Source organism: Parasteatoda tepidariorum, chromosome 10, assembly GCF_982258835.1.
Source record: "Parasteatoda tepidariorum strain Cologne lab strain chromosome 10, Ptep-v5.0, whole genome shotgun sequence".
Classification (NCBI taxonomy): Eukaryota; Metazoa; Arthropoda; class Arachnida; order Araneae; family Theridiidae; genus Parasteatoda; species Parasteatoda tepidariorum.
This window is the reverse complement of record NC_141764.1, coordinates 74,161,782-74,233,870: the sequence shown is the minus strand read 5'-3', so window position 1 is coordinate 74,233,870 and position 72,089 is coordinate 74,161,782. Positions and strand designations below refer to the sequence as shown.

The window sequence follows — 72,089 nt, the reverse complement described above, 5'->3', positions numbered from 1 at the left end:
AATGAGACATTTTGTTGTTCTATTCTGACAATTTCTTTGTATCAGCTGGTGTTGTATATATTATAATCACTCGCTTCTTCAAGTGAAAGCATAGTATAAATCAACAATTAAACTAAAATTAACTATTGCAGACCATTATATGAACATTCAGGTAAGTTTATGACAATAAATTTTTTTTTACTCAATTAAAAATTCTTTATTTTTCAAATTAGCTTTAAGAAGGATGATGGGGGCATTTGTGAACAAAATATCTGGGGCAGATGTGAACAGTTCACATGCGCCCCTACATAGTATTAAGGTTATTATCCTCATGATATTTTAAGTTTAAAAAATATGTATGCATTTAAAATTATTATTATTTAATTTTCCATAATTAATTTATTAATTTCTTAAATTTTTATTTTTATTTTTATTAAATGGTTGAACGCGCATCGCACATTCTAACTGATGCACTTGAGAAAGATAGAATTGCTAAAGCTACAAACGAAAAGATAAAGAAAATGAAAAAAAAAACATGAAAGAGTATTAGAGAAGAAAGAAAAAGGCCCATTACAACTCCTGAGGAACATGAAGTTGCGAAAAACCCAACAGCGGAAAAATTATTGTACAGCTGAAACATTATTTTCTTATTGACAGTACTGTTGTACAATTTAAATTCACATAGTAAGCTACAACCCCTTCAGTATAATGCGTATCTATATATGTTATATTGAAGATTTTTTTCTTTGAAATATGAAGATTGCTTTGTGTTTTTAATCTTGTTCATATGTGCCCCAGGCATGTTCACATGTGAACAATTGAAGTCATTTTTCTAAAATATCATAAAGTAAAGAAATATTTTATTGAAAAATCTCAAAAAATTCCATAAGACAAAGAAAAGACTATTTAAGCATATGGACTTCTTTACTGTGAGAAATGGATGATATTTCTTGAAAAATGAAGAAATAAAAACATTTGTTCACATGTGCCCCCCTCTCCCCTACGTATTTTTCTATTGGCTATTTTTTGCAGAGTTAAGAGTTAATAATTAGTGCTGTCAACAGCCAGTTATGATTTTCTACTTTTGTGCAATTTTTTATAGTAAAAAATTCATTCGCTTTTTTATTAGTGGTACTCAGCGTCATGAAAAATTTAGAAAGGGTACGCAAAAGTCATTAGATTGGGAAACACTGGAGTACATTCTACCAAAACGCGCTCTTCAGAAACCTCCGAAAGAAGACTGGTTACCGATCGAATGCATTCTACCGAAACCCTTTCTTCAGAAACATCCGAGCAACGAGAAAGAAAACTGGTAACCGATCGAGTACATAGTACATCCTGCCGAAACCCGTTCTTCAGAAAAATCCGATCAACGAGAAAGAAGACTGGTAACCGATCGAGTACATTCTGCGAAACCCATTCTTCAGAAACATCCGAGCAACGAGAAAGAAGACTGGCAACCGATTGAGTACATACTGCTCAAGCCCGTTCTTCTGAAACATCCGAGCAGTAATAAGCGAATAGTAATAACCGATAAGTAATAACCGATAGAGAATACAATCTCGACTGGAGGTGTTGCTACGCACACAGCTAGTTTTAAATAAATTACTTTTAACTGAAATTGCATTTAAAATGAGTAATAAAATTTATTTTAAGTAATAATTTTAATACTTTTCTATAATTTTGAAGGAAAAAAAAAAGAAATTATTAAAGTAAGAGTCAGATTCAAAGTTGAACATTTTAACAACTGACGCCATATCAATGTTTGAATGTATGCGAAATCATCTAAGCATCTAAATTACATTGAATTTAAAAAAAAGAAGAAAAAAAACCTTATTGATATTTTAAAATGATAGAAAAAGAAAGCTAAAACGATAGCGAGCTATAGAATAATAGATAGAGATCAAAAACTGATAATCATTATTTACTGTTTCTAAAATGATATATTTCTTGCGCCTTACGTTGAAATCTTCTATAGAGGAATAGCACGATTTTCCTCAAAATTGCTTCACGATGTGAAATCTAGAAGGAAGTTGATATTAAACAAAGTGAAATAGGAAGTTAAAAAATTTCCGATACCACAATATTTCGATAGGCATCGTGATTTTTCAGAACGCAGCTGTTTCAAACTATTAATCTTAATGTAAAACAATGAAAATTTTCTTATGTTACATAACACTAAAAACAATGAATTGTAATTATATAAAATGAAGACTTGGATATTAGAAGTTATAAATATTTGTTTGATTGGTGTTTAGTAATTTTATTTTATGACGTCACAAATACCTGTCACATCACAACAAAATTCTTAGGAGTACTATAAAAAATTAATAACCGTCATTCGAGATTAATTACAATATTTTAAATTCGAAACATCAGCCAATTAAAGAGCACTTACTTTTGAAATTAAATAGTTGTAGTAAAACTTGAGTTCATAGTTACACTTTGTTTACTTGCATATAATCTTACTAAACATGTTTATAAAAGACAAATAAATAAGTAAAGCATGGAGATCTAAGTGACCTCATAATATAGGGTAACTTAGATCAGAAATAAGAATTCAAAAAATAGTTTATGCAAGTTGTAGATGCGGCAATAAAAAGGGCAAAATAAATCTAATTTTGTTCAAAACTTCCATGGAAAAAGGAATTTTTATACCCTAACACATTTACAGGTATTTTGCTGCTATAAAATATCAATATTTTCGTATTGCAAAACTCGAATGTTATTGGGAATTATAATAAATGTTGTTGTAGAAGGCCATTAAGGCAAGGAGTGCTATTGTTCTTGTTTTCCAGTAGCGCCATCTATAGCCAAGGATTCGACTTCTGCCACACCCATACGTTACACCCCTTTATAGGGCGTACCCATTAGTACACCCATTCAGTCATCTAAAGCTCGTAATTTTGACCTGAACGAGACACCGAGCAATCTCCAATTCAGCACTCCCTGCTATATAATTTGCTATTGGAACATGGAGGACTTTGTGACCAGGTAGATTTAGCATGCATCAGTAATGAACGAGAGTTCCTGTCCCGGTCATAATGATTGAAATTGCAATAAATAAATAAATAAAATAAAATTTTCAATCATTTTAAAGATGTGTTTTAAACTCGTATCACCCCTGTTTTTGTCAGAATAAACATTTTAGTTAAGTTTTTTTTAATTATTAGTTTTTAAGTTTTATTAAATTGCATTTGAATCGTTTCAAAACGATGTAAACTGTGTATTTATAACTAACTCTATATATATTTAAATAAAACTTAACTATATATGTTTAACTTAACTTAACCATACAAACTTAAACTATATATATTTCAAAAAAATATTTCATATGACCATGGAATATTTTTTTTATGGGATAAATCTATCTTCACCGATTCTGCCTCATTACATATTGTGCAATTTTAAAATTTAGGTCAAGGCAATTTACAACGTAATATTGGTTGGTTAGTACTTAATATATCAATCAAAAATCACTGATTAAATCCTTGAGTTTGGTCTGATAAATATTTTCTCAGAGTGTCTTACGAAGTATAAGAATTTTCTCATCAATACAACTTTCGAATTATATAATTAGCATGATAAAAGATATTTCAGGGGGACAAAATAATCTAATCTACCTTTAAACTATCCTCTTGAAATCGTTGCAACAATATTGAAGTGGGAAACGGATAGGCACAGTAACAGGTCTTAATGAGTGGTGAGCAAAGTGGTGCTTTGGATGCTTGGGGCTCTAATTTACGAATCAGAAACCCTTACGACTCGGTCCTTTTTTTGGAAATTTTTCTCTTATCTGTTGTATGTCATAATTATAATGCAAAATTTTATTTCTTTTAAAATGTACCACCTGAACTAAAAAAAGTCACGAATAATTTTTTTAATTTTTATTTAAGGCAAAAATGCCGAACAGGAGAATAGGTCGTTAAAGGCTGCTGGATTGGAAAATCGCGCCCAGGGACAAATTTTTCGATTTTATGCACCTGTGAAAAAAGAGTAATCACTAAAAGGGGAAAAATTACCTAAACTAAAAAGACATTTTTGCTAATGTATTCATTTAAGTATGCTTATAAGGGATCATAAATTAGAATTTAAATAAAAAATGAAACAGAAACGCTTTCCAAATATGTCGAATCCTGAAAAGTATCAAAACTAACTCTGTTTTTTTCTATAATCAAACCTGTTTTGATATTACATTTTCAATCCTGAAGTTCCATAATAATGATTCGTAAGATTGCATTACGGCTTGTGAATTTTTTGTTTTGTTTAAATATTAATTACCGATACGTTATGTGCAAATTTTTCATTACACTTCTGACAAGGATTTTAAAAATATCTACTGATGACGGTCATTTAACTCTGAATATGAATGAATATCTGAATTCATATTTTAAAATCATTTAAGTAAATATAAGAGGAGATTGTTCGATTGTTAAAAATTCATTATTCCTAGCAAAATATTTCTTCATTTACTCTTAAGTGTAAAAAATAAATAAATAAATAAATAAATAAAAAATATTCAAATTAATCTGAATTAAAATTTCAGTTCAAAATTCTTCCAAATTTTTTTATTTATTTTTCACATAAAAAGTTTCTTTGTACACGGCGTAAAAAAAAAGGACCACCCTGAATTACTTATGATTTAATAGTTGGATATTCAGGTTTTAGGACTCAATCTTATTGGCCCAAAGGGGTGACTTCAAATATGCTAATTAATAAGTGCAGAGCCGATTGGCCTGTGTAGGGGGCAGGGAACTGTCCTTGCATCAGAAGGGTTCTGGGTTCGAATCCCGGGCAAGGCATGGATGTTTCTTTCTCGCTGTGTGTCCTTTCTCCTTTGTGTGTGTGAATGTGACCCGCCCTATAAACGGGTTGTGGTTGTGTGAATGGTGTGGCAGAAGTTGAATTCTTGGCCATAGATGGAGCCACTGAGAAACAAGAACACCCCCTCTGCCTAAATAGGCATATGACAAAAAAGAAAAAAAAAAGTGCAGACGATATCTTAACTTACGAAATCAAACACAAAAACGTACTTTCTCTGAATAAACATACCCTTTTTCCGACGTATTCGGATTTTTGACTCCCAAAATAAAGGAGGTAGCCGCAAACTGGGAAACGTGGTCCCAATAGATTGGTAAGAGAGCGGTCCAAAGTTTGGATCCCTTAGTGTTAATTTTAATTTTTGCGTATTTCGCTGTATCTCAAAAACTTTTTAAATGAATTGAAAATTTTTTCACACAATTATAAAATTCGCTTATTCCATGCAAAAAAATTATTTATGGTAAATATTTATTATTTTTTATTGATTCCAGTTTAAAGTTTAGCCTATCTAAAGCCATCGCTGTCTACGCTTGATTTTAAAACGGCGCAAAACGTCAATATATGGAGAAAAGCCACAGTTTTGTGAAAATCGGTCTAATTTTTTAATATTTGTAAACTTACTCTAATGCTGCATTACTTGGGTTTATTATAATTTGCAAAAACTGAGGACGGTGATTTTGATCATTTTCATTTAAGTGGAAAATCATCGCCAAATTAGCGATTTTTGAAAAAAAATTATTAACTTTTAAGATATTTAAGTTGACTGTCCTAAGGCCCAGATAATTCTTCACAGTGAGATTATATACATATAATAGTTTAAAATCATCGCTTTGCTTCTAGTGTAAATGCTATGACTATGCTTTTTCTTTTTTTAAATTAAATTATGGCTTTTTTATTTTCCTTGGCGACAAAGCTTCGAAAAGCAGCATTAAGCGGATCAAACAAATGGTATCCGTAGGAGCAAAGTTCAGGCTATATGGAGGATGTACAACTGTTTCCTCGTGCAATGCATGTAACTTGTGCTGTGCCATTGCGGCTTTATGAGTTGTCGCATTGTCCTTGGGCAAAAGTATTTCGCTGATGACCATGCCCGGTCTTTTGTGTAATTGAGAATTTCGTTTGTTCGGTTACAGACAAAGGTTTTCCAACGATTTGGATCACCTTGTATCCAATTTAAGGCAACTGTTGAGTCAGTCCAAAGTGTCGCTGCGTTCCTATCCAGTTTAGTTTCTGTACAAAAATAATGGAGTAATCGAGCACTCAATAATGCGGCTAACAGCTCTAAGCGGGTAAGTGTTATTCTTTTCAGAGGAGAAAGCCTATTACGACTGCAAAGCATTCGAACATGAAATTTAGTATCTTCTGTGAATCGTACATATAACACTGTTCCGTAAGCTCGTTCCGAAGCATCGCAGAATACGTGAATGGTAACATCAGCAGAAGATATTCCAATCCATCTGGGGATTCGAATGTTGTTTAAATGTGGTAAGTCTATAATCCATTTTGACCACCTTGATGCGATAGATGGGGGTAAAAGTTCGTCCCATTGAATACCGCATAGCCATGTATCTTGAAAGAGAATTTTTCCTATTACAGTAGATGGTAAGAAAATTCCCAAGGGATCAAAAATCTTTGAGATTGTTTTCAGAAGTAAGCGTTTAGTGACCGGTTCCTTAAATAAATCGCGGTCATGCTCCTTAATATTTTGATGAAACGAATCTTCTTCTGTATCCCAATGAACACCTAAGACTTGAGTCTTACTTTTAAACTTTATTTTTTCTTTCTTCCATTCGTTTTTCAAAACTTGTGAGTTGGTACTCCATTTCGCTAAGGGAAGGCTTATAAGACTCGTGAGTTCTTGCATTTCGTGAAATAGGGTCTTCACTTCGATTTCTGAATCAACTCCCGCAACGAAATCATCCATGAAAATATTGCCTTTTAGATGTTTAGCTGCTGTGGGATAAATGTTGGAGTACATGCAGCATAATTCGTCAAGTGTAGCTGAAAGAAGGAATGGGCTGCTGGTTAATCCAAAGGGCAAATGTGTAAATTGATAGACCACAATTTCATTCTCTAGCTGCAAATGTTCATCATCATTTTTCCTAGTTTTGAACCACAAGAACTTAGTAGCACATCTGTCTTTTTCCCACAAGGTTAATTGTAAAAAAGCCTGACTTCCATCACTAATAATTGCTTGTTTGTGAAGACGAAATCGTAATAAAGTGGCTAAAATTTCTGGAAGTAAGTTGGGACCTTGTTCTAGAACATCGTTTAATGATGGATGGCCTGGTGTGTGAGAAGAGGCGTCGAACACTATTCGTCCCTTAATTTCTGCGTTCTTCTCTTTAATGACTACATGATGGGGTATGTAATAGCTTTTTTCTTCTTTATCATGATTTTCCGGTGCTATTTCAACTTGCCTTTTGTCTATGTAATCTTCAATGAGTGTAATATACATTTCCTTTAAGCTAGGATCTGTTTGGAGCTTCTTGCACAATGTATTGAAGCGTTTTGATGCTACGTGATAGTTATTTGAAGAAAGAGTAACGTCTTTCTTCCAAGGTAATCTAACAACACGACGATTTTCTAGGACTTCATAAGAACTGCGAAAGTCTTCCAATATTTCAGAATTGCGAATGGACATTTCTCTGTCTTGCATGGCTTTAATACCTAAAGTATCTAAGTCCCAGAATTTCCTAACTTGATCATCCAAAATATATGGTGATATGATGCTGATATTATGAACTGGCGATAAAGAAGCGACAGATGTATGAGATCTGGATCCAGACAAAATCCAGCCAAAGATTGATGGAATGAGCACAATTTCCGAAAGTCTGAAAGGAAGCTCAGAATTCACCACCGTCCAGTAAAAATCTGCGCCAATCAAAACTTCAATAGGCATGTCTTGCAGAGTGTCATTCGGATCAGCAAGTTTAAATTTTTTCTTGTAAGCCATAGAAGCAATCTCTAATGGAACTGATGGATGAACTGCATATCTATTAGGACTTTCAAATGCATGTAGATAAATTTCTGACTGATTCCAAATACTTGATAGTTTAAATCTTACTTTTCGTCTCGATTGAGCCTGATTTGATGATGATTCGAATGCATGAATTTCAAGTGAATCAGAGCTAATAACATCTAATTTTAGGTAGTCTACAAGATGTGAATGAATGAAACTGGTTTGACTTCCACAATCTAAAATGCATCTTGTAAGCTTAGTAATGCCAGTTGGGCCAGTTATATATACTCGAGCAGTCTGTAAGTGAGTAAAATTAGTTGTACGAGTATCTATGTTATTTGTAGAAATAGATTGGCTAGGTTGATTTGAACTGTTGTTTCTACAAATTGAGACATGGTGCTTCTTTTTGCATCTTATGCAGAACGCTTTAGCTCTGCGAAGGCAATTTTTTATACTATGGCCACGATTAGTACACAGGAAGCCCCGAGTTTTTACCGAGGTTTTTAATTTTTGGATTTGAGTATCAATATCAGTTATATTCGTACAATCTTGCGGCCAGTGACCGTTAATTTCACAGAAGGGGCAAAATGGAGATGGTTTTTTAGTCTGGTTAATCTTTTTAGAATTCACATGCAAGGCTGCTGTAGATGTTTTAAATGTGTAATCAAAGTTTTGCTCACCTCGAATTTTTAGTGTTGTGAGAGCACCTTCTACTTCTTCAGATAAATATTGCACTAGTTTATTCATATCACCTTCAGATATTTTCCCTCTTTTTGCGTAAATAATCCATCGGCGACAAATATCATCCGGAAAGGCACGTAAAATTTTTGGAGCCAAAACTCGCCCGTAAGCGTTGATATCCTCTCCTAAAGCCGTTAAAGCGTTTAGTCTTCTGTTGCATTCTATAAATACTTAATTCAATGCAATAAGAGTGGGATTACGTATTGGCGAAATATTTTCCAAAAAGTCTAAATGGGCTTGAATTATTCTGTTTTTGTCGCCATATCGGTTTTGAAGAAGAGCTTTTGTAGTTTCATATGTGCTGGCACTAACACTGATTCCGTCGACTAAACGTCTAGGTTCATCTTCTAAATATCCTCGCAAAAACACATGTTTATCAATTAATGATAGACTATTGTTATCGTCAATAGAAGATTTAAATTGTTCCCAGAAACACTGCCATTGTTCAATATCACCTCGAAAAGTATCCAGTTTAATAGTAGGGAGTTTCACAGTGTGAGAGTGAGAAACGGGTAATTGCATAACGGGTACTTGTGTAACAGGTATTTGAGAAACGGTTACTTCTGGCGATTGGAACGTATTAAATTCAAAATTATTTCTACTACCAAATTTTTTTGCTTTAAAGATAGCGAGTTCGGCATTATCCACGTATTCTTCACATTGAATGATATCATTGTCATAATCACCATCTGTTAATAAACTATGAATGTCATTATCCAATTTCTTCATTTCTAACAAGCAATCGGAAAGCCGATGACTAATATATTCGACATTTTCATTTAAAGTGTCAGAGGTTGCAGAAAGATCGGAATTTAATTGAGTAATAAATCGAGTAACATTACCTCGCACTGTTCTTCTTTTTCTTTTCAAAAGTGCCAGACTATTGCCAAGTTCTTTATCGTTTTGTTTCTCCATCATTGAGTAGTACTGATGTTTGAAGTTTCGCTAGTTTTTAAAAGAGTGACTGCGTAAATTATTCATCTGATTCGTATTTAATTTTAAACCGAGTTGTTTCGGCACCAAAATGTGTTGGTTGTAAACGTAAATGTTTCTAATTACAATCAACACTAAAACAAGTATCTCATAGAATCTTTGAATCACAGAATCTCTTTTACTATCACAAAAGTACACAAAGAATATATACATGTTGCCAACAAAAGAATAATGTAAGAAATAATATAATAAATAATCACCGCCTCTGCGTTCACGCAGTTGCGTCTGGAACAGACATGGAACACAGAGAGAGAAAGCCCTGAGCAGGATTCGAACCCGCAGCCAATGACTCCGCAGTCAGACACGCTAACCACTCTGCCACCTGGTCGGCGTCTCTTTTATTCTTCTGATCTAAAAAAATAACCACTTTTATCTAATATAAGTCGGAGACGAGTCAGCTGCAACTCCTTCAAAATTTTCTTCGACTCCGAGTTCACAGCCCTGTTCTTAACGAAACAGGAGTTTTTCTTTCTTAACATTATGAACAGTTCACATTTCATGAATTTATCAGTTTTCAACCAGTTCGTGTACTTTTATAACTGATCGTGTTTCTTATACTGCAACCTGTTTGAACAAAATTTAAAACATACATTCAGCAATTATTTGTTGTAAACACAAAGTCACTCTCTAAATTTCGAACGACTGCATATATTGTTACAAAAGTGATGTCTAGGTGCAATAAAGTGACCATAAGCAGCTGAAACGAGATCCTTTCAGCGACACCTATTAGAGAATTGCGAAATAATCGTTACTATCTCGAAAACTGTATGAGTCATGTGCAAATGGTACATTGCATTGTTATAAATGCAGGAGTGATTTAATACGAAATAGACACCTAGTAAGTATTTATATAAAGAAGAAAAAACTTAAAACTCGAATTTACTGGTTCTGAATTTCCTATATTATCATCTGACAAAATTATCTAAGGGAAAAAAAAACTTCTATAGCTATCATGTGATACCCATTAACAAAGCTTGAGAAAAGTTTGAAAATTTAAAAGAAAAAATAATGCAACCGACTAGATCGTATAGATTAATACACCCACTAAATGGCTCAACGTTGAAACAATTTTTAAGGGAATTTAAAGTGTATGTGTTATTCCTAAAGTGCAGAAATCAGTTATTCTTCAGATTAATTAGTGTGATATGTGGAATAGTAACCCCAAACCCCTAACGTGGTTACTTCAAATGTGGAGTAGTGGTTAGTAACCCCGAACACCGTATATTTTATTATAAACCACGTAAGAAAGTGCGAATACGACATGCATTACCGAGAAAACATTGACAAATTAAGTAGATAATTGGAAAGAAAAATAATAATAAGCCTTTAGGCAATAACCAAACATTTTTCAAATACTCTGTGTACATTTTTACAAAAGGAAACACTTAAAAATAAAAATAGACACATTTTTTTCTTTTATTGTTTCGTTGAAAAGAAATAGAAATGGAGAAGATAACGATGATTGAAAAATAGAGTTTATGTGATAAAATTTTTATTCGATTGCTGAAGGTTTTTATTTTTTTATTTTCTTAAACATTACAATTTAACTGCAGTGATTAGTTTCCATTAAAGAATTTGTCATTTCTTTTTCAATGGAAGTTAGCAAACATGTTCAATGAATGACATGAACAAGCATAGCTATGGTTTGCTTTAAAAAGTGACCTCGCAAATTTTTTTATTAAACAATTTTAAATGTTGAATTTTACACAAAACTACAATGTTCCCAACATTAAATGTGCGCATTATTTAATAAACATTAAAATTAAGATCTATATTTTGCTATCTGTTTGCAGTTATATGTATGCAAAAATATATTTTATACTAAAGAAGGTTTTTTATAACTTTTTTTATTCATTTTAATTAATATTCAGTAAAAATAAGCGTTAATATTACATAAATTTAGCTGTTTTTAACTTTCTGAGTATTTTAGGTCAAATTTTAATAAAATTTGTATTTTTTCATGATTTATTTGTATATGTTTTTATTAGAATTAACTGACAAGTGCTGCATGCATTATAATATCTTTGTTTGCAAAATTTAAAGATACTTAAAAATCCATTCACAAATGAGGATGAAAAAATCGTTTTTAAGATAGGCTATCTTATTAATACGAAAATATTTTAATATCTACTCGTCTAATTTATTACCCCTATCCCTCTCAGAAATATTGTGCATTAAAAATTGGGCTTTTGAACAATATTTTGTTTATTATCACGGAACGGTTAAAAGAAGTTTGATTGCTTTAAATAAAAGCATTCTAGAACAAAAGGTTAACATAAGCACTGCACATCTGCTTGCTGATAAATATATATTGATTTCTTCAGATTAGAAGCCCAACTATTATAACAAGAACGATATTAATATCTAAAAACTGGAACACCTCTTAATTAAAACTTGAAACAGTAAATTTATTTCAAAAATCAGTAATAAAAGTGTATTTTAATTTTTTTTAACCACTCGTATAGAATTATTATGTGAATACTTAAATTATTTTCGTACAAAAAGATCATGAATTGAAGGTAAGAATCCGTAAATAAATCATCAATCTTTCAAGAATCGTTAGGTAAATATTTTCTGTTTTTTATATCGTACAATGTTGTCAAAACATCTCGTACTCTTAAGAAATATGACCGTAAAATATATAGCCGTGAAAGATATGTATTGTTTGCAGGGATTTGTGTTGGCGACCGTTTTTCCTAGTCGTCGCGAACTAGAACGTTGATCCCTAAAATCGATTAATACGAATTTTAATACCGTTAGTATTGAGAAATAAAATCGATATTTAAGAATATATCTCGATACTTTTTCAATTTAACTCATTTACGTTATCTTTACTTTAGTAAATAATTGTGTTATTTAATTAAAATCTAGCGGTACTTTTTTTATTTTACCCACGATAAAGTCGCCAATAAGAAAAATTATTTCAAATGCTTCATATTTTATTTATTTTTATTTTTCTTACTTTCCGGAAAGCCGAGCGCAAGTGAAGCATACCTTCACAATTTTTTTTTCTTCATATTTTTATTTTATTAATTTTTTTAAACACATAAAAATTCAATAAATAAAGTAAATAGAATTAAGAAAAATATTAGAATTTTCTCTTTCCCGGCTAACTGAAAAGTACCTTATATTTTTATTTAAATAAATTAAATACAAAATTAAAAAATAAATAAATAAAATAGCTGAATTTACTTGCACCTGTGAAACACCGGCTCTTACAATAATAGCGAAATCAGTAGCTTTCGTTGTGCATATTCGAGATATTTTTTTGTTGTTGACATTTTTGATCTCTGCTTTATCGTATTCGATAATTACAATAATTAATAATGTTTGCGACATTATCATATTCGATATTTGTTTTAACCGTTAATCATATTTGATCATACATGATCATATTTGATACATTCGGTAACCGGGAATTTGTTTAAATCAGAATCTGGTATTGTTCCAACGCGTTGGAGTACTTGGCTTTCTGGTTTAAATATCTTGTTATAATCTTCGTGTAAATATCTGGTTTAAATATCCGATAAATATCTTGATTACGTTACCTAGATTAATACGTAGAATAAGATCGTTTGTGGTAGGCGATAAATTATTACTGACAAACTTTTAAAAATTAAATTTCTTCATTATTAGTGTATCATTAAAAATTCCTAATTTTATTTTTATGAAAATACTGAAGGTTGTTACGCATTATAACTTTTTAATCTTATTAATGCTTTTTAATTGCTATGTATGGATTTTCTTTCCTTACCCATGTAATATCCATGTTCGATGGGTGCTTCACATAAGGTAGGTTTGTCCAACACCTCCTAGAATAAGGAAGACCTCAGCACGGATCAAATTAGTAGTCCGATGTGACGAAGTTAACTGCGCAGTTGATGAAAAATAAGAAAGATGTCATTACGTTCGGGGTACTAAGCTGCGCAGTGGTTGAAAATACGAAATATGTCATTACGTTTGAACTACTAAAGGACATTTATGGTAATCCGTGCAGAGGCCTACTCTTTTCTAGGAGGGGTTGGTTTGTCCCGCTATATACAAGGTCTCTCTTGTCTTTTAAGTTTTCTTTAAAATTACAACAAATTTCAGGGGATTTAAAATTACAATGAAAGGAGGAAATATATTCATTGTAGGTAATAAAAAAATGGAATAAATTTTGTTTTTTAAGGCAATTTCTGTTTCACAACGAGAAGCAAAGAGTAATTATAGGGGTTCATGAACGGACTTAGCAGTGGGTGGAGTCTCCAAGTAAAATACAAAAACTAAGTGGAAAAAACAAATGTTTCAAAGTAGGCAGGTCATTTATGTACGTCCCATTAAAGCAGCACAATGGGCTATTAGCGACGGTCTTTGAAACCAGCCTAAGAATGATCCGAAGACACACCATCATAATTTTGATCCTCTGCAGAGGGACCACTTTCTGAATTTAGACATAGATCTGAACGGGAAGAAAATTTTCCCCAAATCCCTCTGCCCATGGTATTGCTAAGTGACCAATCACAGGACTTTCTATTCCAAAGATTTTACGGGAGCGTATATCGCATGTTCTTTGTGGATCTTAGTAGAATCGATCATCGAACCCTGTCGCCCCCTGACCGGAGTTCGATTCAGTAACCACTGAGTTCCCCCCCCCCCCCCCCCCAATTTTTTTTTCATACATGTGGGCAAAATTAAACACGTTTCAGTTTAAAAATGCTTCGAAGATGGTCTTTAAGGAGCATTTTAAATAAAGAAAAATAAAAAAAATCTTCCATGGATTTTTAGAAAATCTATTCTTTTCTTTACTTATCGAATTCCAACCAAACCTCTAACTCAGTTTTTAAATCATAGTGCTCTTTTCTTAATAATTTCTACTACAAATTTAACAATTTATAACTTTTGGACTAAGAGGGAGTTTTCCAAATATTCATTTCATTATATTTCTGTACTGTCTTTTGCACACTTGCCAATGAGCACAGTTAAACGAAAATTTTTACGCATTATTAAATGTAACTGTGGTAAATTATTCTGTTAATCTGAATTCTAGATGAAAAAAATTTTAAAGCTTGGTGTCAGCTCAAGCCATTTTGTTAAAATATTTTCTTCATTAATTTAAATTTATTTATTTTTCTTCTTTCAGATCCCCTCATGCTTCGCTAATGTGAAGAAAAACACCCAAATGTTTGATTGAAACTAATATATTTGTAGGGGAAAATTAAATAAAAAGAATTATAAAATCATGAATTAGATCACACCTTTCTGAATATTTCCAGCGTTAATAAATAAAATAAATTCAGTATCCAATGCTTCAAGTTCGTTTTTGACATTCTTCTGAGGTGCTGAAAATGCACTTGAGTAATCTTGTTTGCTAGCTGAACTTTGAAAAAGATTGAGTTTTGTCTTAACTAACTTTTAACTGATTTTTAATTGAAATATTTTAGTAAAAATGATTTTATCAGTTCCAGTATCTACACCAAAATCTAAAGACAGACATTCGAATCACGTGTGCTTTCACGTTTTTCTGGTGCTTGCTGATAGCCAATGCGGTATTTGCCGAGTGACATCATAGAAAACGAAAAATATATTCAGCCGCTGGCAACAACTTAGCTAAGAAGTATTCTCCATCCGCACAGGTCGAAACTTGTGAAGATTTCAGTCTGCATTTTCGTTCAGTGAAACCGGTCGAATATTTTTAATAATAAATTTTAGAATTTTCTGTAAATAGTGCGAAGAATATAAAACAGAATTTAATAGAAGTTTGGCTGCCAGCTAAAAATGGATGTAAAGGCTAATTATTGTGACTTTTTTGAAGGAACTGAAAAATTACTCGAGATATGGTTTGGGAGAAGAGACGATTCCTCCTCAGCAAATTGTGATTTGCGGCTTATCCCTCGGTAAGAGATAAGTTTATTTTTAATCCTTTCACTTATTCAGCCTTTAATTTTAGCTAGCCTTGTACCTTGAGTGATCATGACTTTGCTTAAACTAAATTTCAGGTGGTTGTTTTTTCATCTAAAGTAAATAAACTGTAGGAGTAAAGAAACGTCTTATGCTCATTTTCATATTATTATTTGTCTGTTCTGTAATTAGAAAGATACCCAGGATCATATATTATCATTAGGATTTCTCTTAGATTCTACCAATCGATGCACATTTTAAATATAGTAGCATAATTAATTACTCCTCAATATTATTGATTTTTAAAAAAAAAAATAAATGACTTAAATCTTATAATTACACATTTGAGAATTTGGGCACATACCGAATCAAATAATATATATAATATATATTTATATGCAAAAAAAAAAAGAAACAGTTATGCTATTGAAATGACTAAAGAAAAAAAATTATCTGAATAATTGAAAATATTTAAATTATGCATGAAAAACTAATTACTCTCATAAATAAACCAAAAAAAAAAAAATTATTAATATTTAGGAACATGTAATATATAACATGGGCAATCTTATTTATTTTCATATATTGTAAATTATGCTTTAACTTGAAATATTAACCTTTATATAAGGCCAACTTTACACTGATGATCATAACTTCAGTTAAACTAAATTTCAACTGGTTGTATTATCATTTATATAAGTAAATTGTTGAAGTAAAAAACCAATTGTTTTTTTTCATATTTTTTTTTAACTTGCATAAAAATATCAAAAATAAATTAAAGATTCTATTAATTGAAATTCATTTGCAAATGCCGGTTGCATATATATTGCCTTATAGAAAATAATAATCTATGAAGTTTTAGAGGCCGCTAATTATTTTGGGAAAAAATAAATTTTCTGAAATAATTTTAGGAATAAATATTTAGTTGTTTATTCTCATAAGTAATACAATCTCAAAACTTATCGTATAAGTCCTATAAATCAATAGGGTATGTATTTTCCTAATTGAAAGTATGATTGATGAAGCTAAACTATTACAGTGTGTAGTGTAGGTAATTTGAAAGACTTTTTTAGTCTGCTGCATGCAAAATCTAGTTAATGTAAAATTTTTTAAAGTTTTGTAGTAATATGCATGTTTTAAGTCTTCTGTATATTTTTAAAGTTATGTACCTAAACAGGGTGTGAAAAAAATCTAAACTGTCAAATATCTCAGGACATATATAGAAGGATTAAAAAAGAAAGTAGATGGTAAAATTTCTGTAACGTGATCTGAAAAAATTAATTGCCAGGCCGTTGCAACTTGTGTGCAATGGCTGCGAGAAACTAAAAGGAAAAAAAAATCACATTTTCAAAATATAAATGCTTAAAGTTTAAAAGTTGGTTGATATCTACTAGAATTTTTTTTATAAATTAATGAAATATTTGTATTATTAAATTGATGAAGTGAATTAATAATTGAAAATATGCTTATTCATGCATTTTCGAATTGATTAATTAGAATCTTTTCAAAACCTTATTATATTACATATAATTTTATACATTAATTTCCTAAAATTATTATTTATATTCATTGTTTCTAAGTGTTCTTGAATTTAAAGATTTGTAGCTCTATCCTAATGAAGTCCCATTTCTAAAATTTTTTTAGTAAAAGAGTAAAATTTACTACAGTTTTAATGAAGAATAATAAATTTTATAAAGTATTGGTGCACAATCTCTCCTATGATCCTTGAATATGTGGTCCTTCTCTTTGTAGCTAAGAATTAATTAAAAAAATAGCTTACATAACAAACATAAATAATTATATAACTATTTTTCCAATGAATTTTTGTAGCTTTGCAAAACATTGAAATGATCTCTTATTTAAAAATGCTAAAATGTCAATGCACTATTTCAGTGTGTCAAAAGATTTAAAATTTTCACAAATCAATTTTTAAAAAAAAAAAATTATTTTAAAATATTAGCAAAAAATAAAGTTTAAATAAGATTTCTATAAACCTACTATAGTTTTTATTTTCCAAAAGAAGAAAGTATGTAAATTTTTAAATAATTTTTTTTTTAAGAAACCATATAATTTGTTATTTTTGTTAATAATGCAAATTCGTATTGTTCTCATTGCATGAAGTAATCATAAATTTTATCATTTAAGTTTTTAAAATTAAATTCATTGCTGATCTTAATTTTTTATAGCCTTTTTTTTTTTAAAAAAAAAAGTTTTTTAAAGACAGTAAAATATTTTTCTGTATTTTGTTTTAGCTATTAGAAATTTTGGAATTTTTTTAAAATGCGATTTACTTGCAGTATAGTTTTATATAAAATAGTTTTCTTAAGTAAAAATTTGTTTGAGAAGATCTTTAGGGATGCACAACTTTTTTTTATAGTGGAGTGCACAATTTAAAAAAAAAAAAAAAAACACATTGGCAGCCAACATGAGTAAAGTAAAACTGTAATTTAAAGTAACTAGGTACACAGTAACTTAAATAAAATTTGTAAGAAATTACATTTTCCTATCAGTACTCATACCCATTGGAGTCCTAGATTTAGAACCATGAGTGAAACTTTAAAAATAAAATGGTTAAAATACATGCTTATGTAAAAACAAAATATAGTTATCTAATATAGCTATATTTTTTTCCCTTATGGCAGAAATTTTTCCCCCTCAACTTTTATATTTTTTTCATTAGTTTTTCTTTTATATATTTTTCTATGATACTTAAAATTGTCCAGGGGCCAATTTTGGTCGGCAAGACATAGTTTGTGGATCTTTGAACTAAATGAAGTAATTTTTAATCATAGTGTAATAATTATTTAAATTTTATGATTGAGTATTAAAATAGGAGCAAATTTTTCTTTATTAATTGGTAGGTGTTACAGTATTAAATATTATATAATAATATTTTATCAGTCACATCTTGTGCTCGTGGTGTGGTTGTGGTTTGATTTATTTTTGTGATATAACAGATCAAGGTTCATTTTATATCCTAAGAAAGTTAAGGCAAACAAAATTTTGTTTGAAGCCACTGTAATTATCACTTTCTCTCAAAGGTCTATTTTTATCTGCTATAATTTTTAAGTCATTGTTCGCTCTCTAGTTTTTTCAGGACATTTTTTATGTTTTGTTCTTATTAATAATTTTGCTTTTTCAGTTTATTCCATTACATAAGTAAAGATTAATTGACAAAAAATATTGATTTTTTATTGTAGAAACAAAAATTTTAATTTTTCAGATCAATTTCTTAAAAATTATTTATTTTAGCTTTATATTTTAGTTAATGCAGACTTTTAAAATCTGTATATCATGTTATTAGAAGAGTTGGTTTCAATATTCATACTTACTAGTATTCAATTACAAAAATAAGTATGCTATCTGTAATTGTAATTTCAATATAGGTCAATATAGGCTACAATTTGTAGTTGTGTATATGTTTAGTATGTGACTCATTAAATTAATATTAATAAAATATAGAAGTAGATTTTTCTTTATTAATTGGTAGGTGATACAATATAAATTCTTATGTAATAATATTTTATCAGTCACATCATCTGCTCATGGTATGGTTGTGATTTGACTTATTTTTGTGATATAGCAGATCAAGGTTCAATTTTATATCATAAGAGAAAATTAAGGCCAGCAAACGTTTGTTTGAAACTAGAGGAATTATCACTGGAATTATTCTATAATTGTGGAATTATTACAAGGTCTATTTCTGCTGTAATTTTTAAGTCATTGTAGTTTTGCTAGTTTTTTTCAGGACATTTTTTTAAAAAATGTTTTGATCAAATTAATAATTTTGCTTTTTCAGTTATTCAATAACATAATTTAAGATTATAACTTTAACATAATTGAAGATTAATAGGCCATAAATGTTGATTTTTCTTTTCATTATTTTTATTAAACATGTTTTTAGGAAAGCAATGGCTAAGAAAGATATTTTATTTAACTGTTATTTTTTTTTTTTTTTTTTTTTTGTACAGTAGAGTTTTGAAGTATATAAAATGATACTTGTAACTTGTAATAAGGATACAGTATGGAACATAATATGGAAACGTTTCAGATTGACAGATTTAGCCATCAAAATTAGTTGTAAAAACTTTGCAACAATTCCAAATATTTTTCTCTATAGTCTTTTCTCTATATTACTATAAGTTTTTTTTTTTTTTTTTTGAATGAGGGATGAATCTTTTTAGTTTTTAGACTTCACTAAATAATGAAGCTGAAGCATTTCAGATAACCAATATTACGAGGCATTTTTTAAGGATAAAAAAAAAAAAGACACTAGAAAAACGTGGAAGTAACTAAAAAAATGGAAGATACTAAAAATGACCACTATATTATTTATCAAAAAGTATTATAAGAATCAACTTTAATTTATGTAAATTTATTGTGGAAACTAAATTTTAGTTTTTGAGGTCAAATTTTTTTAAAAAATTTATTTTAGTTTCATATATTTTAGTTAATTTTACAGAATTTTAAAATCTGTATCATGTTATGGGAAAGTTGGTTTAAATATTCAAATAGCATTAGATAACGAGAATTAGTATGCTATAGTTGTAAATGTGCAATTGTATATATATGCAATTTTAGTTGTGTATATGTTTAGTATGTGACTCATTAATTCTATAATATAATAAAATTTGATGTTATTTTAATAGTTCTTTTCATATTTATAAAATAAAATTTTACTATATTGATTTATCCTAGTAAAATTAAATACTGTTTTGTTACAATTTATACATTACAGTTACCGCTACAGTTACAATTTAATTTAAGAAATTAAATTTATTTTACTTTCGAATTATAGTTTTTTAGTTTTCACTTATTTGAAAATGTTATATTAACTAGCTTAGAATTCAATAATATTACTTAAAGTTGTAATAAAAAAATTTAAAAATTTTTTTAATTGATATTTTTAAAATTTTTTTGACATTTGAAAAGATTTTTTTCTTCTTCCGCTTGCCAAAATAAACCTATTTTTTCGAAGGCAGTTTGTTTTATTGTAATTTTTTCCTGTGTTGAAACTTGCCATCCCTGAAATAATTTGATAAAAATAATTATGCATAATTATATAAATGTTAAATGGAACCCATAATAACCAGGGATCTGTTTAGAAGAAATTTTGGTCCGTTAACGGACTCTTCACAAAATATCTTTTCATTAAAACGGACCCTTTACAAAATATTTTGACTTAAAAACGGACCCTTCGCAAAATGATTTTTCTTTTGATCGGACCCTTCACAAATTTTTTTATCTTCATTATTGTTTTGTTAATTGAATAAACCCTTCCCAGGGCAGAAAACAAGAAAGATGGATGTAAACGAATTAAGTTTTGTCTTCGGCAGACGATTCTTCCATTATTCGTCCGAAATGAATATTCTGCGTTCAGCAGTATAGGCTAAATACCAAATATTTGTATGATGCATCTCTAATTTAGAAGCAGCTATTTGCTGTTTATTTTTGAAAATTTAATTTTTTTTACTATAATTTTAGAGTGCTGAGTATCTATTTACAATTCTTGTATCTATTTACAATTTAAAGACTCCTTGAAAAAGTTTTTTCAGTAACCGGATCCTATTTGCACAAGTTCATAAAAGCAGGACCGTGGTTGAAAGAATATGAGTAATTTTTTTACAACTTCACAAAAATCGGACCTTTCACAAAATGTCTGGACAGACCCCTGATAACAATGGCAGTTAGAGTCTCTTCAAACGTTGATGTCTGCAATAATTATAGTGAAATAATCATAAATTTTTTGATTTTCACTTTTGAACCAAATTAATTCGTTTAAATATTTTTGATATAATAAGTCTTTTTTTTTTTAAAATAAAATTTTAAGTATTTATTTACATCAATTTTAAACTATAAAGTTCATTTTTAATAGGTAACATGTGAATCATAAATTAATATGAAATACAATTTATTTCTTGTATAAGTTTTTTTGAAGAGACTATGAATTATGGTTTAAAACTATTTCTTTTTAAAATAAATTCTATGACCTTATCGAAAGTTTAAAAGTGTATGCATCTGACTACCTGATTCTGTTTTTATTATGGCTAAATTTTTATTTTTGCTTTTCAGATCTACATGGGAGAAGCTGTTAAAAATTGTGAAATGTGAGATAATTAGTTATAAGAAGAATGATCATTTGGACTCTTATGTATTAAGGTATGTTGTTAAGATTACTTTTAACTATTAATTTTTATTATTAATGCATTGTTGGAATTAAATTATTTATATTTAATGTTTTAATTTGCTGTTTAATTATTTTTATTTAATGATTATAGAGAGAAAATATATAATTTTATATAGGTGTTTTTTTATTGTTGCCAAAATAATTTTTTTTTTTTAGTATTTGTTAAACTTCAATTTTACTTCAATCTGCAACAAAGGAAGAAAATTCGAGAATTACATTTTAATTTAAAATAATTTTAATTTTTAAAAAATCATTCTTTTCAAATTAAGTTATAACAACAAATGTTGCACATGATTTAAAACTTGGGGGTTATTGGAATCAGGACTAATTTTTGTTTTTTAATGGTAGAAATGTTTGTTTAAAGTTATCTGGGATTTAAAATTTCAAAGGATAATTTAAAATTTACAAAATATCTCACAGTAAGACCTTTTTTTTTATTTTCTCATTGAATTGAGGTTATATTCTGTTCTCTTATCTGCAGCTTGCTTATGGTGTCGTCCATTGATGACTTGGCAGTAAAGCTACTTACCTTCTTACAAGACCTTCTATACTGAGTATTACGTGGTAATTTCAAAATTCATTCTGAATCATTGAACAACAATAAGGGGGCTTAAGCATTTTGATTGTTTTGTTTTATATATATTATATATTTTTTTAAATAAAAAATGTAAAAACAATTGTTTTGTTCTATGAATGAAATAAAATTGTTTCCACTGTGATAATTTTATTAAAATTTGTTAAGTTTGTTTGAAGAGTTAACTTATTCAGTATTATTATAGATTAATTTGCCATTGATTAGCTTTATAATCATTCTGAAGTCATTCAAACAAAGATCGCAAATTGGGATATTGCTTTGTTGGATATGTTAAGAAATTTACTAAAATAATAAGCATGGATTGAATTAAAAGTGCATTTAATTTCATTTCATATTTGAGAAGAATGATAAAACAGTGCAAACTGTATAATATATATGAGTATCGTTTTTACTGAAGCTATTTGGAGACTTTGTTCGCGTACATTTAAATAGACTTTGATTTTTAATTTAATTGTATTGATTCACTATTTTTATTTGCCAAATAATGTTAAAGTATCTTTTGTTATTTCATGATTTGTCTTATTTATCCACGCATACAACATGCATAACATACATTTAACAATACGATTAAAATTTTGAATTGGAATCTTTTTGTAACTGTAATGCTTATTGTGACATGTGCTGATGAATTCATTAATTTAAAAAATGAAATTCGAAAATATAATATACAAAACATAAAATTTTTTTATTTTCAAGTCCATTTGATATCAATCATAAATAGAAGGTATTGCAGTCAATTTAAATATATAATCTCTAGTGCAATCTAGTATTTGTAATTTATTGACTGTAAAATTTGCTGAATTAGTTTTTTAGATATTGTATATTGTAAAAAACATGGACTATTGCATGAGATCTACTGGATTTTGATTTTCTTTGATGTTAGTAGCTATTTGGTCTGGTTAAATATGCGTTAAATAAGAATTTGAACATACCGTGCTATTGCACCAAGGTACTTAAATATTAAGGACACTATATTGAATTCCAATTACTTGAAAGAGCTTTGAAGCCTCCAAATTTTTATATTTTAGAATAATTAAAAGAATAGAAAATTTCAGTACTATGATTCTACGATCATATGTCCCGATATATAAGCAGACTCTTTTTTCGTTTTTGAGATGATTACTCGATAGCAAATTACTGATATGTCTCTTGTATAAGATGACTGCTAAAAAACCATGTGTTACTAAACTTGTAAAAATTTTGTAGAAATTTTTTTTTTTTTAAGTTAAAAATATTTTATTGGTTTGTTGGGAAATTCTCGCTGCACCAATAGATGCCATGTGTCAAATGTGTTATTTGTCAAATTAAATGTTAAACTTAAATGTTAGACATAAGGTTGGCAATAGAATAATTAATAAGCACAAAAAAAGTGTGAAAGATTTTTTAGATTCAGATTTCGATCAATTAAGAAAAAGTTTTTTTTTTTTAAATGTAGTTTTAAAATTTTTTAATTGTAATTTAGTTTAGTAAAAAAATTAAAGAAAATATTTTAATTTTTAGTGAAAGCAGCTTATTTGTCTCGAAGAATCGTGTTATTTTAAAGACCTGTGGCTCTACAACTTTGCTTCGAGCTGTCAAAGCATTGATTTATGTTGTCAGGGATATGACTGATTTTGATATTGTTTTGGTAAGTTTATTGATTTAGATATATGTATATATATAAATATATAAACAATTTAATATTTTTTTTCTTAGGTTTGATGTTTTTCTATGATGTTAATTTGGATAAAAATTGAGAATTGTTACATTTTTAATTAATTTTTTTTTCATTTCAAATCTAATTATTCCTTGACTACTATTTAATCTACTTAAGTAATTATATATTTTTGTTTTTGAAATTAATGATTTTTAATGAGAAACTTGTTTCAATTCACTAGTTCTACAATTAAGAGTTTATAATCCAACTTGCAGCTACATTTTAACACATTTCGTAATTACTTTATTTTATTACCATTTTTACTGAAGCGTGAAAATGTTGTCTTAACTCTTAGAAGAACTGAGTTTTTGTCTTCTGGTTTAAATTGTTTAATAATAAAGCATAGACGAAGTCTGTTTTACACGAAATACACTTTTTTTAAAAATTAAGGTATAAAAATTAATTTTTTAAATATTATTTTAGGATCTTTTTTACTCAAGGAAGAATTTTATTCGCCCTGAGCTTCAAGACAAACCACACACCAGTTTTGAAGATGAGGTAAATATTTTTGTAATTTTCTAATTTTTTTATTAGCGTGTTACATTTGACTTGTGATACCTATTTATGCTATGTTTTATTTTGACAATCATCAGATTTCAGAACTGCTTTATTTTATGATAAATACTTTTGTTGCTTTACTATTCATAGTTCGCTACTCTAGTATTTCATAAAATAAATCTTGTGTTCTTCATTAATAATAAAATTATGGCCACAAGCAAAAAAAGCAATTTCATCAATCTGAAAAAAAAAAAAAAAAAAAATGGAAGAATTTTATTCAAATACTCAATAATCAGGGAAACAGGCTTAATATGATTTTAAGCTCCTTAAAATCATATATTTGAAGAAAAAAAATTGCTAACTTTGAAAGAAATTTTCTAATGTTTGATTTTATCTCAATTTGTGTACATAGATATAAGCATCCCTAAGCAAAAAGTTTATGATTTATTCGAAATAATTGTATTGAGATCATATCACTGTTACATAGGCATATTTTTGGCAATTTCAGATTTTTTCTCCCCTTGTCAGAAAAATTAGCAAAACATAAACCTCTCCCATGCTTACATTAGACAGGGTTCCCACGGGTCATGGAAAAGAGGGAGAACCTGGAATTGTCAGAGAATTTTATCTTAACTCTAAAAAGCAGAGAATAGTTAGGGAAGTTGAAAATTTTTTTACAAAAAACCTGGAAAATTCCTTTATTATACCTGGAAAATAACCAGTCTTAAAATTGTCAGTAACAGTTATCAAGATTGGAGTTGAATAATTCTGACATGTATTGCAATTATTTTATAAAACTTTACTTTTTAGTGAAACTTTTCCTTGTTTCCATTCTGATTCAATTATGTTTTTGTTATGTGTTATGTTTCATGTAATATTTGACATTACAAATAATAATAATAATAATTAAAAAAAAGTGTTCTGATGAAAAATTGTATGGTATAGCTAAAATATGGTTTGGATTTTAATTCAATTTACCTGATATATCTGGAAAAGTCAGGGAATTTTTTTTCTGAAATTGAGTGGAAACCATTATTAGATTACACCATCCTCTTGGTTTGTGCTTAAACTTTGATCTTCATCATAGTAATCTAATTTTAGAATATAATTCAAATAAAAGTTATAACTTACAAAAATTAACATGTTACAGTTTATAACTTGAAACAAGAATTGACGAACTTGAAACAAAAATTAACATTTTACAGTTTGTAAAATTTTGAGTAGAATATTCTCTAGGATTTTTTTTTGTATTCAAAACTCTAGACATTTAAAACTCTTTTTTGAAGTTTTTTTACAAATATTTGTTTCCTCGAATTCAACTTTTATTCCAAATTTGAAAGTTTTCCACATGCAACATTTTTGGTACATTTTTTATTTTGCTTTTTTGGGAAATTTTTAAAGTGATAGTTTTTTAAAGTTATATAAAAGCGTTGCTCATATCCTCTTCTCCCTTTGTCAGCAAAAATATGCAAATCACAAACTCCATCCTCCCGTTACTTTGAACCAGTGTTTTCATCTCAGAAAAAAATGAGCGAGAATTTCTCACCCTTTCTCAAAAACAGGGTGAGATTTCAAAAATTAAAAAAAAACAAAAAAAAAAACAAAGAGACTTGAAAAAAATTTTTTCTTTAATTATAATGCATTTTTAACATCGTCCAATTTTTAAAGCATTGAATATTTTTGGTGCATCATCATATGGAAAATGTTCTACATCTACTTTTTCATCAGCTGTTCTCATTAGGTTGTTCAAATGCGTATTTGTTTCGTTTTGATCGTTTCTACCCACATTTGTTTCATTTGTCTGTTTCGGAGTAGAAGATATTGGCTTTACAAGGTATTTGTCCATCTTACATTAACGAGCAAAAAATTTGAAAGTCTTACTTGAAGAACATTAGAGAAATGCGTTCCGAAGCAGCAGAGAAATGCGTTCCGAAAGAGGTTCCGTGGTTCCGAGGATGGTGTTCTGTTGTTCTTAAAGGTTCTGAACAATGCTGGTAAATAGGGAAGCTAGATAATGGGGCAGATGTTGAAAATAATAAAAGATCCAGGAAGAAAAGTGAAACGGATTTTATTCTAAATGGCACAAATGATAAATTTGTTTCAAAATGCGAGAAATTCGCGAATTTTGAAATTGGTTTATAGAATGCACGAATTTCTCGCGGTAATAATTTTTTAATGCGAGAATATAAAAAAATATGCGAGATTCTCGCGTTCTCGTGCTGTAGTGAAAACACTGCTTTGAACGGCCCCATTATCAAAAATATTTGTTGTTTTTAATATAACAACAATATATCCTCAGAGGCATTTATGCTAATTAACAGTAAATATTTCCTACAGCAAGCCATGAATTACTATTACAGTTATCTTTGATTTGTTTTTAAATTGCAGCAGCAGAAAGAAAAAAGTGTTTTTAAAAATTTATTGTCTCTTTGAACCCTTTCACTTAATGTTAGTGTAATCTATTTTGTAATTTTTTTAATTATTTGTTTTCATATTTAATAATTAGTAATAATGTTATACAATATATTTTAGTTACATGAATAAGACAGAACTGAAAAATTTATAATAATTTGTAAGCCATCAATAAAAAAATAAGGTAATTCGATAAATCTTTCTTTTAAAATTAGAGAAATATTATAGAATTTTTCCATGGTGTTTGTGGCTATCTTGTAACTATTTGCATTGGAAAATTTAAGAGATTTATGTTTTTTTTTATATACATGACAAGTATTTTTTTGTGCTACTGAGCTTAGGACGTTTTGGTTGCTCCGAGGGACAAGGATAATAAATATTAATCTGTTTAGCTTTACAGCACGCAGTTTTGACTAATATTAATTTAACTTTGATTTTAATTGTACTAAGTATTAGTTTTTGCTATTACTTGGTTGGGAAAAAATTACTTTTCATTCAACCTATTACTTAAGGTGTTTTTTCTCCCTCGTTGTACAAGTGTTAATATTTAATCCTAAAATATCTATTTCTGTGTATATAAATTTCCATAGTTTTTTTTATTTTGAAATATTGGAAGTTATGTTATTTTAATTCTTCCTTAATCTTATGTGTCTGTGCAAATTATTTTAAAATGTCTTTAATTCTAATAATTTGTTACTTTTTTAGACTGAGGTTCTTGATGAATTGTTTGATGGTAAGTTTGTTTTTAAATTTTTCTAAGTTTAAATTTTTTTAAAGTTGTGATACACTGCTGAAATATGTCTATTTTTTATATTAAGCTTTCATTTTTGTTAAAGAAAATATTCATAAGCTGTATTTTACAGTTGAGTTTAAATTATTTAAACATTTCTGTTTGGGGAGACTTAAAAATTTTATTTTCAATTCCTTTTTTAATGTATTCTTTTGTAAAAAGATATAGACTTCGGTGAAATGTATTTCATACTATTATATTGAGTAAAATATAGCAAGCTAGTTGAAACCATTATAGAACTGTACAGTTCTAGTACTATTATATCTAACACTAAAATACAATTGAAATTATAATAGAGATGGATTTTTTCTTTAAATCTAAAAGTATGATAACATCTTTAATGCCTGTATGGTGCATAAAAAATAATAATTTAGTTTAATAATAGTTTAAATTAATACTAATTTAAATTGAAATTTGAATTTCATGCTCAGATCTTAGTTGATTGAGATGTAAGTTTGAGTTTTGTCAAGATTTGTTATGTTTGTAGTTGGAATTATTTCAATATCACTGTTTTATACTTTTGTTTCTTAAACCATAAAAGTGCATTTTGTCAGAATAAAATTATAGCAAGAATTCAGTTAAATATACTTTTCCTCATTTGGTTATCATTGTATGCAGCCCTTTAAACCATTAGCTGACAAACTTATATATATATATATATATATATATATATATATATATATATATATATATATATATATATATATATATGTATATGTATATGTATATGTATATATATATATATATATATATATATTTAAGTGCATCTTTTAAAATTTAAAGTTCTCTACTAATTTTGAATAACCTTTTTATGTATAGTTTTCATATATTAGTTGTAATGACTATCTTTATTTATTTTATTTATAGGTTCTGCCTACTGTTTGGGAAGACTTAACAGAGATTGTTGGTGAGTTTGAGAGTAATATTGTGTTGTAATATTGAAAAGTTAAATTATTGTTTCTTTAACAAATTGAATGTTACTTACCAAATAGTACAGTAAAATATGAAATTGACCCTCTTATGGTATAATGCTGTAGTAGCGAAATGGATGAAACATTGTTTTTTCTCCTATCATTACTCATATTTTCTTATATGTATCACATTACCAATCTAAATAAAGAAAAATGTTGTTTAATCTTTTTATCCTGACTTTGAAATTTTACTTATCAAAAACCCCATTTGTAATGCAACAGTAGTTGAAAATTTTTCCAGACATAGATTAAAAGTAATTGTGAGGTGTTCAGTATTGATAAAATTTACAGCTTGCTTTTAAAATGTACTGTTCTAAGCAAAGTAATTCTGAAATTAAAAGTAGTAAATTTTATTATTCTTTTACAACAAGATTTACGTTCATTACATTTAAGTAGAGCAAACTATACTTTTTCTTAAAGAAAATAAAATGTTGCCCTCTTTTTTAAAAAGTACTCTGGTATATGCAGTGTTCTCCCTAAATGTTTTTAGAAGGGCGGCCTTCCCTATCTGCCCTTTGATCCCTATAAATGTCCCCTGTTTGTCCTTTTCATAAACATAAGTCATGACCTCTTAGAAACACTGCTTTTTACTCTTATTCCATTAAAAAAAAAAAAATGAATAACTCACTGTTTAAATAATTACACACTGGTAAAATTGTCTGTGTTTATAGGTTTAATTCTGATTGCTGTTATAAATATTTTCTTTATTAGGATTATTCTCAACTGGTTCAATTTGTATCTTAAAATTAAATTTTTTTTTCTTAAATCTTTCTTTTTAAAAGTTTCTCGTTTTTCAAAAGGGAATTATTTTTTAAATACTTTATTTTTTAAAGGCACTTTTGAATGTCTTTTTTAATAATTTTCAGTTTAAAGCATAGAAAAAAAGCTTTTAAGTTGTTTATAATTTTCTTGGTTTACTTTTTTTTTGAAGAATATTATGCTCAGAGATTGTATTTTAGCATACCTATAATTATTTTTTATAAACTACAAATTTTTCTTTTTTTTTGACAATGTGTGAGAATTACTTTTTGAAATATATACATAAAACAGTATAAGAGGGTAATTTAAAAATTTGTGTGGTTCAAATTCAGCTGTTAGATAATATTACACAATTTGGTAAATTTTTAAGGTGTTGAATGAGGTTCAATGTGCCCTTTTCTCTGAGGAAGTGCTTTGCCCATTTTTATTCCTAGGGAGAATTCTGATATATGTTTACTGTACTAAAAAATGTCCTGATTTTTTTTGAAAAAATGTTCTGTTTTTTTTTTTGTTTCCCTACAAAGTTTTTGGAATGTTTTTTGCCTTGTTTTAAACAGATCCTATTTGGCACCATTTTGTGACAAATTGTTGTATGGCATTCTATGCTGGCACTTTGACACCATTAAATTCATGAGCAAACTGATAACTCTTTCCATAAATATGTTTTAATGTAACATTCCACAACTATGACTCTCTGCAGCACTGTGAGTACAATCCTCACTTGTGTATTGATCAACTCACACTTTGACATAGCCTGTATTGAGATCTGAACCGAATTTGATCAAGCAGTATCACAGTTTTTGACCTACCCACAAACTTTGAAACTGGGTGCTTTTTTTAAAAAAAAAAAAAACCTAAAAAGAACCATATAAATCTGGGCTAAAATGGTTTTATCCCCCCAGTTTTTTATAAACGTAATCAAAATAGATTAATAAAGAATGAGATAAAAGAGAAATAGATGAATTAACAGAAATTTTAAGGGATTTAATATTTATCTTAAATGTGTTGATTCTAGAATTTTCAAATCAAAACTAATAGTTTAAAGAGTAATTTCTAAAACTACTAAGAATATTGTTTAATAAAGAGTAGTTCTGAAGTTACTTTATTACTAAAAGATGAAGTCATACCTTATGAATGTTTTAAAATATATAAATAAAACAGAAAACAGCATATTTCTCTGATCCCAATATTATGATTTTATTTTTACTAAAGGTAAGAATTTAAGAATCTTTTATTAATTGCAGCTAAAAAGATGGTACTACATTAAAATAAAATTTTTTTAAAATTTTAATTTCCAAGTTAATTATTATTTTCGTATATAAGTTTTCTTTTTAAAATTGTTAACTTTTGAATTAAAAATTAAATCTAAAAGTGTTTAACTAGGTAATATCTTAAACCCAAAAAGCTTAATAAAACCCAAAAAAGGCAACCTGGGTTAGTTCTTTTTAAAAAAAAGCCCGTTTTTTTCTTCTTTTTTTTAAGATCTTGAGCAGTGTGCTTATCATGTGATATGGAAGATGTCTTGATGATAAAGTTTTTATTCTTATATATTTATGAAGGGTTAGAATTATTTTTAGAATAATGATCATTAACACTCCTAAACAAATTTGACTTATATCAGTAATCAAGATACAAGGGCTCAATTTATGAGGTAGTTGTTCCCTTTTATTGTGTAGGATGAATTCGGTTCTTTATAATAAGGGCCAACTTTCAAGATGGTCAATTTGACAAATCGTAAGTGGTTCTTCTTTGGTGCATTTTTTCAAAAGTCTTTTGCTTAGTTCTTTGGAACTTCATGAAGTTGTATTATATTTTTTATTCTTTTGTTCTATTTTGTCTTCTTTTGTAACGTTACATTCAGTTAATTTTAAAAATGCATTTCAGTAGTTTACAAATTCTTTATTTAGTCAATAATCTAGTTTTAACTGTAGTATCTCAATTGTACTCTAAAAAGCAAAAAAAAAAAAAAAAAAACTAATGGTAAGTTGAACTTTCCGATGAGTAAGTTTTTCTTCAGTTCCTTCAGATTCGAATAATCTTGAATGATTTGAATGATTAGTTTTAAAGCTATATATATATAACTTATAATAATTGTACCTTTTATGTACATCTTATATTTCTATTAATTATTATATATCTTTTTTTAGGTACTTATATACTCTCAATCCACTTGAAGATTTTATAGGCGTTCAAGTTCCGGATCAAACATTAGAAATATCCTTTCTATAACTTTATATGAAAATATTTTTCCTTCTGTGCTTTTTCTCTCCTGTTATCTCTTTTGCACAATGAGAAGAATGAAAATTAAATGTGAAGATTTGAATTACTATTATCTAGCCCTTTTGCAAAAAAGTTAATTTTTTTTTCAAATTATATTTTTATCGCTTCAATAATTTAAGTTTTAGAAAATTAATTGATAAACTAATTAAAATTTTGCAGGATATGAGCATTTAAAGTAGTTATTTCATATAGCACATGCACGTAAGTAAGTCGTATTTGATAGTTTATGAAAAAGTCTGATCTTGAAAATTGAGAAAGTGTTTTTTAAAAGTTTTTTTTTGAAATGTACTAACACTGCTTGGAAAATTATTAAATTTTCAAGATATTCAAATTGGACTGTTTTTATTAGTTACTAAATATAATACACTGCAAAATTATGAATAAATTTTTTTTTAAAAATTTTTTACACATATACATAGTATAAAAGAACTACTTTAAATGCCTATATCTTGCGCAATTTTAAACAAAATTTTTTTTCTTTCAAATTTTGAAATGTTTTTGAAAATAGAAAATTCTTACAAAACGTTTGTAGAATATTTTTAAAGGTATAGCAACTTTGAAACCTTCACTTTAAAAATGAGTTCCATTTTTAAAATATAAATCAAAATGATTTTATGTAGTTTTCTGATTCATTGTTTATTTTTATGTGATCAATTTAAAGATTTAATTTTTTTTTACTGTCTGAATTTCTATATCAAATGTAATTTTTAGAATAAGTTAATTTAAACAGAACTGGGATTTATTAACTTTTTTTTTTAATTGAACCATTATGGAGAAAAGTGTTGAGTCTGCTTCGCTTTCAAGTAATGTTGTAATGTATGTTTTTTTTTAATATTATAACTTATCAAGTGTTAAATGCATAAAATATGTTAAAAATTAACAATACAATAAAATAAAATTAAAAATCGTACCTTCTATGGTTAGATTGTTTTGCTATAGTCTAAGACTTAATGTGACTTAGGTTGTGGGGAAGCTTTGCGCTCAGTTAATTTTAGATCAAATTTCGTAATTAGGAGTAAAATTTTTTTAAAAATTCAAAATGTGTTTACAATCCAATCAACATAATGCTAAATTTATGTATGTAATTAATAAATGGAATTTTGATACAAAAAAATAGCATCTTATAAAATTTTGCTTTTTGTGTATAATCAGAAAATTTTGAATAAAAAGCTATTTTTCAAAGCTTTGTCAATTGTTTCAATTTTTAAAGTTTTTTTTTGTTATTAATCACGTAAGTGCTAACCATTGATTTTTAATTTACCTTTTAAGTCAAATTTTTTACAAAAATTCCTTGATTGTTTTTAACTTTAAAAATTTTTTGTTTGCAAAATATTGCTTTATTCAGCATTAAAACGTCTTTTTTTTTTATGATCTATTATGACGATCTTTTAAAAAACTTTTTTGTTCTTGTTATGGTTCATTTAAACTTAAGCTTATTATTTTTTTAATATTAAGTCAGAGAAATAGGTATTGTATAAAAAATATTTATTCATTCTTTTATGATTTGAGTTTTCCTTAACTAAATACGTGATGATGCAAGAATTGGATCCCAAAATTATGAAGATTTTCACCAGAGAAGTTTGTTCTAATGCCAAAGAAGCAACTATGAAGTCTGGCATTGATAAGCTTTTTCCAGGAATCATGATTGATGATTATCTGTTTGAGCCATGTGGATATTCAATGAATGGATTATTCAAAGGGGTAATTCTAATTACATTGTAATATATATTTTGATTTTCAATGTTATATTAAATTTTATAAAAAAAAGTTTTAATTGATGTTTGTAATTAATTGCAAATTAACCATGCTTATTATTTGTATACACATTATTACCCTAATTTACAGAAGTCTATCTCTAAATTTGTCTCTGCATTTAAATGTAAAATTTTAGACATGAAAATTGTTGAATTGATAAGTAAAGTGCAATTTAAGTGATGTAAAGTGCAATTTAAATCTTTTTTTAATAGTATAATCATTTTGTGAAAATAAATGATAGAAGAAGTGGTGTAATATTTTTTTATGTTTTGTATTTTTTTTTATAAGCTATGAAGTTAATATTTTTAAACATATTCTTCCCTATTTTTTCTCTAAGTACCCCTATTTTTTACTAACATTTTTTACTATCCCTATTTTTTACTAACATTGAATAAACAAGATAATAATGTAGAAGTTTCTTTTTTTTATGTATTTTAAATATTTAAGAAGTTTTGCATTCAAATTACAGTTAATTGTAATCTTGCATTTATATAAAACTAAACTCAGTGGCGCAACAGCCCATAGAGGGCCAAGGCCTACTGTGCCCATCTCAGTTTTCTTGACCTTGGGCTCTGGTGTGCAAGAGCAGATGTTCCGGTCAGGTGGTCAGCCGAACGCGGAACCCCCAGTGTTTAGTTCCCAAGCAGGCTTGGTACTAATTTATCGACCCACTGAAGGGATGAAAGGCTGAATCAACCTTGCCCGGCCCCAGGATTGAACCAGGGACTTGCATTTATATAACCATACTAAAATATAAAGTATAATAAATAATTCTAATTTATTACAGTTCTTTCATAATTATTTTTATAATTGTAACAAAAGTGTTCAATTAAGATGACAATCAAGTGTTGAACATCTTATTTTAATTTTATATTTTCTAAACTAGAATAAATCTTTATACTTGTCAGCATTTTCATTAGTTATTTCATTAGTTCAGATAAATTATAATATAGTATTTGATTTAGGTTTTTTGACATTAATGTGTTTTTATTTTCAGGGCTATTATGTCACTATACATATTACTCCAGAACCAAAATATTCATATGTGAGCTTTGAAACTAATTACCCTCAGGTAAGATGTGGTCGCTTCTTTTTATCCCCTAAAAATATATGATCAAGTTTTTTCTCATTCCGAAAATAGTTGCCATTAATTTTTAATAAAATAAAATAATTATCCTTCAATAAAAGTGTGTGTTTCTCATAATGTTAGGTGAATTTGGATTTGCATGTTTGATAATTACATAGGTTTTTACTTTATATTTTTGAGGGGTATTTCTTAATTGATGCTCTAGCTCCTGAACCAATGTAAAAGTTACATATTTTCCTATTTTTGTGAAAATTTTTATTATTCTAATTAATTAAAGAAATATTTTTTCAATTGGAAGTATGATGTTTAAGAAAAAAGCACAAGTATTTAATCACTAAAGATGTTTTGATTTTTATTCATTTTTAAATGTTGACAGGTAATGTGTAGTTTTTAATAATTAACTTATCCCTTGAGGACAGTATGAGATCAAAATTCAGACTCTTTTTAGATTCAGTATTCAATACAATAAGGACGAGCAATGCGTCATAGGTTTTGTTTGTGCATTTTAAATTGTTATTTCAATATTGTTTTAAAAATAATTTTATCCAAAAGCTTTATATTTTAGACAAGGAGAGCTATTTTATTTAGATCAAACTGTTAAATTACCTGAGAATGTAAAATAAGTATTTAATGTTTTTTTTGTAAAAAAAATCCAAAACATTTTGATATAATTATTAAAATTAGCCACTTACTTTTTATGGCTTTTAATTAGCTAAGGAATAATTAAAACTATTTTAATTATTATTCCTTTCATGGCTCTCAAAATTAATAAATATCAGACATAAAATAATTTAATACAGCTAAAGTTAATCAACTTAAATTAAAGTGAAAGAAATTTTTGTATCTATGTTTTTTGTAGATGTTTAATATAAGATGTTTGAGGTTTTAAAAATATAAGTAAATTTTTGATGCGAAATTTGTATAATTTGCAGACTACTGCTGCATAATGAATTCTAATGGTATAATATTTTCTATTGTATATACAATTCTTAATATGGAAAATTATATTAATTGCATGTTTGTGAAAGTATTATACTTTTCAGTTTCTGAATAAATTATTAATAACAAAAGCACTTTTAATATAAAAATCAGTTATATGTGAATGTAGAAATTGTCTCTTCTATAATTTTGTGTGCATGAATTAACTTAAGACACTGTTTTATTATTTAAATCTTCGTAGTTGTGTGGCTGCTCTCAACCACCAAATTTTGTTCTCAATAAAATTATACAACAAGAGGCCTCTTTATAACGAGAGATTTTTTTCTTCCTTTTGTGATAGTTTGATTAATCTAAAATTCCTAAATCAATATTATAAAACTTATATGTTTAATTATATTAATTGTAAAATTGATAAATTAGCATAAGGAAACTTACAAAATTGTAGAATTTTTACAAAAACTGCTTATAGTATTATATCTAAAGGATGATTTTAAATTGATAAATTTTATATTGATATGTTATCTATTTTATAATTTACATAAAATTATAATGTTTGAAAATTTTTCTGCAGGAGTCCTATTCTGATTTAATTGCTCGTTTATTGAAAACATTCTGCCCTGGAAAGTTCATAATGACTCTGTTTGCAAACAAAGTATGTATTTGTATTTCTTTATTATTAAAAGTTTTATAAAATTTAGGCTTTGTACTTTAATATTTTGTATATTGCTACCTTTTTGTGAAATTTACTCATAATAGTAATACGTTTAACCTTTTAATTGTTTTGTTACTTGTTCGGATTTGTAAAATAAGTTCCTTGCCCAACACATTTCCACAGTTTGAATAACATGTGGGAAAACTGGTTTATTGTGTAAGAAAGTAAATAGATTGTGCCCTGAGCTCAATTTGGAGTCTACAATTGTTTTTAGTGTTAAAGGCGTAAGATTTGTTTTTAGTGTTTAATTATAGTTTTATATTTGGTATTACTCTAAATATATATATATATATATTTAAATTCCAATAGATGAATTCCATTTTTCAAGAATTGCCTTAATATTTCTTTTTTTTACATTAATTATTTTTACTTTTTGCTGATTTAATCTTTACTGAAGTGAAAATATTTTTGATAAAAAATATTAAATGCTCTTTATTTTTGTGGCAGATTTTAATATTTCGTGAAAAAATTAAATGCATTAACATCATTAGAAATTATAGAAAAATGTAACTCGTCCTTCTTTTCAATAAGCATCATTATGTATTGGTCTAAAAATATCACTGATCCACATAAAATCTAATATTCAGTATATTAGTATTTCACTTAAAATGATTTTTGTGCTTCTTAATATCACATTTATTAGTTTGATTTGAATTAAATTTGATAAATTAAAATAAAATTGATTTAACAATTGAATAAAATACTAAATTGGTTTTAGGGCAATAACACGGAAGTGTCAAATTTAAGTGAAATTTTTTTTTATGAATTGCTTATTTTAATTTTAAAAATATATTCAAAAATAGCCAAAGTCTACATATTGCCGTTTCATTTTTGATAATTTTAAATTTTTTGAATCTGACAGCATTCTAAAGTAATCGCATGGTTGACAAGTGAATTGTTCACATTTGTGCTCAAATTGTTTTCTTGAAAAATACTTTCAAAATGAAAGAAATGTATCTTTCTTTTGCAATATTTTGATAAAAATATGCATATAGAACTAAATGTAAACATTTTAAGTTTAGTATATAAAATAAAAGTAACTTCTTTTACGTCATTCCGTCACATGTCTTAATAATGCATAAATTTCCTGAGAACGAAGATAAGATGTGACATTGGCAAGTTAGATATAAAACCTCTTCAGAGACAACCTAATTTTCAAAATGTTGAAATTTTTACTAATTGTAATAAATTGTAATAAATGTATATATACTAATTGTAATAAATGTAATAAAAATAATAAATTTTTACTAAATTTTTACTAATTAATTTACTAATAAGATAAGATGTGACATTGGCAAGTTAGATATAAAACCTCTTCAGAGACAACCTAATTTTCAAAATGTTGAAATTTTTACTAATTCTTACATAAATATTAATCCTGTTTATCTGTTACATTCTGTTTATCATTTACATATTAATAAAATATTTTTTAAATGAAGGCTTTCTTCTACTAAACTTTTTGTCATTCCGTCACAGCAAATAGATGTTAATAACTGCTAGCCAACCTGAGGTTAATTTTCCAAATTCACATTTTACATTGCTTACACATTATACTAAAAGTATAAAATAGTTCAGAAAAATAATAGCTGCAAAATTCGCAGAAACTACCAGTTCTAAGCGGCATGCCAAAAGCTTGGTTGCCAAAATGTCATTCCGTCACGCAAATAAAAAGTTCGTAAAATTAAAAGTAAAAAAGATAGAAAATCCTGCTTTTTTAGTTTATGAAGTGCATTATGCCAATAATAATGATATGCATGAGAATTTTTTTATTTTATTTGAAATTAGATACATAGAAACTTCAATTAATTGTTATTTTGCAAGTCAAACTGTCATTCCGTCACATATGGAATTGCCCTTATATAAAAATGTAAATGCTCGAAATTGCAACTTATACAAATAAAATTCAGAAAAATAAACATCAATATTAAATAATAATGCATATTGTGCCACAAATGTTATTTTCCGCTTCAAATTTAAGCCACTCGTAATTTGTCAGCCATTGATTCTGAAATACACAAGTTAACTTATTTTTCTCATATTGGATATCTTTTTCTTTATTCAATGTATCATGCCTTAATTTTTCTTTTTTTTGAAGAACATGCTCCCATTCTTTAATTTGCATTTTATATTTTAAAATTAAATAATGCTGTGATAAACATAGACCTCAAGAAGAAAAGAATGAACTAAAATATGTTGCAGAATCTAATTATCCCATTACTTTTTAATCTTTAGCATACTATTTCCTATCAAATGAATTTGCTGTTGTTCAAATATTAATCAATGGCAGTCATGGTCAGACCAGTGATTATTTTATAGTGGTCCAATGAGGGATATAGTGGTTTTGAACCATCAATAATTTTAAATACTGCATTAGTATTATCTTTTTATAAAAAAAAAATTATACTAAAAAGTTCAAAATTGCAAAACTAAAAATTAAATGGGTTAATGTAAAGGAAATAAATGCATTGTAGTTTTAACTAGTATTTTTGATTTTTTTTTTGTCTATTGTATAATTTCAGTGGTTTATTTTAGTACATCTTTAACTTTTTGCTTATGGCTGGTCTGACAAGTGGACCGAAATAACAGGCTTCACCATGCCAGCGCTGTAAGCAAAGGGTTAAACCAATTTGTTAACTATCTAGATTTAAGCATAATGTTATAATATGCTTTTTGTAGTTTATTTTCAAGTTACACTTTTTGATTTTTTTCTTTAAAGAATTACAGCAGTTCTTGTAGTTCTTTTTGACAACCATTATTTTGCTAGTTTTGAAAGTCGCTTATACATGTTGGATTTTTAACATTTTCTTTAAAATTGTAATTAGCGCAGATGAATTTGAATATTATAAAGTGTCTTCATACGTGTTTGTCAAAAAGACAATCAATTGTCTTATTAATGTTAAATTTAAATACTTTATATATACCATTAATTTATAAAAAATGAAATTATCTATTTTCAAAGTTCATTGATAAAAATTATGAAGCAAAGTAACTTCTATAATCTGAAAATTTAGATTATCTGACATAGATCCCATCCTAATTATTTTAAATAATCAAGATCATACAGTTTTATTTTTAAAGTTATAAAATTTTGATTTCTTTTCTAAAAGAGTTAGCGTGGTTCTTCGTGTCTAATATTTGTTTTTACTGGTGATTTTTTCACCTAGTCTAATGTTGAAAATAGCTTGTTAATGTTTATTTTATTTCTTTTTATTGCTTTTAAGAAAGAACTACAAAAAATTTAGTATTTTTTTTTTTAAGTAGTACTTTTCTTTAAGATAACCTGTTAACATTTCCATTTTATTTAATATTTCTATTCACACTTTTTTTGAAGTACCACATGTAGTTATAAATGTAAAATTTTTTTCCAGTTGTCTGTTGCTGCCATTGCTCCAGGTCTTTATCACCGAATGGATTTCCGTGGTTTCTGCCGCAAGGAGTTGCAGTTCTCCCACTTCAAGAACTACGATCTCACTTACGCCCTCTTTGCCAAAGCGCCCAGTTGAGGCCTAATTTTGCCCCTATCCAGACATACACCCCTTTTAATTAAATGTTACTTATCTTGGAATCTTTGTTCAAAACCTTTGTCCCGTAGGCTTAAATTTGGTCTTCATTTTCCTACATTTGTTTGGAGCAGGATTTCATGATTTTTACTGGTCATGACTGTTGTTTGATTAGTTATGAGAGAGAAGAATGTTCACATGAAGTGAAATATACAGGCTTCTCGTTTTGAGCATGTTGTTGTGAGCGGTTGGGTTAAAAGAGAGAGAAAGAGAGAAACGAAACAAGATCCGTTTCATTCCAAACAAAACTAGTGATGCAGATATTTTTGAAGTTATAATACAGTAGGATTCACTTATGACGATTCAGCACTAAACGAGATTGAGGATTTAACGAGGAAAATTGATTCTTACAGACTGTTTCTCATAGAATCTTTGAGCAATCAATTTTTTCACTTTTTCCCATATTAAACAAATTATTTTGGAAGCAGTGAATATATCGGGAATAATAAAAAATTAAATAAGTTCACAGTATACTATCGATTACTGATTCCTATACTCATTTACTATAATACTACTAATTCATAATTTCAACGAATTAAACTTTACTTGAGATAGCGATGTGCTCTGAAGTGTTAATTTCTCGAAGCTATGTAAAAAACATACAATAAAATTTCTTTTGCTATAAGTTTTTAAAATGAAAATGAAATAAAGCATAATTTTGAAAAGCTAAACAAACTTTACAATAAAAATTAAGTGAAATTCACAGAAGTGTTTTTTTCAACAAAATTTTTTTTGTACTAACATCTAAACTGAGATTTACTTAGCAACCAGATTTTATGTGCATTTTTCTGTTTTCCAAACTCCACATTACATACGGATCCTACTGTATAAATTCATTTGTGGCCACTTGATTTAATTTCGGGTTTGAATAAATTCGAGGATTTGGTAGGAATGCATGATGTTTTTCATATGCAGAGAAAAGATCACATTCCCCATAAACCAGAGTTTTGAGAATTGCTCAGTCACATTAATTTTATATGATTCTGCATTTATTTTCCATCTATCATACTTTTATTAATTTGACAATTAGTTCAACCCACTTAAATTTGTTTTTATGCATATTTGCATAGTTTAATTGGATTGTTATATTCTTTGTCAGAAGTTTTATCTAGATATCCCTTACTGGGTCCAATTCTCTTACTATACAATTGACATTGTCAACCTATAAGGTGGTTTGGTCACTTATAGTATTCTTTTATGACATGTCATGTGTTCTGTTGTGTTAGCATATATACTTAGGGTATATCTTTTGTGCTACTTTTTTTTAATGGTATGTCATGCAGGACTTTTTTAGTGGTATATCATGTGTATAATTTTTTTTGTTTTTGTTTTAATGATATAACATGTTTTAAAGCAATTTACATATATTTTTGTCAAATCTCACTCATATTATAAACCATATTTATCTGAAAAATTGAAAGAACTTAATTTACCAATTTTCAAAAGAATAAATGGCAAGTTTTTTTTTGATTTCATGCACATTAATACAAAAAGCAATGTGTATAATATAATATTTAGATTTTTTAAAATTAATAGTAGATATTTTATGGCAGGGGTGGCCTACCTTTTTCATCCCCAGCTCTGTTTTCCTTACAGATGCATGTTTATATATAATTTTTATCTGTAACTTTAGTACAAATATATACTTTTTAAACTACATATTTATCTAGTATCCTCAATTAGTAAAGTTAGGGTAAAGCATTGTTAATGATGTAATCTTTATTAATAACACAACTTTTGAGGGGTTGCCGAGTCTTTTCTTTGACGAGGTTTAAGCCATAATCTGGAAGAAGAAAATTAAGTCCATAAAAACTGAAGAGAAACATTGTGTTTATTCTCATATGGGATCACAGTTTGGTCACCCCTGCTTTATGATAAACATCAGCCAAAATAAGAGTTTTGGTCAATTTTAATTTTTTTTAAAGAATTTCTTTCTTAAAAATTTTTTTATTTTCAGTTTGAATGTAAAGAACAAATTGAACTGTTTTTTTTTTTTTTTAAAGTTAAGTTTATAGCATAATTTGCAATTTTTTAGTGCCTTACTATTTCTGTAAAGTGTTTTTCTAAAGAATTTTGCTTTTCATCACCTAATTTAAATAGTTGCCCTTTTAGTTTAAAAGCTTTCTCTGCTTATAGTCTAAACGTTTTTATGTTTTTACAAATTTGTTTTAGTTTGTATTACTCTGCAATATCCCATTTTCTTTCTGTTTAAAAAATTATACTTTGTCATGTAAGAACACTGGTTTGTACTTATTTGTAAGAGCTTAAATTGTACCTATATTTGTATTTGTTCTTAATTTTACCAAAAATTTGTCACTTGCGTTACTTTTGGGCAAGTAAGTGTAATATCTATTGTTCCAAAGTTACATTATTCTAGTCAGTTGCAAAAGTGATTTTAGAGTTAGTGATTTTTTGATCAAAAAATATTCCCAAAGATGCTACAATTATGTATGGACGAATTTCAAGAAATATTTACGAAACATTGAGATTCTTTTAAAAGAAAATCGTGGTTGTATATTGAACACCACCAGCATGATTTGTTTCTCACGAATTTCAACGTCTTTCCAGATTATGTTTTTGTTGAATTTATAGTGGACGATCAAAATGTGTTTCCTCCTTGCTAAAGAACCACCAAATGAGCTCTCTGGAAAGATTTTGAACAACTTCTAATGCATGTTTTAAGATTGGGTGATGTTAAGGTGCTGAGTGTGTTTTTGATTTACCACGCTTTTCATGCTGAGTGGTTATTATTTTTTTTGTATAATAGTAGCTTAATGTTATATATGAATACTTCCTAGCTGTGATTTTTTATTATATTGAGAAAACACGTATGTCTGGATAGGTGGATTTTTACATTTACCATTGATGTTATTGTTCCTTGATCAAATAAATATTGAGATCTTTGAGATTTTACATTGTATCGATTATGTTAATTAAATCAAGTTAAAAAAAAATTTATCTTTTTTCTTGACTCAATGACTTTTATAAAACACCTTAAATAAGATGTATACTATGATTGTTTAAGTAAAAGATATAGGTATAAAAAGTAAAAATTTATGAAGAAAAGATCCAGCTGGAAATTTAGTTTATGAGAAAGAAGTATTTATCATCCAAGCTCCGATTTTTTTCACTATCGACTGCTTCTACTTCAGCTAAAATTAAGTTGAAGATAAGGCAGATAATATAAAAGAAAATAAAAAGGCTCTCCATATGCTGTTGAATGGTATTGTGCAAATTAAGAAAATACAAAATTGATGGTCAGGTGTCATTAAGAAGAGTATCAAAGCACTTTTCAACATGAATTTATAGAGGGTAGTGCTCGTTAAAAATTGTAAAATACTTCGCCGAGAAGGAGTCGGAAACTCTTGATTTTGCTAGATATTAATGCCAAGGTTACAATTCTCATTTAGTATAAATTTTTGTATTTTAAAATGATTGGGGGTAGGGGATGACTGTCTGAATTGACAAAAGCAATTAAGGGATGCTTTCAAAATCCTATTTAAATAAATAACTATGGATATTTGTTAAAAACTATCATAGCATAAGGCATGGGAATCAAAATCAGAGAAAATATATAAAGTTGAAATAAAACAAGAAAATAAGCTAGTTGATGAAAGAAGTTGGATATTGCCGTTGAGAATAATACATTGTAACTGGAATTTAATCACCAATTCTAGCCTCATGAATATGTATGATCCAATATGTAAATTTAAGTTCAGATTCTCATTTTTGCACATTTTGAATAGGTTTTTAAATTAAGTTTTTATAGTTGCTAGAAACAGTTAGGCCTTGAACCTTTTAATTATATATGTAACTCTTGTCTAAAATCATTGTAGAGTAAGACAACCTTTTAACCTATAACTTCTTTGTGTTCCTCTGTATTGCATAAAAGTAGGCAGCTGACTACACCTATAGAATTTACTTAGTTTTCATCAGTCTCTAGAATTAGGTTTTAAACTAGTTGGAAAAGTTGTATTTTTTTAAAGTTAGGCTGCCACTGTGTTGTAAACTTGCATCATTCTAAGTCTATCATAATTCTGGCATTGCTAATTTATTCTCGCACTTGTCTATTTCCTATTAAAGAAACTGAAAGAACTGAGAAACTGACTTTTTTTAAAAATTACTTGAGCATTGAAAGCAAGGTTGCTGTTTTTTGAGCATTTCGTGTATTACTTAGCAAATCCATTTAAATTACAAACGTTTATATAAATATATTTAAAGTTTGTTTTATTCTTAATGCTCAAACAATCTAACTACCAGATTTTTTTTATCCAACATATTTCAATTAAATGAAGAAAAAAAAATTTAAAAATTAAAATTTTCTAACTGTACTTTGTGTTTGATAATTTCTATAAATTTTGACTATCTGTGACTATGAAAAAAAAAAAAAATGAACTAGTGTGCTAAATAGTGAAAACACCAATCGTAGTTGGGCATATTGTAATAAAGTTGGGTTTCGAGTGAGGATCGACATCAACGTTTCGCATTGCGTTCTGTGCGATACGCAAATAGTAATTTTTTTCAAAATATAGGTGAGCACTTGCTCAGAGGGGTTGACATCGCTGCACGGTGTTAGGACTTAAAAAAAAATGTTCTAAACAAACATTAAATCGCTCATTCAAACTAATCATTCATGTTTTGTAATGAACAAAATTATTAAAAATAGCAAATAATTATTTATTAACATAAAATTTTTATTGTATTATCCATACAATCTGGTTATAAGTTTTCCGCATCTCCAATGTGACTTATTATTATACACTCCTGCCAGGTGTTTCTTCTGAAATAATTTTCATTATCGTTATTGATTTTTTCATGTTTTTAGAAGCTTGAAATTCATTTTTTAAACCTGTAAATAATTAGTTTAATACAGTAGTTCTAAGCTCTTATGCAAAATTGAACATTCCATCTAATTTAAATTTTTTTTTATCACTAATGAAAAGGAGTTCCCCTTTTTCATTAAAAGGAAAATAAAGAAATGTGCAAAATCAGGAAAAGCAAAAAAAGAAAAATTCCCTTAATGTTTTTATTGATGAAAATTTAAAAAAACAAAGGTTATGTAATTTTTTTAAAATTTTTACTTTAACAATTCTTATAATTAAGTATGATTTTTAATATTTTCATAGACAGTTAAAAGAAATAATGTAAATATATTCACTGTAATATAAAGTTAATTTTTACTTTTTCTCTGAATTTTAATACTTATAAAAACACTTTTTAAACAACGTTTTCAAAAATAGCTGTTATAAATCAAAATATAAATTCATTGAAGTTGATCATATAATCAATTACAAGTATAATATGTGCTGTGTTAAATAGTTATAAAATATATTCAGTTATTATTTGAATAGTTTTTTAAAAGAAAAGTAACCCTTGCATTTCGGTACTTGAAGATCAATCTAAATTTAAAATTGACCAAGAAAAGATTTTAAGATAACACAAAATTCAAGATTTGTTCCAGCGATTTTTACTCAGTAGTGATCTTTTTTTTTTTTTTTTTTTTTTTTTTTTTTTTTATGCTTATAAAAAGTAACAAAAGAACTCAATCCCATAAATATATATCATAGATATAGAAAATAATTAAAAACGTTAGAATATATCGCCCAATCTTATTAGATTCTTGTTATTTCTATGCTGATTTCTAAATTCCGTCAATTGTAATTGACGCAACAAAACTTCGCACCAACATATTATTTTCAAATTTGATCAAATTTCTTGATTTAAAATCAGTTATTTTATTTTAAGAGAAAAAACAAACTAAACCAAATGATAAAAATTTATTGTTCCGTGTATTGATTTGATTTTATAACCGGCGTTGAACTGCCAACCTAATTCTGATTTTACGATTAGCAATGTTCTACTCCGCAGCTTTGTAACCCGGAAGACAAGGGAGCTCCTGGATTAAGTATTGGGACAAACTAGCCTTCGTGGAGGGCTTGTTAATAGAACTAACTTGCATTTGCGTTATACAGGGGGAGGGAAACCACGAAAACCTTCTGCGGTTAGCCCGACGGAAGGAAATTCTAACCCATAATCCGTATACTACTGATGATATTTTAAATCAAAATCAAAGTTTTTTAGTTAATCAGTTTTTAAAATCAAAGTTATTTTTTTAAAGAGGAAAAAAAAAGAAGTGATAAAAATTTATTGTTCGGTGTATTGATTTGATTTTATAGCCGGCGTTGAACTGTCGACCCAATTCTGAGCTTACGACTATTAATGCTCAACTCTGTTGCCTTGTAACCTGGGAGACAAGGGAACTCCTGGATCAAGCATTGGGGCAAACTAGCCTTCGTGGAGGACTTTTTGATGGAACTGACTTGCATTTGCGTTACACGGTGGGAAAAAACCACGAAAACCACCCGTGGTTAGCTCGACGGCAAGTTAGAATTGCCTGTTCTAATTGATCTTCTCAAACCTATGTTACAATCCGATCCTCTGGTCATAAGGTATTGACAGTGATTCGTATTTATTAGTTCTTTTTTTACTTTCTCCTCTTTCTGTTTAATCTCACTTAACATTCCAAACTACCCTACGTCAGCTACCGTAGTTTAACAGTGCGATGCTTTTAAAATTTTAGCAATAATTTGAATGAATTTGTTACAAAAATAAATTATTACAGAATGAATTTGTAGCAGTAAGAATTCATGATAAAATGCATTCATAAATTTCCTTTACGTCCGCTCACAGTGAATTTCGGTGTAGTGTAGACTATTATTTAACTTCCCTAGCGATAGTGTTGATTATTAGTTACATTTTTCGCATATAAAGCAGCGATTTTAGTGTTATATTTCGAAATGTAACAATTTTAGAATGGCTCTTTAAGTTTCAAAAAATCAGATTGCTTGAATTATACAATATAAACGTCGTCAGAAAAAATTGCTGAAAAACTTTGATCTAATAGAGAAATGAACTTATAGCTAAATTTATTATAATGGTCATTCAGACGCACATTAAAAATACTTAAGTCAGTTATATAAAAGTTTATAATACACTTAAAATTGCTTTATTTCATTGGTGTTCTTTTAAATTTCCTAAGATCTGAATAATTTGAAATTAATGAAACATGAACAGAAGCAGACGATTTTCATCACGCATATAATAGCAGACGATTTTTCATGATTTTAAGTTAACGAAAAATCGTTTGACTTAAGATGAATTTAATTGATTTAAAGTACGTGATTGAGTTTAGCCTTAACAAGCCAAATATAAATAGGAAAGCTCTTAAAAATCGTTTGAGCTGACAAATTGTGTCGTGTAAAAATTCTAAATAACTTAGTGTTTATTTACTATAGAAGCAAAAATTGCATAAAATGGCGCTTTGCAAGGTGTGTGAATTCGGCCAGATATTTGACGATAAAGGCATAACTGAGCCCTTCATATGTTGCAAGACTTGTGGTTGTAACTTTCATAAATGTTGTATGACAAAGAATAAAAGGAATGCTCTAACTTGCTCAGTTTGTTTGACTGTATGTAAGATATTTAATCAACATGCCAATTCTTCTACAGCAATGCAAATGGCTATGAAGAAAAGAAAGCTTTTTGGAGAATATTTGAAAATAGCAAATAAACCTTTTGAATATGTTACTAAACATCCTAACAAAATACCGGATATAGTTGACTGGAATTCTAAGAAAATGGCTACGTTGTTCAAACGCATCGGCTTGAGGAAAGAAGAAATTTTTCTAAAAAACATTAATGGCTATCAATTCCTTAACATTGCAAAGGAGGATATCATGAAGTGGGGTTTCAAGTTGGAACCAACTGTAAAAGTTATGAATCAATGGAACATCTTAAGGTGGAAACATTCAAATGCAAACAATCAATGCCTGGAACAGCCCTTATTCTAAAATTATTTGTGCATCTAGAACAAATGAAGGAATGAATAAGTTTGAATATCTAATCCTACTTATTTGTGTGCCATTGTAAACTGTACTTTTTAAAAAGTGACGTGAAAACCTAAATGTCTAAAACTTGTAACTATAATAATAACTGAGACAAATTATGAAACATAATGAATTTTTTATATTTATCCTTTCGTCGTAAGTATAGATTATATTATTTTATTTTCATCTTAAAAAAGGAAAAAAAAACATTAAAAAGTTTCAAAAAATTGTCGGAAAAATGGAATTTCTTCCAATGTTTTATGTCAGTTGTTAAGAGAATTTAAAAAAATATTGAAATGCATTGTAAAGAAAATGATTGTTTGGATAAATCCTAAGCATGTATTATCATCATTTTTAATTTTATTAGTCTGTATTTTATCTCAGACCGTATATAAAATTTTTTCATTTTGAGTGTTTCTTGAATTTTTTCTTGTGCTATTAATATATTTTTAAATTTTGTTAATAAGTTCGAAAATTTAATGAACAAAATTGCATAATTAAAATTTTTAAATCTGATTTCTCATTCAGTTTTTATAGGTTATTTTATTTCTTAGGATGAAGAGAAACTTTTTATGAATGAATTTCACTAAGGAGACTTGTCTTCTTAAACTTTAATCACTAGTATTTTCGTTGTTCTGGTAAACATGGCCCCGTGGTTCCCCTTCCTTCTTTTATTATGTTGTTTTGCGTCGTACTGTGTTTATAGCAACGTTGTATCAGCATCAGTGAGGTCTGCAATCAACCATTTACATCCCTTTTCATAAAATCAGACACGGAAAAAGCACAATAGGTTTAAGAACAAGAAAAAAGGAAAGTTTACCATCGCAATTAACATTAACAGAATCTTAAGCGACTGTTATTATTGTTATTGTTGATTCTAATGCCATTTGCCAATCGCACCCTCTGCTTTAAATTCGCTTGGAAAAATCAAACGAATTTAAAGCAGAGAGTGCGTTTTCCTATTTTTAGTGGCGCCATTTATGGCCAAGAATACGACTTCAGTCACCCAAACGTCACAGCCCGTTTATAGGGCGGTCCCCTCCATACATCCACAGATCGTAACTTTGACCTGAAGCCGTAATTTCACCGTAAGTTGACCTCTTTAATTCTGTACCCAATATTCAATTGGATGTATTGTGAAGTATTTAAAACTCGCCTTCCTTAATTATAATTCAACCGATTTCTTTAAGCGAACATTTTAAAATATTTTTCCTCGCTAATATGTTAATATCTAGTCCCTAATGTGTATATAATTTAGATTTCAAATTCGGGGAGGATATTTAAAATATACATTATGGGAGGCACTTTTGTATTAAAAACAACTTTTATTTAGTATATTTTGTTAATTTTTTTTAACATTGTATTTGCATTGTGATATAGTGAAGATTTCACCGTATTTCAATTATTATGTATTCATAATATTAATTATGAATATATAATAATTAAAATAGTAACATGATCGTATGTTAATATTTAAAAAAAGTTGTGCATTTCAATTGATAAAAATCTAGCTTAGACTATTTAAATGATATATTTTTATTTTCTTTTAAAATGTCTTATAATAAATATTTTTCGATAAACTACGTTTTTCTATTTTATAAATGCTTTCGCAAAAATGAAATATTTTTAATTCTTCGTAAAGTATCGCTGATAACATTTAATGCCTGATTTATTTAAAAAAACAAACAAACAAAAATTGAACTCGGGTGAAGCTATTATATCGGAAGTAATTAAATTAAAATTTGGTTTACAGGAAGCAAAATCATCTGGCATTTTCTAGCAGTAACGGTTTTGAAAAATTCAATAATTTCAAATTGATCTTTTTCATTGTAATTCTGGTAATTCTGCATTTCAGGGAAATATTTTGAAGAAAGTGTTCAGACATAGTTTTATTAATTTTTATAAGTAAGCTTTAATCTTCATATTTACTGACGTTGAAATGATTTACCAATGGTTTTTATGCTAATGTTACTCCAAATTTTATTAAACTTTATTAACAACATACAATTTATGAGAATGAAACCTGTAGCTCTTTTTCTAGCATGATAAAAGGTACAGATAATGTGACTGTTATGGAGTAGTCTAAAGAATGGATGACAAAATCGTGGGGTTTTTTGGGGACGCAAACGATTTCAAATGTCTTGACGACAACTATAGAAACCGCTTGTTTAAAAAATGAAAACAATTTCGAATGTCCTGACGACAACTATAGAAACCTCTTGTTTAAAAAATGAAAACAATTTCGAATGTTTCTTCCTTTATGAAAGTTTTCATGATATTGAGAGTCTGCAAGCAGATCAATAATAATAAAAAGAAGAATTATAAGACTTATAATTCTAGAACAGCTTGTGATAGGATCTTGAAATTTGGGGTACGGGTGCTAGGAACCATTTTAGTTATTGACAAAAAGTTCACAATTCGAACATTGTTAACAGAAAAAGATTGCTATGTTCTTCTTTCATTTCCTGTATTATATATTGTTGTATACGTTAATAACTTTGAAAAAATAATCCGGTTATTTATTTGTTCTAACCTTGTATTATGGGTATTTGTAAGTAGGGAACATTAAAGGATTCTGAGGAGTCTTAGAATAAAGAAGATTTTAACGGATAAAGAATATTTTTTCAAATCCTCCCTTATTAAACATACTAAAGCCGCTTTCTTCAAATTTCAATATAAATGTTGTTCCATTAAGCTTTTTATAACATTCCTAATAGGCGTTGAGCATACCATAGCTTGTCAATATTGAATCTGTTGGTTTAATAAAGACCCTCAATCAAGTTTGTGAAGAGCGATTCAAGTGAATTAACAACAATTCATTTTATTTCAGCTGCTTTACATGTATGAGTTGGACTGGAAAGTTGAGTATTTAAGTACTACGATCTCATTTCACCTTGTTTTTTAATTTTCAGTCCACCTCAAACAGATGCACAATGTGACAAAGCATTAATGGCTATGGAAACAGCATGTAGACCTAGAATTACTTCTGACCATAATAGAACATTTAATATTAAGAAGATCGAGGAGTCGGAAATTTTTAAGGAATTTAAATACAAAAATATCAAATTTCACCAACATAAATCAAGATAAAAATGAATTCAAAAAGTTATTTTACCATGGTTTATGAACAACGGCAAATTAGATTAACAAACAAATTAGATTAATGAAGGCACTATACCAAGGTGGTTAATTGCGAGTCAAGTTAATTAGCACGAATTCATCTTAATTTAGCAGACTGGAATGTTAGGTAAGAGAACAAGAAACGTTTCTACAATATTAATTTTCTACAATTCAATGTCTCTTTATTTTTGTTGCTAATAATTAGTCTATTTTATGGAACTGAATAAAGAAACTAGCTGATTAAATATGCTATGATTAAAGAGCATTTAATATTAATAAGACAGAAGTTACAGTTTTAAAACTATTAGCATAAAGATATCCATCTTCACAATATAAAATTGCTTTAAAAAGTTAAAAGAAAACTAAAATGCATTGCATTTTAAAAGGTATATTCAAAACATTTCAAAGCAGATTTTTCCAAACATCATTTAATATGTACTTATACCACAAAGCTCAAAAACTAATATTGAATTATGTAGAGTTTACTATAGTTTACCAACAATAGAGCTAACTGTAGTTTAATAAAGATATACTCTTCGAAGGTAGTCGAAAATGAGTCAAATGAACTATCTTTAATTCAGCTGACTGGAATGTATGGTATGAGAAAACTTTCTTGAGTATTAATTACTCCGATACAATATTTCTTTCTTTATTAGTCAATTATTATTAGTTTACCTAATTTGCTATGTAATGTAACGAAGTTTAAATGACTGGGAAACAGCCAATGACTATATCAGAGCATTTAATTAATAAAAGACTATGGTTCCGGATTTTTTTTTTGGGGGGGGGGAGGGATTACAAACATAAATACATCCAATTTCACAAATGTAAACCAAGATAATAATTGTTTTGAAAAGTTAAGGGATTACTAAAATGCATTAAATTCAAACAAATACAGTAATTTGGTATTTTGGAAGGAGTTCCTTATTTGTCTTTTTCTTGCCGATGAATTCCATTTAACTTAATCGAATTCTTCCACCTCTATTAAATTGCCATTTTCTCTTCGAGGGAATTCATTATGGAAACTGAGATTTTCGTCACGATCGTTTGTCATTTGCACATTCCATCCCTCGGACATGACTCCCATTTGGGATGGAAGGAATGCATCTTGCACACTTAAAAGACGTAAATTAAAATTCTTTCTGAGTTTTAAGAAACTGGAATTAGTTTGATGAAATCAGTCGCCAATCTTTTATTTCTGGTGCTCGCGAAATCCGAAGCTCTTAACTGTCCGAAGACATTAGTGGAACTAAGTGCGTCGATATGTTTGATGGGGTAAACAGGTTTAGATTGAATTTGTGCCAGAATGAGCTTGTTAACGAAATCGATAATTCAACAGTAGAAAACTAAAAAAAAGTGTTAAATAAAATTTATTTTCCTTAATATTTGCAAAACGGATTAGGATTCTACTACAGACATATTTGATCAGTATTCTGATTAATTAGTTTTCGTTTGAATATTTTGTGGAATTTCGTTTTGTTGCATGTTTTCTAATAAAGTGTCTTACCATGAAGGATTTTCTTAATTTTGTAGAAATCTTTATTTGTTTGGTTTCGAGTGACGATATATCGATGATCGAGAAAATTGAAAATATGATTAGTTATTATTTGGTTTGTAGCCACAAAACTAACTTTTTTTTGTATAAATTGAAAAGATTGATGATAATTGAAATAATATACATATATGCTAACAAGTTAACTAGTAAAACAGCCGATATTGCATTTAGAACACAATGTGTGCTGCATTTCTGATAGATCAAGTAGACGAGTAGATAATTTATTAATTCTAGTTCAAAATACATATTACTTCATTCTTTTCTTTAAATTCGTATTTGTTAATATTTTAATATATATATATATATATATATATATATATATATATATATATATATATATATATATATATATATATATATGCGTACGGAACCCGTTATCCGGAAATCAGAAAACAGGAAAACCAAAAAACCGGAACAAAATTCAACAAATTTTCCCGCCATTTTTAAAAAATATTTTTTTTTTCCTCATAAGATTTTAGGATTTTTCGTTCTTTTTTGAAAGATGTTTACCTTACCATCATTTTAGAAATAATCATTAGTGTATTACTCCATCGTTTTTTCTTCTTTTTAAGATTATTTCCAAAAAAAATTTTTTTTTTTAGTTGGGTTTAACAATAAAAAAACGGCTTTTTGTAGTTATTCAGAAAACCGGAAAAATCAGTTATCCGGAATAGCGATGGTCCCGATCGTTCTGGATAATTGGTTTCCTACTGTATATATATATATATATATATATATATATATATATATATATATATATATATATATATATATATATATATATATATATATATATATATATGTTCTATATATATGTTCTATTTATACGATGGATGTCAGATGATTGAAAAGTTCGTGCCCGAACGAAATTTCATAAAAAGATCTAATAAGTCCTTGTCTCTTAACCTCTTGTCCTTGGACTCATACATAAAAATAATGCTAATAGTCCAAATCAAAAACTTTATCTGTTCGCCATAAGACACTGAAAAATTTCACTGCTCCTTCGAGTAAATCAAGCTGAGAAACACTGTAACAAATCACAGTTGAGAAAAACTAGAGTAAGAATTAACCAAACCTGTGTTGAATCATTATTATTAGATATCAAGTTTCAACCTTCAGTTAATCAATATTCTCCTGTCTTCCGCAATTTTAATTTGTCATATTTTGATAATTTTTTTCTTCTTTAATAATTGCGATTTCCAATGTACGTTTCCCCCTTTTCATAGATATTAGAAAAATATATATTAAGAGTGGTATTTCCGAAACATTTAGTATAAGTTTAAAGAAGTGAATGATTTTTAAAAAGAAAATTTTTAATATCTGTAATATTTTTAAGTTAGATCATTTTACACGCTCTCTGCGACCATAATGCTGACATAAAGTATTTTCTGTAGACGGGAGTTTTCGTTGTTTTTATCCCCATGTAAATGCAGATTAGTTCCATCAAAAAGTCCTTATTGGGTTGGCAGTTATGAATGTGAAATAATAGTGAAATAATATTAAAATAAATAAAAATAATTAAAATAAAACGGTTAATATAGAGCCGCGATGGCTCAGGAATAAAGCAGCTGCTTCACAATGAGGGAACAGAGGTTTCGTGGTTTTCTCCTTGTAACGCAAATTAGGATTATGAAAATTAGGATAAAAATTAATTTCAGCAAAAGTCCTCCATGGAGGCTAGTTTGTTAAATGCTTGATCCAGAAGTTTCCTTTATTTTATTTTATAACAGGCGTTAAACAGTCTGACTCTGAGTTCGCGACTTTGGTTTGAGTTTGGACTAATAAGGGATCAAACTTCTTGTTTATTTATGGTAACCCGGTGCTGAGTCTTTCTCTTTTGTATGAGGTATTGGTTCAACTTCGTAAGCTTGTAATTTTGAACCAACCTGGAGGAAAAGGTAACTTTTAGGTCGAGCATTGAGACTAAGTAGCTTTCGTGGAGGACTTTTTGATGGAACTGACAAGCATTTCCGTTACATGGAGAGGGACACCTTGAAAACCTCACACGGTTAGTCCAATGGAAAGAGAATTCTAACCCATGATCTATCTGCCACTTAGGACACTTTACGTCAGCATTTTGGTTGGTTGGAGTCGGGAGAAAAATACTTATCAACCAGAAAAATGACTAGACATCTTTAAAGAGATTTTATAAATGTTGAACAATGATTGTAAAATAAAATAGTATAGATTTCTTAAGGAGCTAGATAAAATAACTTTAATTTTAAAATTTATATTTTTTTTAAAAATCTAACTTTTTAAAGTGGACTAATCTTTGAAAAATGTTAGAAAAATGACTAGTCCGAAATACTTGTTTAAAGAGTAATTGTTGAATGACGATTATAAAATAAAATAGTATAGATTTTTTTAGGAGCTAGATAAAATAACTTCTAAAGCAATTAATAAATATTAGATAAATTAATTTTTACAAACCTTATAATCATTTAATTGGAAATAAGAGTGGAAACTTTATGGGATTTAATAATTTTATAATACATGAGGAGAAATTCAATGATGAAGTTGAAGAAGTTGTAAAACAATTTAAACTATATATATGCTAATCCATTTCGTGTAAATCCGTGGCTAAAATTATTTGCAAAACAGACAATTTATGTTTCTCTTTTCTATTATATATTTTTTCGTAAATAAACATCTATTTTCTAAAACTATTTATGGTCAATTTTTAAAACTTTACTGTATAATATTGCCTTGCGCACAACCATTTCGGGCCCATCCTTGGTAACTAACAAATCAATGCACAGAATAACAAATCACTTCAGCAGTGCAGTAAGAACGACACTCTAAAACTCTCTTGTTACACTCAATTTGCGCTTTTGTTTTCATATTTTGTAATCTGGCAATCTTTCTGCGAAAACATTTTTAAATCTTTCTTGAAAAATTTCCTGTCCATGAAAATTGATCTGATTTCGCTACTCGCTTTATAGTCCATTTTTATACTGTTTTTTCTTTTTCTTTTCTTTTCTTTTATTTTCTGTTTTTGCATGTTATTTTCACTTTTTGTGTTCTATTTTATTTGCTGTAATTTTTACAAAAAAATTTTCTGAGTGCTCCTCACACTATTGTATTAATATATTTTGCTTTGGCTTTATTGATACAATATCAGAAAGCACTCTGTTTTGCGGATATAATCGTGTGGGCTGATGAAAAGATTATATATTTTTTCTGGTTTCTTAAATGATATTTCATCCTTTTTTTTTTTAAAACTGTTGTTTGTTATTTGTTTACTTATTATTCCCCCCCCTTTTTTTTTCTTCTTCATATGTCGATAATTTTTCTTTGTTTTGTTCTTCATTTTGATATATATATATATATATATATATATATATATATATATATATATATATATATATATATATAATGTAAAAACCAAGGGTAACTGTTCTTAATCTTAAAATATTGACCACTATTGCTTCATAACTTTTTTTTTCATTTACTAGTTTTTCACTTCTTGTTGCTGAGATAAACAATCTAGATCAAATGCTTTTTTGGTTTCTGTGACTAATAATGGCTTTGTTGATTTGAAAAAATTTAACAAACTACAATAATTTCAAACTACTTTTTTTTAAACAAATTTCAGCTAATTTAGATTTTTTAAAATTTTCAATGATACAGAAATCTGTCTTGAGTTTAATATGCTTTTTGCATTACTTAAGAATTCCTTAATATATCAATAGCATTATGTTTCATTAGTTTTTCCTTTAAAAATAAATATAATAAATTGTTCAAATTTATTTATGAAAATAGTTTTTCAAATATCTAAAATTTTTCCCACGAATTCACAATAATCAATAAATAAATAAATAAAAATAAAAGCTGAACTAAACTTTAAAACATTCTTTAATGTTTCATGTTGCTATATATGTATATATTTTAAGAGTTAAGTAAGTAAAATATTACGATATTTAATCAGCTGATAATTTTATAATAGCTCACAAATTAATGTAATAGAATGCTCTGATTTATTTTGTAAAAATATTTTTACGAATATCTTTATTTTCATCTACTGTTTCAAAATTATCAATGAATAAATAAACAAATAAATAAATGGAAAACTTGACTAAACTTTAAAACATTCTTTAACGTTTGATGCAACCATATATTTTCACAAGTTAATTAAGTGAAATATCATGATATTATTTAATCAGTCGATAAATTTACGATAACTTCAAAAATAATTGCAATTAAATGTTTTGATTCATTGCACAAAATTATTTTTCCTAACATCTTTATTTTCAACTACTTTTTCAAAATTATCAATCAGTTATTCAAAATAAATAAATAAATAAGTAGAAAACATGACTGAATTCTAAAATATTCTTTATCGTTTGATGCAACCATATATATTTTTCACGAGTTGGTTAAGTAAAATATCACGCGAAGCTGTGATTTATTACATACCAGCTAATAAATAACTTGAAATAAAAAAATACCCTCAAATCCTATACACTAACAATTCTGGGTATCAAAATTATTTCTCACAATAAAGATTCAAAAGCCGTGCTTTGTATTCGTGAAAAATGTCTTTTATGCATTTAGTTTCATTTGGAACAATTCGATTTCACAGAAAACGCCATATTTCATTTGCACAATGAATCTCATTTTCGAAAAACCTCATTTTTGTTAAAACGAAAGCTCAATCTTCCTATTCGATGTTTTTGTAAGAGCGAGATAAAATATGAATCCTGATAAAATTTTTTTTATGTTTTATTTTCGAATGTATCTCGTTTTTGTGATGTGATTCCTTTAGACAGTTTTAATGTTTCCCGTTTTTAGGTCGAAAATAATAAAAAGCAGGAGGGGAAAATGTGATACTTGATAATCGGAAAGATATATATATTATTTTTGTTTTTTTTGTTGATCAAATATTTATGTTATTCATTACTTGTTTCTTTTGTTTTTCTTCCCGTGATTTCTTTATCTTTTCCGCTTGTCAATAAATAATGTAATCTTCAACTGTTACTTTTTGAACTTTACGAAATAAGATTTTAAATTTTTAGGTAAACAGAAAATTTCATTTCGTCTTGGGATAAAAAAAGTAACTTTTAGACAGTTTTAATGTTTCTAGTTTTTAATGTTGAAAAAATAGAAAACGTGGAAAAAGTCCGTTGCTTGATATTTGAAAAGATATTTTCTGATTCTTTTTTTCCTTATTTTTGATCAAATATTTATGTTGCTTATTGCAAGTTTTTTTCCTGTAATATCTGCAACTATTATTCTTATATTTAGTAATTCATAAGCATAACAGTAATAATTGTGCTTATTCACAGCAATTTCTTAATCAATTTCAGATATAATTAAATAGGGATTGTAAATTGTTTATATTTCCTTCTTTTCCATTTTCTATCAGTAAATCGGAATGGCATTAATTTTTTTTATTGGCGATAAAATGGTGGAACATTTTGCTAGCACCATTTAAGGAATGATTGTAATTCGTATTGGCAGTAGGCAATGAGTTTCAGTTGAAGTTTGAGTTATTTAACTAGTACGAATACAGTCAAAATTTTGATAGACGACAAATTCTATTAAGCGATAAAATGGCGATAAATTTTCCTTGCTGCAATATAACTTGTCACTAAGCACAGGGCTCTAATTGAAAATTAAACACTCTTATTAATAGAAAGGTGATCAAAATTTCTACTGATGGTAAATTCTAATCGCCTACAATATGGTGATAAATTCGGCGTACAGTGGTTTCTATTGTTAACCGGCACAGAATTCCGTTTAAAATTTGTTATCTTCGGTCAATTGGATTAAAATTATATAGACGATAATTCCGATTTAAGCCGTGGTGGCTCAGGGAATAGAGCGTCCGCCTTCCAATGAGGTGAACCGGGTTCGAATCGCAGTGATGGCTGGTCGATACGAATTCCTCACCCAGCTTGGACCGATAACAGTGTGCTGACGTAAAATATCCTCAGCGGTAGACGGATCATGGGTTAGAGTCTACTTGCTGTCAGGCTAACCGTGAGAGGTTTTCGTGGTTTCCTCTCTATATAACGCAAATACTGGTTAATTCCATCAAAAAGCCCTCCTCGAAAGCAAATTTATCCCAATACTTGATCCAGGAGTTCCCTTGTCTTCTGGACTGGGTTCAAAATTACAAGGAAGTTGAACAGTAGTTGTTGTAAGCTCAGAATTCGGTCGGTTGTTCAACGACGGTAATAAAATAAAAAAGATTCCTATTTGACGATAAAGTGGCAAATCCATTGTAGTGGTCAGGAAGTGATACGATTGAAACTTGCATTGTAGTTAAACTCTAGGAAGGAAACTACAGTTTGATCTCTTTAACTAGTTTGAATTTTAAGAGATGCTAAATTATATTTGATAATAAGACGGTAAATTATTTTTTCGTGGTCAGAAAATCATTTAAACGTGCATTGTTATCAGCCATGAAATTTTAGTTGCAATGCGCTCAGTTAAACTAATCGAAATTTTTATGGCTTTAATAATTTTTATTTGGTGATAATGTGGCGATAAATTCTGCTTGAAGCACTGGGGAATTGTTTCAAGCTTATATTACAAGCACAGAGATGCAGATGCAATTTTAGCCCTTTAGGTAAGTGGTCGGAATTTCTATTGACGATGAATGCTAATTAACGATAATATGACGATAAATTGTGTATTTAGCTGTTAAAAATGACGGGAACTTGCATAGTAACCAGGCATATAATTACAGTTAAAATTTGAATGAGCTATCTAGCTATTAAATTGTCAAAATTTTGATACTATTATTCAATTGTTACAAAACACGAGTTTGCAAATTAATAAAATTGTACCAATAATTAAAGTGTATTTTTCAGAAAAGTTGTATGGAAAATCTCATATTATAATTTTTATATTGTAATTATTTATTTTATTGATTTATCGGTTAAATTAGTGCTTTTCTATCAGACTTTTTCATCCGTGAGGGTAGAATTTTATAATTGAAATTTTGTACTGTACTCACTTTCCCCCTTGCCAGAGAGCTTAAATCTTTACTAGAATTGCAAGTGTTAAATCGCAACTGCAAATTTATCGTTAATAAATTCTCAACCATTTTTCAAGTAACTAGAATTCCCAAGTTCGGATTGGAATCATGTGTTAAATGACAATATACATTTAATAGTTTACTAATTATTGTAAGTATATTACATTTTCCCCTACTCTAGGAATTCATAATCTATTAAAGTTTTGGTCAATTTTCCGATCTAGAATGCTCAAATATCAACTGGTTTTTTGCTCTAACTGATAAAACGGATATTACTCGTTTTTCGATCGCTATAAGCAGAATTTATATCGCCATTTTATCACGAAATAGAATTTATCGATAATCAAATTCTTCCAAATAATTTAAGCGTTTTACCTGATGCCAAAATTAGTTACAAATATTTCTTAAATAAATCGCCAGAAGAGATTTAGTCATCACTTCCTAATTTTAACTTTGTATAAAAGTTTAAAAAAAAGTTCAAGACATATAGACGAAGTATTCAAGATAAAAAAAAAAAAAGATTTCGAAATGCAATCTACTTCAAATGATAGCAAATAGAGGGTTCCCCAACTTTTCCTAAATAAATCAAAAGATAAATACATTTTAAGAATGTCTTACAGTAAGTTCTTAAGAAATTGTAAATATTGCGTTTAAATGATGTTTCATGTAATAAATCCTTTCATCCTCGCTTTGAAGTTCATAAGTTTTATAGCCATCTTACGAATCATTCTAGAAAAAAAAAATCGAGAGTTTGCCAAGAAATCGAGCAGCTATCAAATGTTTTTTTAAAAATAATGACAGTAATGCATTTTATTAAATCTTTCACAGTAATGTCAAAGATTGATAGCATAGTTTTCTACGTTTATAATAAGTGTAATTTACAAGGAATATACTGGGGGTGTTTACGAGGAATATACTGAGGTAAATTTGCGTACATATGTGCCCCTGGTGTGCATACAGTTTCAAGAAATTTTTGTATAAAGGTTTATAGTGCTAAAAACGTTTACATAGTTTCTTTTGTTGTTATATATGTATACGGTTGTGGTTACGTAGTTATGGTTCCGTAGAAAACTTGTAGGGCCCCTCGCAACGTCTGGCGACGGCTCTGTATCAATTACATAAATAAGAACCAGATCTTTTATTTTTTTAAACTGTACAAAGATAGCTTAAAAACAATTTAAATATCATAAAAAAATACATTTCGGTAAGATAATTGAATTATAATTTTTGCCTAATATTTTGGAACAGGCCTTTGGAAGTAACCTGGTATTTTTATAACAGGTATGATAAAATAACGTGTGCAAAATACCTGTTCTGGAAAATATTAGCCATCTCTAATAATGACACAGTTTCGAAAATTTTAAAGGCAGAACCCAGCTTTTTCTCACTGAAACGTAACCTAGAGATTCTACCAGTGAAAAACTCAAAATAGAGTTGAAATTTAGCATGAATAATGGCGATGCTATTACAGATGATAAGAGCATGACACTCTACGAAAGGCGGCAAAACTCAGCGATTATTTTAGAGTGGGTACTGATAGGGAAATATTTCCCGTTCATGAGAAATGAGAAGGGCTTAGCCCGAACCCGAAAGCTCGAGCTTCGGACCTCATTCACGGAAAAAAAAATTCATAATTGTTTTTACTACTTTTAAACAAATGTTTACAGTTATTAAGTGTAAAAATGTAAAATTTATCAATATGAAATAAAAAGGTTTTAAAGACTAATTGCTTTGTTTAGGCATCAAAGGTCAAGGAGTGAGACAACAAAATTTGGAATCTAAACAGCGTATATTTCAGGCTCGGTTGGACTTGAGATGTAAGTAATCCTATGTATCTCGGACTCGGATGGGAACGAATTAAAATTCTTTGGATGAGCTCAAATTTATTTCTACCTTTCAATGGAGTGAAATCGCTTACACGTTGAAAATTTGTAGAAAACGTTTCTTTTCATTTCTGTCTAGCGCTGCCGTTTTCTATGCGATAAATAACCCCATAACTCACTATCCCTAACCCCATCACTTTTGATAAAACAAAGTAGGTGTAGCTATTTCAAGATTTTAAAATTCTGTCCCTGTCATTGTGCTTACTGGATACTCGTTTTTAACCTTATTCTTCAACCCATACCACAGAAATCCTTTTTTTAGAAATTTTTTCTCTGTTAATTTGTACGGTATGCTTGTACGTATATTAAGACTGTAGCAATTTTGAATGATGTTATGGGTCAGTTTCGCGACGCGGAACTTTTGGAGCCCGTTCCAGAAGTAGCTCGAATCATAACCGATATATATTTAAATATTTTTTCTAATTACCGTCGTTGAACAGCCGATCCAATTTTGATTTTACGACTACCAATGTTTAACTCTGTAGCCTTGTAATTTTGAACTCAATCTAGAAGACAAGGGAACTCTTTAATCAAGTATTAGGAGAAATTTGCTTTCACGGAGGACTTTTTGATGGAATACCAAAAAAAAAAAAAAGAAAAAAAAAGAAAAAGGAATCAAAATACGAATAAAAATCACTGTGAAAGCTAAAAATCGCCAACGCGGAGGAAGAAAAAGAGATCGTGAAGAGGCGTCGCCATGTGTGGTAACCATTCCATCATCTTTCTCTTCCGCAACCCAGCTGTTTTGGACAGTTTTGAAACCATTGTCATGACTCTCTGATTAGATATCAGGAACTCTTCGTCGGACAACTAAATTGATCCGCGCAGAGGCCTTCTCCCTTCTAGGAGGTGTTGGTTGAACATTGATGGTCGTAAACTCAAAACAGGGTTGACTGTTCAACACTGAATATAAAATAAAATAAAGGAAACTTCTAGATAAAGCATTTTGACAAGGAAGCCTCCGTGGAGGATTTTTGATGAAACTCATCCTAATTTGTGTTACATGGAGAGGAAAGCCACGAAAACCTCTCACGGTTAGTCTTACGGCAAGGGGACTCTAACTTATGAACCGCCTACCACTGAGGATATTTTTACGTCAACACTGTGGTCAGTGCAAGCCGGGTACGGAATTCGTATCGAATCTCCGTCGCTGGGATTTAAACCCGGTTTACCTCGTTGGGAGGCGAGAGCTTCATCTTCTGAGCCACCACTGCTCTAGCCTATATATTTGAGGGTTTAGAAGCTATAAATTTGACGGTCTGATATTCATTTTGATGATTTCTGCCTGGTTTTTAAGTTTTTCCCTCCCTCCCACGCTTATTTTTGCATTAAAAATAAGGTAAACATTGCGGCAAGTGTTAAGTTCCAATGTCGAAAGGAAAACGAAAACATGTATTTAATTATTAGTAGTAATGAATTATTAGTATTAATTAGTTATTAGTATTAATTGGCTAATTATTAGTATTAATAGGTGTCAGGTACAAACTTTTCCCTACTCAATAAATTATTTTATTTCGTTTTTATTAATACTTCAATGTCATTTCTTCGCCTGGAAAATTTTTGATGTCAGTTAAGTTTTACACTTGTTCCATACTAAGAACTTATTTAAATTATGAAGTAAAACGATTTGTCACATTTATTCATTACCGAGAATAACCTAATTTTTATTTTTCTTTATCCTTTTATTTAAATTTTGAAAATATTTCTTTGGAGAGAAATATTTTTCTAATTATGATATTTTTCATTAAGTAAATCAAAAGTTTCTTTTTAATTGTTTAAATTAAATTATCAAAGTTATCTCAAAAGTTCTGTATGCATGCATTAAGTTGTGACGATCAACAATGTAATTTTTTAAAAACCCATTCACTTTTAATATTTTCCACTTAATATTTACCATTTGAGTAAGAGTTCGGAATATTGCATCCGAAATTGTTTAAAAGGCAATATTTTGAACTCATTAAACGAACTAAATAAATGGAAGAACTTGATGTAGGCTTTCAGAAATTAGACAATTTCCTGACTGAAGAAAAAAACTTAGATGGAAAGAGAGTTAGAAATTCCCCAGTGGTTGCCCACAAGATGTCTGACTACTTTGATCATATGAATGACTTTATTTTCATGTACGGAAAAAAACTTTGTCGGAAGCTATTTTTATCTTTATTTTTATCGATGCATCATCCGAGTATGGACAACTTTATTTCATCCACAGATCATCCATCTCAAGGTATCTTTATTTATTGATAGAACATTCATGAATAATATTCAATTGCATATGCAACTGTATATTGTAGCAATTATAACATACTATGAATAAAAATTATTGATAACGTGGCTATGATTTACATATGAATATCTTTCAATACCTTATGGTTGATTTCACACGATATGGTTAAACAAATCTCAATCACAAGATATTGAATTCTTATAACCATAACTAATTATTTAAAAGATTTTTTTAATGTAGTGTAAATTTGGTATATTTTAGGAACCGTTAAAATAAATTAGTTTATGTGCTAACATTTTGTTAGTTAATTAGTTTACATTTACAAATTTATTTAAAAGGTTTCCTGAAAGTTACATTAAAGTAAAGTCTATGAATACGTAAAGGCTTAGGCCCTGATATATGTTTATTCTTTCGGAAAATTGGTTAAAATTTGGACTATAATATCAGTACACTGAACCAAATTTTCTAAACCTTAATAATTGTTGTAAATTTTCTAAAACCTTAATATGGTATTAAGATGAACAACACAATCGAATCTTGCAAAAAAGAAGGATTTTTTTTAAAGAATTTTGTAATGATTGAGATAAACTTAAAATTTTTTTTTAAGTGATACTGCATATTTGATTCATTTTGTCATGCTTAAGATGCAAAATTTTTAAAAATTATCACTTATATAATACAATGCTTACAACTTATTCTTTAAATTATTCATAACTGAATGTACTCATAAGATTAAAAAAATCATCAAAAATTGATTCCATTTTAATTTGTAGTTTTCGACGCACGTAGGAATTTCTTAAAAGTAATTTTTGTTTCAGAAAAGAGTAGTGCTTTCGTAAAGGAAAAAAAAAAAGAAAATACCTAACACATTTTCATGCATTACTCAAAAATAGTCAATTCAATTAAAAAATCCCTATTTGCAACGAAAATTATAATTATTATAAATGCTGTGTTAAATTTGAAATAAATCGGTTAAAAATTGTACTAGCTAGATGCAGCAAGTGGGCGTAGTTTCCGGTTTCCGGTAAGTTGCGTTTAAAGTTTCGAGATCCATATAAATTTATAAAATTTTGCAACAAACTGTAATTTATCCATACCAGGTTCATAGAGCCGTGATGGCTCAGGGGAGAGAGCGTTAGCTTTTCAACGAGGTGAACAGGGTTCAAATCCCAGAAATGGCTGGTCGATACGAATTCCGCATCCAGCTTGCATCGACCGCAGCGCTGACATGAAATATCCTAAGTGGTAGACTGATCATGGGTTAGAGTCCCCTTGCCATCAGGCTAACAGTGGGAGGTTCTCGTGGCCTTTTTCTCCATGTAACGCAAATGTGGGTTAGTTCCATCAAAAAGTAATCCACGAAAGCAAATTTCTCCCTCTACTGGTTATAGGAGTTCCCTTGTCTTCTGGATTGGGTTCAAAATTACAAGGCTACGTAGTTGAACATTAGCAGTCGCTGTTCAACGACGGTTATGAAATGAAATAAGATACTAGGTCCACAAAATACTTCTTCTCCATCATTTTCAGCAATCTCAAGTTCTGGTCTAGCCTTTTTTCTTCTCTGTCTAATCTCACGTGATGCCTCGTATGTTTTTGGAGTAGCAGTCGAAATTTTGCAGTGGTCCTCATTTTGAGCTTATTCTTGCTGATGAACCTACATTTATTTTTAAATCGTTTCATAACTGTCAATAACCCTCTTTGAAACTTATTATCAAAAAGTATGACAGCTAAATAAGTTGCAATTTTAACTATTTATATTGAAAGTGTCATTAATTCTCTTTCTTACATAATTTAACCAAATTATTTAAATAAAATAGTTAAAATGATTGTATTTTACTCAAAAGTTTTGATAAGAGTGAGCAAATCCATTAATCAAAACTGAGCCAGGCTTGACATATTATTCTGTAACTTTTACAGTTTCACGAAAATGAATTCAAATTTTTGGCACGTTTGCTTTCGTTTAAGGCTTTCGAGGTTTTCCTCTCCAAGTAACGTAAATTCAGGTTATTTCCATCAAAAAGTCTTCCACGAAGGCAAAATATCTCCGAAGGCAAACCACCAAAATTTTATTTTAAGCCGTGGTATCTCAGGGATAGAGTGTTCGTTTTCCAATGAGGTGAACCGGGTTCGAATCCCAGCGATGGAGAGTCGATACGAATTCCGCACCCGGCTTGCACCGACCACAGTACTGACGTAAAATATCCTCAGTGGTAGACGGATCATGAGTTAGAGTCCCTTTAGGCTAACAGTTTGAGATTTTCGTGGTTTTCCCCTACATGTAACGCAAACGCAGATTTTTATCAAAAAGTCCGCCACGAAGGCAAATTTCGCCCAATACTTGATCCAGGAGTTTTCTTGTCGTCTGGATTGGGTTCAAAATTGCAAGGCTAAGGAGTAGAACATTGGTAGTCGTAAACATATAAGTGGGTTGCCTGTTCAACGATGGTTATGAAATAAAAAAGGACAAACTATCAAAAAAGGTAGTAACATATTTTTAATTTTTTGAAAATTTTACTGTGTAGTTCAGATTTAAATTAAAAGTGGAGCTATGCTAATTTTGCTAATTTTGCGTAATTTAAGTTTTAATAGCCCTTTAAGATCGTTGAAACTAGCATCATATTAAGACTGTAGCTAATTTGAATGATGTTATGGGGTCAGTTTTCCGACACGGAGTGCTTGGAGTCAGCTCTAAATTTCTTCAACTTTTGAGAAGTTTAACGGCTGTTAATAGATTTTTCGATTATTCAATTCATAATTTCCCCTTGACATTATTAGTCTGAACTTAATATTAATATTCTGAATATATCTATCAGGAAATTAAATTACGATGAAAAAGTTAAAAACTTTTTTTACTAATATTTGCAAATTTAGGAAACATTCCCACTGAATGTGGTTTGATCATTCTACTTTAAATGCACCAATCAAATTCTCAATTTCAAAATGTATATTTTATAAAAAATTATGGATGCAGTGTTGTAAAATATTTTATATTGAAATGAAAATCTAGTCTTCAAAACATTTGAATTCTTCACAAAATTATTTATTTATAAAAAAATAGAACGGAATATCTGCACTCTTCTCTTAAGAAGTAAACGGATTAAACTTTTAAGTCTTTTCGAACGGCATTTGCCAGAACAGCTTGGAGCAGGCTCTAAAAGCTCCGTGTCGTGAAACAGCTGCATGGTATAGATTCTGAAAATTTTTGGTAGTGTAACAATACAAGGTATGTGTTTCAATTCTCTATTTTTTGGGGTCTATAAATTCATAGGCCTATCATGCAGTATTATCAAAGAAATTTATCTTACTTAAAGGCATTTTTTCAATCAAGCCTGAGAAAAAGAAATCAAACATTTATTTTATGTGATTAGAAATTATTTTCTTTTCTTTATCACAAGGAATAATTTTATTAATGATGACAACACAAGTGTTTTTTTCTACTTTAATAAGAGTTTAGAATAAGTTTTGTATAGGGGAGAGTGGGTTCAATGTAATATTTTTCACTTAACTATTTTTAATTAACAAAAAATACAATATATTATTAGTATTAATTGACAGACGAGTAAAGTAGACTATCCTCTACTAGAAAAAAAAACCTTATTTCAAATGTTATTATATTAGTTATTAACAGTCGTGCACTTGTTACAATTGTCTCCACCTAAGGGGTCAATTGTAACAGCTCATAAATTCAACTAAAGCATAGTTAATCATACATATTATCATAGTTGTGATATATTTTTTTATTGATCAAAATAGTAGTGATATTTTAGGAGTAAAAATAATAATGAGCAGAGACCTAAAGGGATAAACTTTTAACTTTAAGGGGTTAAAAATTTTAATTTATGCTGTGAAGGGTGACAAATAAAATAATGCACATGCAACATAATATAAATGATATAGGAAACTATTGGTGGTTCTTAAAGAGTTAAGTAGTGGTTTGAAAACATAAGATTATTTATTTTCAGCTGTTACAATAGTCCCTTTACTTATTGTTACATTCGTCTCCAAGACATCATTTCAGCTTCATTTGTTAAAAACAATGCTAGTTAATTAACAAAACTAATCATTTTTTTAAAATGTTAATTAAGGTGTCAGCTTACATATTCGGTTAATAATTTTTATTTGTTTAAACAAAATTACTTTGTTTCAATATAATATTCTAATACCAAAAAAAGTACTTACGTATCGTGAAAATATCTTTTGTGATGTAACTCTTTCAAAAGTAAATAAAAATGGTTGCCAGCAGGGGTGTACATGTAGATTTATTAAATACAACTTGTGCGCCACCTAGGAACCAAATCTAGAACCCGACACTCGAAATTTTTGCTCTGTTACAATTGTACCCTGTTACAATTGACCCCACTCTCCCCTACCTATTAAATGATTTGCTCCTTTGTTTTAATTAGTTTATTAGATTGTTGTAGTTTATTTACGTCACACTATAGCTGCACAATGGGCAATTGGTAACGGTCTGGGAAGCATCCCTGAGAATGATCCGAAGCCATCACAATTTTGATATTCTGCAGAGGGGATGACACCCCCGCTTCTGTAGCCCCACGGCCTGTGAGCGAAATCGAGTACTTTACGTTTGAACAGTCTAACGAGGACCAATACCGCACCATTTCGGTTCCTTCGCAGATCCAAGAGGTCATCCACCCACCCACTGACTGCAGCCCAGTGATGCTTGACTTTGGTGATCTGTTGGGAACCGTGTCTTAGCCATCAGTCCACTGTGGGATTTAGGTCGTTCGAAAACCTCTCTTTTCCCTAAAAGACAGCTGAGTTACTTTATTTTTTTAGATTTTTTTTTTACTAACACTGTCTTGAAGCGTTTAATTTTTACTATCAATCTATTATTTCTCGACAGCCAATTAAGTTTAAATTCAGCAAATCTAAGACATACCTTCATCAGTTTATTCCTAAAAATAGATTTAATTCTAATTTCCCACTCATCGTCAGCATGAAAGGAAGTTATTGTTTTGTATAGTTTTCTGAATCGATTGTAGTTAATTGATTAATCAAAACAGTCGATAATCATCGATTTACTTTTTATGTATTTGGATTATAAAGGTTTCATGATTGCATGTGAATTTATATAGTAACTTTTTAGCATGAACTTTTGCTAATTGAAGAACAAGATTTGAGTTAACGGTTTTTGAATACGAGCTCATGCTTTTTAACTTAAAATAAAATTAATAGCAATGTTTCCTTTTATTTTAAGCGATCGAAAAATCAAAAAGTTTCTCGGGTATATTTCGGATCCCCTTAACAATACGAGTATAGTAATTTTTCTCTTCATGGTCCATAAAGGTGTTAATTTTCTTTCTAAAATTCCAGAGAACAATCACCAAAACCTGAGATGCAAGGAGGAGATTTCCATACAAGGCCAGGACTCAGACAGAGCTGTTAAACCAATGAAGAAGAAGGTCATGAATTGCGAGAATGGGTCGAGGGTGCATTTTCAAAATATTTTTGCTTTAAAATAAATAAATTTTTATAATGTTTTTATTCTGTAGAACTATTTAAAAGGTGTACAAAATTTGTTCACTACTATTTTGATAAACACGCCGACCGGGCTGTGTAGGGGTCAAAGAACTGACCTTGCATCAGAAAGGTTTTGGCTCGAATCCCGGGCAAGACATGGATATTCTTTCATTCTCTGTACAATCTGTCTTTGCTGTGGGAGCAACGTTGGCCCACTTAATGTGGTGCGCCTGAAAGAGAGACCAACAAATCTGCCCTGTAAATGCCTGAATTCACGAAATGTTAACACAGGTGTGCATTGCAAATTTTTTTTATAAACAGTCTTAAAAAAATTTAACATTTTTCAAAAAGTGATGCTTTAATTTCAGATGAAACTGAAAAAAATATGCTTTAGTATTTAAAACTTTTGACACATATTTTGTTAAAATTACGCAAACCTTAATTTTCTACAGCATATTTTCCTAATATCAGTTAAAATTTTTTTTGAAAAGCTTCTTACTTTGAAATTTTGCATTGTGTTTGCTTTATGTTTACTTTTTTAAGATTTATAAATGAAATTTAAAATAAAGTTTTCAATTTCCAGAATTCAAATTAAAGTAAAATATTTATGACATACAAATTAAAATCCTTTTCAGTTTCCGAGAGGTATAGGTTTAAAATGAAAAAAAAATTATCCTGAAAAAATATTCAAAGTTGTAGCAACATTTGAAGCTCAACGGGAGAAAACAAAACCTTACATTGCTTCCCAAAATCCAGATAAAATTATAGTTTCGTAACCATTTTAAAGAGAACTAAAATTATTCTTTTTATTAATAATGCTACAAACCCAGAAGTTCTTATGCCTTTTTTAAGTAACAAATATAAATTTACGTATTTAATTATTTTTCATGATTAATTTTTTTAAACAAATATTTGTCATTTGAAAAAATTACAGATATATCTCTTTGTTGGAAGCTTTCTTTATTTTTTCTTTCTGAAACATACACACAAATATACGCGATAAAGAAAATCAACTAATAACAAAACCCTTGAATGAATGTTTACATTTACGTAATAAACGACAAGATTTGAAATTGCGTTTTATATTGACTTTTTTTTAATATCCTGTGTGAAGAAAACAATATTGAAAGTCTTTTTATTACTATTAAATATTTTTCCAGAATGTAGTCAAATTTTGTACAAAACAATAGTTTTTGTACTTGTCCGAAATATCGCAGAGGTTATTACACAATTTTCTTTTAAATATTTTTCTAAAAAAACTAATAATTGTTTAACTCTCGGAAGTAAAATCTATTGGAGAATTGAAATTATCTGAAGAGATAAAAATCTTAAATCAGATCTGTTTTTATTCGGAATTTTAGGGAAAAAGTTTGTGTAATGAAAAGTTCCGGATATAAAATAAAGTTTTATATGCTTTTAAATAATATCCCTGCTTAATTTAAAAAAAAACCTAAGCAGTAAAATATTATTGAGATTTAACTGTTGTTCAGCATTTTATTTATAGTTTTTATTCTAAGTAAGCAGCATAGGTGCGCAGAAATAATTCCTTTTCACAATTTAAATTATTTTAGGAATAGTATATTTAAAATTTTTTAATTTTGTACAGAGTTATAGAAAAGACTGCGTGCAGCGGATTTCGATAATAAATGCATGAATTTTGTACAAGATGTTCCGTAACAATCACCTTTAACATACATGCTTAGAATGTTTGATAAAAATGAAGAGCATTCCCATAAAGGGCCATAAATATTGCTATTTAGCAGAACGAATGGAAATCAGACATCTAGTGAATTTGATTGGGACTCTTCAAAGTGTCTCATCAAATGCCTCGTCAAAATCTAAAGAATCACTAGTGAGAAAAGCGATACGGAGCACAACAAAGTCTGTTTTACTATAGCAATAAGAAAGACGAGATTGAAAAGAGGTTATTAGAAATTCCTCAAAATTTCTAAAGGTGCTTTTGTTAGATGGATTTTGATGTTTCATCTCGTTTTTCTTAATACTGATTCTACTTTGTTTTCTATCGCTTAAATGGTGACTGCTCATCCGTTTACTTTTTTGATTCTAAGCGTATATCTTAACCCTTTCTTTACGGCAGTGAGTAAGATGACGTTCGAATATTTGGAGATTTTGCAAGCATTATAAGTGAAAATACGATTTGGGATAATTCAAAAATATCTTATTAATTTTATTTAGAATGATAAGTTTTAAAACAGGGGTCGACACACAAATCTACATTACAGTTTGCACACTCATACCGAGACTCTCGTACTCGAACGACGTATTTTCTATTTCGTTTTTCCCCTACCGATCTCTAAGCCAGTGCATTTAAAATATACCTTTTATTTTATTTTATAACTGTCGTTGAGCATCCGACTCAATTTTGGGTTTACGACTACTAATGTTCAACTCCATTGCCTTGTGGATTTGAACCCAATACAGAAGACAAAAAACTCCTGGATCAAGTATTGGGAGAAAGATTGCCTTTGTGGAGGGCTTTTTGATGAAACTAACCCGCATTTGCGTTGCATAGAGAGGAAAACTGTTAGCCTCACGGCAAGGGGACTCTAACCCATGATCCGTCTACCACAGAGGATATTTAATGTCAACACTGTGGTAGGCGTGAGCTGGATGCGGAATTCGTATCGACCGGCCATCTCTGGGATTTGAACCCGGTTCACTTCATTGGAAGGCGAACACTCTATACCCTGAGATACCACGGCTTAAAACATACTTTTGGTGGTATTAATCTAATATAGGTCAATGAAGTATTAGCCAGGGGCAGTTAAAAGCATATTGCATCGGAATATCAAACGGTATCATGCTGACTCCGGCTAAATACGGTGCTCGTATGCACAAATCATAGCGTCTGTATGTCGATAAAAAAAGGCGCTCTTGCACACAGTTTATTGCGAGGATGTTGGTAAACTACTTTGTTTGTACAGGCAAGTCATGTTTACACAGCGGTCATGTTCACAGGCAGCGCCATGTTTAACTGGCACGCGAGGATGCCAGTTAAACATGGCGCTCATACAAATTGTGTGAATGTTGGCTAAATACGGTACACCTGTATGTTCAATTCCATAAGTTTCTTGTTTCGATTTTAATTCAGTAAGACTCTTTTTAGGGATTGCCTACTTTAAGGGTACTTCTTAGGGGATACCTTAAATACTTTAGGGGAGATACCTTAATGATCTTTGCTAATTATTCATTTTTAGAGATGGTCTGAAGATAATGCACTTCAATACCATAATTTTCAATCCGTTGTTGTTATTGGAAGTAACTTTGCATTCATATCATGTTTTCAACAACAATCAATTGATTTTTTGGATTAGTTT

The 72,089-nt window shown here is 28.7% G+C and overlaps 2 protein-coding genes across 2 annotated transcripts; one reads left to right on the top strand and one right to left on the bottom strand.

Moving 5' to 3' along the window:
• Window positions 1–5,767: 5,767 nt before the first annotated feature.
• On the bottom strand, window positions 5,768–8,509 carry LOC147803025 (uncharacterized). Its single transcript, XM_087152844.1, has one exon. The coding sequence runs from the start codon at window positions 8,507–8,509 to the stop codon at window positions 5,768–5,770; it is 2,742 nt and encodes a 913-aa protein (XP_087008970.1).
• A 6,550-nt stretch (window positions 8,510–15,059) lies between these two features.
• Window positions 15,060–42,530, top strand: SamDC (S-adenosylmethionine decarboxylase). Its single transcript, XM_016064259.4, has 11 exons — window positions 15,060–15,372; window positions 21,449–21,535; window positions 23,659–23,785; window positions 24,278–24,352; window positions 27,470–27,497; window positions 28,422–28,461; window positions 31,432–31,498; window positions 33,092–33,265; window positions 34,317–34,391; window positions 35,917–35,997; window positions 39,426–42,530. Exons 1-11 carry the CDS (start codon window positions 15,254–15,256, stop codon window positions 39,558–39,560), a joined length of 1,008 nt encoding a protein of 335 aa, XP_015919745.1. The 5' UTR covers window positions 15,060–15,253; the 3' UTR covers window positions 39,561–42,530.
• Window positions 42,531–72,089: the final 29,559 nt, after the last annotated feature.

Excerpts from the sequence above, each read along its gene's own strand:
- LOC147803025 (XM_087152844.1), bottom strand. The coding sequence starts at position 8,509 with ATGAATAAACTAGTGCAATATTTATCTGAAGAAGTAGAAGGTGCTCTC.
- SamDC (XM_016064259.4), top strand. The coding sequence starts at position 15,254 with ATGGATGTAAAGGCTAATTATTGTGACTTTTTTGAAGGAACTGAAAAA. Across the intron at positions 15,373-21,448 it reads GATTTGCGGCTTATCCCTCG|ATCTACATGGGAGAAGCTGT; the intron begins GTAAGAGATAAG and ends TTTGCTTTTCAG. Across the intron at positions 23,786-24,277 it reads CTGATTTTGATATTGTTTTG|GATCTTTTTTACTCAAGGAA; the intron begins GTAAGTTTATTG and ends ATATTATTTTAG.